The following is a 71,050-nucleotide window of genomic DNA, read 5'->3' on the forward strand; positions in this document are numbered from 1 at the left end:
ACACCTGGAGGAGCATTTGACGACTAATTAGGTTAATTTGTAGCAATAACATGACTCGGGATAAAAGGAATATTTGAAAGGAAAAATTGGCATTTTTTTTCCATGTTAAGGTGAAATTTCTTATCTGATGTTGTTTCTGTTCTATTCTGAACAAAATGAGGGTTGGTGAGATTTGCAAACCATTGAGTTTAGTTTTTAATTTAAAATTATTTAATATTTAATTTAAAATACAATTCAGCCACCACATGTACAGGTTTATATGTATGACCTGAAATTACAAAGCAGCTGCAGGTTAAAAGTTTGATTTTTCATTAACAATAAGTTATTTTACCTTCGATGTAGGTGAATTATGGTGGATTTTCTTCCTCTAAATGATGTTGTTAGTATGGCCATTTGAACATAGTACAAAATTATTTAACTCTGCTGAATAACATTAGTCATTTTCCAAAAGAAAAAGAAAAACTACTAAATTATTCCACATAAAGCAAACTAAGTCATGGCTTAGCCTGATAGTTAAACATGATGAGGTTAAACTGTAGATTTTTCTCTATATTTAAGAGAATTTGCGTTTCTTCTTTTTAACTTATTGTGAAATTTTGTGGTTTCTAATTTATCTGTTACTTCACTGAAAGTTTTGTAAGAGTTTCTACCAGGTATCTGATAATTACTGCTTAGTCACTGAGACAGAGAATTAAAAAACAGAGTCACTGTAAAACGGGAAGAAGTCAAACACAAAACAGCAAGGAGTTACTTTAAGATCCAAGTCTTTCCAAAAACAATTGAAATGTCTGTTTGGGCTGCAGCAGAGATTCTCAGAGGTCCCCGACTTTCCCAACAGGTTCTCCAAACAGTACAGGGGGTCCACAAAGTTTTGACTACGACAGAGTGGGCGTGACATCCACACAGAGATGAGCTGAGGTGTATCTGCTTACTATTTAATTATTTAGATGTTTTGTTCACATGGATTTGATGTTTTAGGAGCCTGAAAAAACTAACTTTAGAACCTAATCCAGGTCCTGAAGTGAATCAATGAAGTCATCAAAATCTGCTGTACAATGTGTTAAAACACATATCCTCAGTCATTAAAAAAAACTATTTCGTACATCACACCTTGTGCATCCAACCTATTTTCCTCCATGTACTGTGGGTTATTGAGGTCGGCAGTCAATGGTCAAAATTCTTCCAGACACAAACATGTTTTCACCTACGAGTGAACCCAGTGGCCTCAGGTGCAGCTATGACTGTACTGCAGGTAATACTTCAGTATTCTGTACATGTGTATTATCTTCTTCCATGTGCCTTTTAAGGTGTTACTCAACCCGAGAAGTACTCTACCACCTATTAAACAAAGCTGGTAAAGCAGTTTTAAAGCTCAGAAGGTTCTTACTTCAGAGACACTGTAGTAAAAATGCTGGCACAAATATGGCAGCTACTACATATGAGGACCCACAGCAAGTAGATAGAAATGGCTCATTCTAAAAGAATAAAAACATAAAGGTTATTTTGGTAGGGATTAGATACCAATAGGAACAGCTTTTAATGATATATTCTGTTATTGACATTTGATTTTGCTACACGCTGCACCTTTAAGTTGTTGCTTAACAGAAGGAAATTATCTACAGCCATTCCCTATACTTACTCAGTAAATACCTTCATAAAGTACTGGCAGGTATTACCAGTTCAGGTTTAAAGTCAGATCCAACTAGTGCAGATTCAGGAAGCAGAAGAGCATCCAGAAATACCCGGCTCTATAAAATCTAACCTGATTCACTGCTATTGCCTCCAGATGCACCCGGCTGGACTCAACTGTAATGGCGAGATTTAAAGTAAGACACTCAGACACAATGCTTCACCTGCAGCAGCTCTAGCATGAATGAAGCATGTGTAGAGCTCCCTCTCCTGATCCCTGCAGGCATTACCAGTACAATCTCTTCCTCTCTTCCTTAGCTAGGCCATTTTTCTGATGAATTAAGCTATAAGAACACAGTCATTATTAATGAGAACAACGTGGGTTTAACTGGACTATAATTGAACTTGAATGAACTGTATTGATTGGACTGTCTAGGTAAAATGCTTTAATTTGACTTTGTTGCTAACTGGTACCATACAAATTAATTTAACTGAGTTGAACTGAGGTGAATTAAATTAAACTGAATTACATTTATTTTAACTGAACTAAATTGTTGTGATAGACTGGAGACCTGCTTCTCATCTGCTAGATGTTGGGACAGGCTCCAGCTTGGATGGATGGATGGATGGATGGATGGATGTGGATGGATGGATGGATGGATGGATGGATGGATGGATGGATGGATGGATGGATGGATGGATGGATGGATGGATGGATCGATCGATTGATGAAACATCCTTTGATATTAAGTCATTTAATGCATGAAGCATCTAATCTCATGTGACAAATGAAAAATTTAGGATTTTACATAAAATCCTGAACATTATTTAGTGTCTTCATTTGTCTCAATGTCCAACACAGAAAAACTGTCGTTACATGCAGGCCAACCTTGCTTCAATAGATGAATGTGAGTTCATTAATGACTTGATAATAATATTCACTCACAGCAGCCCTAGAACATGGATTGGAGGCAATGACTGGTAACTGGTATATGTATATATATATATATATATATATATATATATATATATATATATATATATATATATATATATGTGTGTGTGTGTGTGTGTGTGTGTGTGTGCAAATAGTTTAGATATTACTTTAGATAAATTAGCAGTAAAATTAAACATTCAAAGTGAAAAACAAATATGTAATTATTAGCTATCAGTATAAACACAGACACAGTGTACAGACATGAAACATAAACTGGCTTCAAAGTGCTTGTTACTGTATTTGGCATTTACTTAGCGAGGGTGTTGACCAACTATGTGTGTTTGTCTATAGCAACATACTGATTCAGTTTCATAATTAAATGATAACGCTTCCAAAGAAGCTCACACTTTGGAAGTTGTTGACTTTTCTTATTCTGTTACAAAAACGCTGGAACATTAAAATGATTCCTGAACACAGAACCACAGAAAGCGTAAATACCCCCTGATGTCTTCAATAGCAAAGTTTAAGAGAAGTAGTTTGTTGGGTGGAAACAAATATCTTCAGCAGAGTATTAACATTAATGCTATGTTGACAGGCTCATATAATTTAAACATCAAATAAGACAAAGAACAATGAAGACAGTTCGTTATGAAGTATATGGAGAAATTTCTGGTTCTGGTGCTGGAACATATAGACATATAATAAAGGCAATGCGCTCTTTGTAAACTCAACTTGTCACACTCAACTGTATTGGAGACTTCGATGAACATTATAGTTTCTTTTGCTTTTCCAAAGAACACAACACCAGTATAAAACAGATGTTTTTTAACACAGTGTCAAAGAAAATAAAACAAACATACAAAACAAATGTAAAATAAACAGAGAATTGAAGACCAGAGAAATTTGTACCAGTACTGAAGGGTTCATTCAAAAGGAACCATTTCTAATAGTGTATTTTATTATCATTTAGAAGGGACTCCGTTGTGTTATTGAAATATTAGGATTACATGAGAAATTGTCATGACACTAACTGATGGTGAGTAAAATTAAAAATGGATGGTATCACTTCTTCCTTTAAACCAGTGGACTGTCCAGTCCTGTTAAAGTCCTCTGGTTTAAAATGACGGCTGCAGACGACTGAACAGTCCTTCGGCAAAAAGTCTGTCCTCCTGAGTGCTGCCACCTATTTTGCCTCCTCCATTTATCTTTTGGAAACAGACCAAACAACTCCATCTGAACATCGTTCACTTCTCAGTTCTTCTGTAGCTACAGGTCAGCAGTTAAAGTTAATGTTAGCACCATGAAACTGATTTAATAGATGATGTTGAAATGACCTACTTAGCACAATTATATGAAGTGGGTGATTGCTAAATCCCACTTAAACCATCTTACTGTAATCATCATCTTACTAAAACATTTTTATTTTCTTGTCCTGACATAAGCTGGTTTATTTTATGTTAGCTTAAGAAATACACCAAATTCAACAATTCATAACCGTTAAATAATATAAAACCACTTCTTACTTGTGAAAAGTTATCTCTCTTATCTTGGTTTCGGTGTTTCTTTTGCAGGAACATCCGTATGCAGCACAAAAATCTGCCATTTTGGTTTCACACACACATTCTGACACAATATTTATTCCAATTTATTAACTCTGAAGAAGTTTCTTCTCTACTCCACCGAACATGAACTCATCCTCATTGGCTTCGTATGCTGCCTTTCAAATGTGTTTTCAACAAACTTTGAATAGACCCCCACCCTCCCCTCCCTTTACCTCTTGTATTACACTGAACGTTCACATGTCTGCCATCTAGTGGTGGACAGTAGTAACAGGTTTAAGCTCTTTCTTCAGATATGGCCTCATGCTAGATATCATTTTGCAAATTGATTAGATATTACTTTAGATAAATTAGCAGTAAAATTAAACATTCAAAGTGAAAAACAAATATGTAATTATTAGCTATCGGTATAAACACAGACACAGTGTACAGACATGAAACATAAACTGGCTTCAAAGTGCTTGTTACTGTATTTGGCATTTACTTAGCGAGGGTGTTGACCAACTATGTGTGTTTGTCTATAGCAACATACTGATTCAGTTTCATAATTAAATGATAACGCTTCCAAAGAAGCTCACACTTTGGAAGTTGTTGACTTTTCTTATTCTGTTACAAAAACGCTGGAACATTAAAATGATTCCTGAACACTCAGAACCACAGAAAGCGTAAATACCCCCTGATGTCTTCAATAGCAAAGTTTAAGAGAAGTGGTTTGTTGGGTGGAAACAAATCTATTCAGCAGAGTATTAAAATTAATGCTATGTAGACAGGCTCATATAATTTAAACATCAAATAAGACAAAGAACAATGAAGACAGTTCGTTATGAAGTATATGGAGAAATTTCTAGTTCTGGTGCTGGAACATATACACATATAGTAAAGGCAATGAGCTCTTTGTAAACTCAACTTGTCACACTCAACTGTATTAGAGACTTCGATGAACATTATAGTTTCTTTTGCTTCCTTTTAAAAAAGTTTATTAATCAAAAGCTCCGTTCACACTGCAGCTCAAATAGGATTTTTGACCCATATCTGGCTCATATCAGATTTTTTAATGATAGTCTGAACGGTACAATTCAGATTTTTTACAATCTGACCCAGGCCACTTTTATATGTGGTCCTAGATCAGACACATATCCAATCTGTGTGGAAGTTCAAAAAGTGTTAGTGTGATGACCCACGAAAGGATGTGGGACCATTATCTTGACCAATAAACATCTTGTGGGCTGGTTTGGGGTCAGATAGCAGATGTAGGGTGGTCTGATCAATTCATAAAGAGTATCAAATTAAACATCCATCCATCCATACATCCATTGTCTTCCGCTTATCCGGAGTCGGGTCGCGGGGGCAGCTGCCTAAGCAGGGAAACCCAGACTTCCCTCTCCCTGGCCACATTCACCAGCTCATCCGAAGGGATCCCGAGGCGTTCCCAGGCCAGCCGAGAGATGTAGTCCGTCCAGCGTGTCCTGGGTCTGCCCCGGGGCCTCTTCCTGGTGGGATGTGCCCGGAACACTTCACCAGGGAGGTGTCCAGGAGGCATCCTAACCAGATGCCCGAGCCACCTCATCTGGCTCCTCTCCATGTGGAGGAGAAGCGGCTCTACTCTGAGCTCCTCCCGGATCACCGAGATTCTCACCCTATCTCTAAGGGAGAGCCCGGCCACTCTGCGGAGGAAACTCATTTCGGCCTCTTGTATTCGAGATCTTGTTCTTTCGGTCATTACCCACAGCTCATGACCATAGGTGAGGGTAGGAACGTAGATTGACCAGTAAATCGAGAGCTTTGCCTTTTGGCTTAGCTGTCTTTTTCCAACGACAGACCGATGCAGAGCCCGCATCACTGCGGACGCCGCACCGGTCCGCCTGTCGATCTCCCGCTCCATCATTCCTTCACTCGTGAACAAGACCCCGAGATATGGAAACTTGTACAAAAATGATTATATGCTGTAACAAAGTGAGCCTGTAGTTCACCACTTCTCCCTATTATTTGGACTCTATTTCTTCTGTCATCTGGTATACTCCTGTTTAACATTGTTATGTGTTTTAACCCATATTACAGGCTAGGAGTTTGGGAGGGGCCAACCCAGCACTTCAGAGCTACAGGTGTGGGTGATTTAAGAAAATGGTTTAGTCTAAATCAGAGCAGGTGTGTTTTTACAGGCGTATATAATCAGTTTGTGCGGGAAGCTCTCGAGAGGGAAGTAAGGAACCAGAGAATGCATGTGGATACAACTGGATTAATAAACCTTGCTTCATTAAGAAACACAGGACTGATGATTTTGTTTCTTCCATTTATTCAACCAGTTTGGCCTCTATCTTACATATGCATGTGCATGGTATCAAGATAAAACACATATGTGCATATATTTATCTTTTTAAAGAACATTTTAAAACAAGAGAATAATCTTTCACTCTTTAACCAGACAAAGAGATTCCTTTCTGTGGTGTGACACAGAGAAAACCTTACATGTTTAATTACCCCTCGGTATGTCAAGAATAAACATTTCTGTGTGTGAATTTAGCTCCAATTGTGTCCCCCACTTTGCAGCGGTCAGGGGAGCAACTACGAAGACAAAAGAAGAACATATTTATAAAATTAAAAAAACAGAGTTGAGGTTGAATTTTAATTAGGGAGAAAATTGTGGCTTCATTTTCTTTAAGGCCTAGTTCACACGGATTAGCTGAGATTGTTAGCTTTAAGAAGGTCTGTAACTGTCCCAGGCTGTGTGTTCATCTGGTGGATAAGATGATTTCTTACCAAACCGATGAAACTTTAAATCACCATGTCTCTGGTGAGGGAGGTGACTCAGGTCTATAAGAGACAGCATGAGGGTTTCGATGGTTCAGCTCGTTAGATGACGGTTCATCAGTCAGGGTGAACACAGTGTCAGGTCCACGGTGTTTAGTCTGCAGATGTTTCTGAAATTCACAATTCACAAATTTCCCTGAGGACCTCCAAAGGGATTAATAAAGTATTATTTCATTTCATTTTTCATTTCATTTCATTAACAAACGTAAAATAAACAAAGAATTGAAGACCAGAGAAATTTGTACAAGTACTGAAGGGTTCATTCAAAAGGAACCATTTCTAATAGTGTATTTTATAATCATTTAGAAGGGACTCCGTTGTGTTATTGAAATATTAGGATTACATGAGAAATTGTCATGACACTAACTGATGGTGAGTAAAATTAAAAATGGATGGTATCACTTCTTCCTTTAAACCAGTGGACTGTCCAGTCCTGTTAAAGTCCTCTGGGTTAAAATGACGGCTGCAGATGACTGAACAGTCCTTCGGCAAAAAGATTCTCCTCCTGAGTGCTGCCACCTATTTTGCCTCCTCCATTTATCTTTTGGAAACAGACCAAACAACTGAACATCGTTCAGTTCTCAGTTCTTCTGTAGCTACAGGTCAGCAGTTAAAGTTAATGTTAGCACCATGAAACTGATTTAGATGATGTTGACATGACCTACTTAGCACAATTATATGAAGTGGGTGATTGCTAAATGCCACTTAAACCATCTTACTGTAATCATCGTCTTACTAAAACATTTTTATTTTCTTGTCCTGACATAAGCTGGTTTAATTTATGTTAGCTTAAGAAATACACCAAATTCAACAATTCATAACAGTTAAATAATATAAAACCACTTCTTACTTGTGAAATGTTATCTCTCTTATCTTGGTTTCGGTGTTTCTTTTACAGGAACATCTGTATGCAGCACAAAAATCTGCCATTTTTGTTTCACACACACAGTCTGACACAATCTGATTAGTCTGCCCGGGTCTGAAATCCCGACCCAAGATGGCGGCCGTGTTGATGTGCCTGACACGCCCGAACGCAGCATCTACGTGTATATATCTATGGCTGCCCGTGTTGATGATAAAGTAGTGCAATACTGTGTTTGGTGCTAAAGATTTATTACAGTGAAGTAAAGCAACTCTCCACCCAGTTATTTTGTTATGCCTATATTATTTACAGGTTGTACATAAAAGCACAGGTTTATACAGTGATGAGTACTGATGTGGAAAAAATCTGCATTCAGAAACGGTTTCAGAAAAGGAGAATTTAAAGTAAAGTTCCAAGTTTTGTACATCACATAATTTAAGATGGTCTAAAACTGGAGATTTATAATGTTGATGATTCACATTGAACACATTACTGTAAACTTAGAAACTTTGATAGCAGAAGAGGAAGACAAATGTTGAATCAGCATCCTGATGAAACACATCTCTGTGAACTAAAAACAACATGCTGGGTCATTTCAAACATGAGTGTGTTCAACACCTAATTTAATAAACCACAGTTCAACACTTTGCATGCTTAACATGTCCTTTATTATGTTAGTTTTACTGCTTGTGTTTTTAACAGATGATCCTGGTTCCGGGATAAAACTGTATATAAGAGCTGGTCCTTGACGTGTCCAGCACCTCCACACAGGAAACATCCACCTGAAGAAGAGAAGTTCATTCTGCTGAAGGTTTTCTACCAACTTCTGTTGTTTATTCATTGTTCTGGTTTTATGATTCTGCAGCAGGTTTTACTAACATGACTGTCTCTCTTTTCTGAAGGTGATCATCTTTAATCTACATCCACCATGAAGCTGCTGACTCTCCCTTTACTTCTCTGTGCCATGATAGCTCTGAGCAGAGGTGCAGGTAAGTGTGTGTGTGTGTGTAGGTGTGTGTGTGTGTGTGTGTTTGTGTGTGTGTGTGTGTGTGTGTGTGTGTGTGTGTGTGTGTGTGTGTGTGTGTGTGTGTGTGTGTGTGTGTGTGTGTGTGTGCATAAATGATCCATTCCTACAGTGATTGTTAGAAAAACTGATGTATGATGAAAAAATGGAAAGCAGGACATTTTTAATCTGATTCTATCACTGAACGTGAGAAAGAGAAACCCAGAGGTATCGGTTTCTACAAAAAGTGAATAATAATAAACTGAGATTAGATTAAGGACACGAGCATAATACCGTTGGACAAAGAATTATTTTATTTTACCTTATTTCATATATTTCTTATGTTTTCCTGTTTTTTTTTTTTGTTTGTTTGTTTTTTTGTGTGAAATTTGGCAGATTTGAAAATGTTAAGCAGATATATGATTATATACACACAAAAAATACATAAAATTAACTTACAACTATTAAAACACATATATAAATGAACTTAGAAGACAGGAGGACATTGGGAAAAACGTGTCCTTCAGTATTTTGTCCAAACATAATTTTACATGGAAACTGAAAACTGCTGCTCTCGATTCTTTTCAGGAGATGTGTCCCCAACTTGTTCTGATAACTGGACTAAAATCGGCAGTCGCTGTTTCGGCTACGTTCTGACACCTATGAGCTGGAGTGAAGCTGAGGTCAGACAGATGAAGAATGATGAGTCCTGCTAGAAACATGACGTTGTTTTGTATTTGTTCTCAGTGACTCCACTCCTTTATGTTTCTATCATACTGTAGAAGAACTGTGTCTCTATGGGAGGACATCTTGCATCTGTCCACAGTGCTGATGAAAATCAGGACATACAAAGCCTGATATGGTCCATCACTCATAACTATAAAGACACATGGGTTGGAGGCTCTGATCAGAGCAAGGTAACTACTAAAATGGAAGATCTGATTTCTACAGAAAAACATTCTTACGAAATATTCAAACCTTTTTCTTCCCTCATCTGTCCTCTAGGAAGGTGTCTGGACTTGGACTGATGGTACACAATTTTCGTTCAAAGGCTGGTGCCGTGGAGAGCCCAATAATTCTGGAAATGGGCAGCATTGCCTGCAGATAAATTATCAAGGTAAAACACAGTTCTAATGATTGACTAGAAATGGATAAATAAAGGTTGTTGATTTTCTTTTTACACAGCTGCTATCATCTTGATGTAAAATGTGTTTTTATACAGTCATGAGATCATCCTGAAGTTTTGCTTTGTGCAACACTAACTGATGCTTTTTGGTACTTACAGTAAATAGGTGCTGGGACGACTTTTTTTGTGAACAGAAATATCCATCCATCTGCGCCAAGAAAATCTGACGACTCCTGGACTGGTTCAGGGACACGATGAAGCTTCCAGTGTTACAACACTGGTGGATCTGTGTTTCTGTTCATCCTGTTCAACCACATGTGTAACCTTCACTCATTATCACTCTTCATCTTTATTCTTCTCTATCGCTGTAACGCTACATAAGGAATGAAGCAACCAGGAACATAATCAGTAGCTGGATGTCTGTATCAGGTCTTGTGACTTTAAAAAGAGCAGACTGAGTTATGAAAATGATGATTTTAGCTAAACCTTCCTCTGCAGACTAAACTATCTCTTCTTGTCTTTTCCAAATTAAAAACTTCAAGCATTGCAGTAAATTGTTCTGTGTGTTTTATATCTTGTATTTTTATGTACTCAACACTTAACAGATTTTATAAAAGTTAACTTCCATATTAACATATTTCATGAACAACTTTTGGCTCATTCTTGACTTTAATGGCAACAACATGTTTTAAAAACTGGAATGTTCAAACAAAAGGCTGGAAAACAAACTGCACCAAAAATAAACAGTAGGGGGAACATGTAGCCACTAATTAGTTTATTAGACAGCAGGTCAATAACATAACTGGGTATAAAAAGAGCAACTTAGAGAGGTAGAGTCTGTCAGAAGAGATAAACTGTCTACAGATCCAGTATTTTCAGCAGAATGTCTCTCAATGTAAAATTATAAACACTGAATATTCCATCATAGACGGGACATAATCTCATCAAATGATTCAGACCATCTGGAGACAACTCTTTGTGTAAGAAACATGAATGAAAACCAGTATTGGATGGAGAGCTTCGGACCCTGAGGCAGCCATGCATTAAAAACACACATTACTCTATCATGGAAATCACTGATTGGGATCGTGAACACTTCCAGGAATCAGTTCACCGTGTCATCCACAACAGCAGCTTAAAGCTCTATCATGCAAATAAGAAGCTGCATATGCACAAGATCCTGAAATGCTGCTGCCCTCTCCTGGTCAAAGCTCATTAGAAACAGACGGAGGCAAAGTGGAAATTCTTTATGAAAATCATGGACTGAAGAGCAGATGGACCATCTGTGTTGTTAATAGAGCTCAATTTCATATAACAAGGACAACAAGGCAAGTATTTAGTACAAATCAAAAACACCTGGAGGAGCATGACTCGGGATAAAAGGAATATTTGAAAGGAAAAATTGGCATTTTTTTTCCATGTTAAGGTGAAATTTCTTATCTGATGTTGTTTCTGTTCTATTCTGAACAAAGTGAGGGTTGTTGAGATTTGCAAACCATTGAGTTTAGTTTTAATTTAAAATGATTTAATATTTAATTTAAAATACAATTCAGCCACCACATGTACAGGTTTGTATGTATGACGGAACCTGAAATTACAAAGCAGCTGCAGGTTAAAAGTTTGATTTTTCATTAACAATAAGTTATTTTACCTTCAATATAGGTGAATTATGGTGGATTTTCTTCCTCTAAATGATGTTGTTAGTATGGCCATTTGAACACAGTGCAAAAGTATTTAACTCTGCTGAATAACATTAGTCATTTTCCAAAAGAAAAAGAAAAACTACTAAATTATTCCACATAAAGCAAACTAAGTCATGGCTTAGCCTGATAGTTAAACATGATGAGGTTAAACTGTAGATTTTTCTCTATATTTAAGAGAATTTGCGTTTCTTCTTTTTAACTTACTGTGAAATTTTGTGGTTTCTAATTTATCTGTTACTTCACTGAAAGTTTTGTAAGAGTTTCTACCAGGTATCTGATAATTTACTGCTTAGTCACTGAGACAGAGAATTAAAAAACAGAGTCACTATGAAACGGGAAGAAGTCAAACACAAAGCAGCAAAGAGTTACTTTAAGATCCAAGTCTTTCCAAAAACAATTGAAATGTCTGTTTGGGCTGCAACAGAGATTCTCAGGGGTCCCCGACTTTCCCAACAGGTTCTCCAAACAGTACAGGGGGTCCACAAAGTTTTGACTATAACAGAGTGGGCGTGACATCCACACAGAGATGAGCTGAGGTGTATCTGCTTACTATTTAATTATTTAGATGTTTTGTTCACATGGATTTGATGTTTTAGGAGCCTGAAAAAACTAACTTTAGAACCTAATCCAGGTCCTGAAGTGAATCAATGAAGTCATCAAAGTCTGCTGTACAATGTGTTAAAACACATATCCTCAGTCATTAAAAAAAACTATTTCGTACGTCACACCTTGTGTATCCAACCTATTTTCCTCCATGTACTGTGGGTTATTGAGGTCGGCCGTCAATGGTCAAAATTCTTCCAGACACAAACATGTTTTCACCTACGAGTGAACCCAGTGGCCTCAGGTGCAGCTATGACTGTACTGCAGGTAATACTTCAGTATTCTGTACATGTGTATTATCTTCTTCCATGTGCCTTTTAAGGCGTTACTCAACCCGAGAAGTACTCTACCACCTATTAAACAAAGCTGGTAAAGCAGCTTTAAAGCTCAGAAGGTTCTTACTTCAGAGACACCGTAGTAAAAATGCTGGCACAAATATGGCAGCTACTACATATGAGGACCCACAGCAAGTAGATAGAAATGGCTCATTCTAAAAGAATAAAAACATAAAGGTTATTTTGGTAGGGATTAGATACCAATAGGAACAGCTTTTAATGATATATTCTGTTATTGACATTTGATTTTGCTACACGCTGCACCTTTAAGTTGTTGCTTAACAGAAGGAAATTATCTACAGCCATTCCCTATACTTACTCAGTAAATACCTTCATAAAGTACTGGCAGGTATTACCAGTTCAGGTTTAAAGTCAGATCCAACTAGTGCAGATTCAGGAAGCAGAAGAGCATCCAGAAATACCGGTGTTACGACCCCTTTTTGAACCAGGGGTGATAGGGTCGTCAACAAAACAAATAAGACGAAATATAAAATAATAACAGTTATTTATTTACAAACAACAAACGGGTTCAACATAAATCAAGGCATCTAAGGCCATCAATTACAACAAAAGAAACATAATTAACTCAAGGTGTCCTCAATCGAGGTAAACAATAAACTAAATTAATAAACACAAACTCAAAAGATTTCTATAAACCAAAATACTGCTCTAACAATTAATCAAACTGGAGCTATGTTTAATCTATACTTAATATACCGTTAATTCAACAACAAAAGATGTCTGCTAAACCCAAAATACACAAATTAAAGAAAGAACGAGCGCAGAATCACAATCAAATCAAGTACTCAAATGTCTAACTAAGGGAAGAAGAATGCTCTTACAAACTGCTAAGCGTCAACCAACCAACCACTACTATTACTGCAAGTCCCAAACTGGCGAACTGTGGGCCTGAAGGAACACAGCTGCCCTGATCACCGCCTCCCTTTTAAGGACCGGTACTCCCGCTGGTTGGTCGCCGAGGAGGAAGCAGTGTGTCGGTGCTGTCCTGTAAGATGAGTGGGGCGGGGCTCCCCTGAGCAGGTGGAACCGAGGACATCCAATCACCATACAGGAGGGAACGAAGGAGGTCTCGCAGGCCAGGAGCAGGGTTGCAGGATATGCAGCAGACATTCACATACACGTCCAGGCCAGAGGCCAGGGAACGTGACACTCCCCCCCTTAAAATACAAATTCTCCCACGACACTTTCTCAAACTGAAACACAAGAAAACGTCAGCCATATAATCTATACAGGTATCAACAGATTTTCCAATGTTATCTTCATCCACCTTTTTCATTCACCACATCACTCTTTAATCACCGTCATCACCATTCATTCCAAGACGGGACAAAGCATCAGCACAAACATTCTCACAACCTTTTTTGTGGCGAATTTCCAAGGTGTATTCTTGGACTATGAGGGCCCACCGCATAAGTCTTTGATTTTGATTATACATTCGGGATAAGAATGTTAACGGGTTGTGATCCGTATATACTATGGTCGGCGCAGACGAGGAGCCCACATATACGGCAAAATGCTGCAGAGCCAGCAACAGTGACAATGTTTCCTTCTCGATGGTGGAATAATGCATTTGGGCCCGGTTGAACTTCCGCGAGTAGAACCCAACGGGGTGATCAATTCCATTGTGATCTGATTGCAGAAGAACAGCTCCCGCTCCCACAGCACTTGCATCGATTTCAAGCGTAAATGGTTGTGTGAGATCCGGGGCAGCGAGCACTGGAGCATGTCTGAGAAGCGCCTTCGCACTAGCGAACGCGTGTTGGCACTCATCGCTCCACTTAAATGTTTGTTTCGGACTAACTAACGCAGTCAAGGGCGCAACAACCGTAGCGAAATTCCTGCAGAAGTTTCTGTAATACCCAGCCATACCCAAGAAACGGCGGAGCGATTTCCTATCTACCGGTCGTGGGAATCTGTCAATGACTTCTATTTTTGCTTCAAAAGGGCGCACCTTTCCTTGTCCAACTTGTCTCCCAAGATAGGAAACAGTGGCTTTCCCGAACTCGCACTTAGCGAGGTTTAAGGTTAGATTGGCTTTCTCTAATCGCGTAAATACTTCTCCTAATGCTGACAGATGTGCTTCCCAGGTATCCGAAAACACTACCACATCATCCAGATAGGCGGTACAGTAGGCAAGATCCGAAAACAGGGTGTTGACTAGACGTTGAAATGTTGCCGGTGCGTTGCACATTCCAAATGCCATTACCGTGTACTGCAGAAAACTGTCAGGTGTTACAAACGCGGAAATTTCCAAAGCTCTATCTGTCAAAGGGACTTGCCAATAGCCCTTTAACAGATCTAGCTTGGTTAAACTGAGCAGATCCGATGGCGTCTACACAGTCATCCACTCTCGGCATCGGATATGCATCCATTACCGTGAGGGCATTTACTTTTCTATAATCCGTGATAAACCGAGGGGATCCATCCGGTTTACTCTCGATGAGGCAAGGCGAACTCCATGGACTTTTACTGTGACGAGCAAAGCCATGTTGTACCAAATAATCGGTTTCCTGAGCCATTAAGTGTCGTTTCGGTACACTACACCTGTAGGGATGCTGTTTAGTAGGCTTGTTACTTCCTACATCGATGTCATGTGTAATGACACTGGTTCGAGTCGGAATGTCCTGAAATAACTGAGGAAATCTTTGAACTAACGCGAGCAACTCAGGTTTCTGGTCTTGTGAAAGATGGTCTAATGTACGTGGGAGTTGCTGTAACATCTCAGAGTTACATAATCGAGGAGTGAGCTTCGCAGCGAGTGTTTCCGACCACTGACGTTCGATCGGAGCGACTTCCTGGTCTCTTATTATGACACCACACTGTACTTCCGGAATGACAGGATCTGGCAACTTACTACTGCTTTCAGCATTGACGGGCATATCACGGGATACATACGCCTTTAACATATTTATGTGACATGTCCTAGTTTTTCGTCTTCTTTCCGGCGTAGCGATTACATAATTCGTTTCTGATAAACGTTTCTTAACTTTATATGGTCCCGAGAATCGCGCTTCCAACGCATTTCCTGCGATTGGAAGTATGGCTAAAACCATATCGCCATCAGTAAAGTGCCGCACTACAGCCTTCCTGTCATAATATCGCTTCATTTTTACTTGAGCGACTTTCAATGCCTCGGATGCTAAACTACGAGCCTTCTTTAGTCTAGCTCGGAAGGAATTCACGTATTCGCATACGTTCGTGTCGGGCGAGAGATCACTATCTAACAGGGTTTCTTTTAAAACCTTCAACGGTCCCCGCAGCGAGTATCCAAATATAAGTTCTGCTGGACTGTATCCAAGTGACTCTTGAGGTGCCTCTCTCGCAGCAAAAACCACAAAAGGGATGCCTTCATCCCAGTTTCTGGTGTTCTCTAAACAATACTTTCTTAACATCGATTTAAGTGTCTGATGCCATCTTTCCAGTGCGCCTTGACTTTCTGGATGATAAGCTGTGCTGATAACGTGTTTAATCTGTAGGTCTGTTAAGACCTGTTTAAACAGCCTCGAGGTAAAGTTGCTACCCTGATCAGTTTGCACTAATCTCGGCAACCCGAACGTGGAAAAGAATTTCAATAAAGCGTTCGTTACCGCTCTGGCGGTTATCCTGCGCAAAGGTATGGCTTCCGGATATCTGGTGGTAGCACACATCAACGTTAGCAGAAAACAGTTACCTGTTTTAGTTCATGGCAAAGGTCCTACACAGTCTATAAGTAATCGTTCAAACGGTTCGCTTACTACCGGTATTGGGTGTAATGGGGCACACGGAATCCGCTGATTAGGCTTTCCGGTGATCTGACACCCATGACAGCTCTGAACATAGCGAACTACATCTCTTTTTACACCAGGCCAAAAGAATTGTCTCAACACACGCTTGTAAGTTTTATTTATCCCCATGTGACCGGACCAATGATCATCATGAGCCAACCATAATACGTGCTGTCGGAGCGGCGCTGGAACCACAATCTGTTCACCCACATTCCAGTCCTCTCCCGGAACTGCAACCGGGCACCAACGTCGCATAAGCACGTCATTGCTAATAAAATACCCACTGTTGACTGCAGCTAACTCCTCAGCGCTTACCACCTTCTTGAAACACTGTTGTAGCGTGGGATCCTTCCTCTGCGCCGCACACAGACCTGACCGAGAAAGGGGCAGCGGAGAAGCGGCCGGGTACAGTCCTTCCGCCTGAGTTTTTACATCAGGACAGGGGGTTCTTTCCTCAGCCTCTCCTTTTCGTTTCCCTTCTTCTGAAAAAGAGTCAGCCAGAAAACTATCAGCCAAATCGACAACCTCATCATCATCCGAATTTGTGTTTTTACGTGACTGAGCACGGGTTACCACACAGATGGGTGGCTGAACCACAGGGGCATCCATCACCTCCAAAGCGGGTAGGACGCGGCCTCCTGCAAGATCATTTCCTAAGAGAATCGAGACGTTATCAATGGGCAACACATCACAGACAGCCATTGGAAAAACGCCACTAACCACATTGGTTTTTATGTGTACCAAATGCACAGGTCGGGGTACATAACCCATCTCCAATCCACGCAGCATGACTCTATACCCTGCGTATGAGTCATCTGAAAAGGGTAGAGCATCTGCTCGAATGAGCGTTTGGGAAGCTCCCGTATCCCGTAACACTTTGACAGTTACTTGATCGTCCACATTCTCAGTTAGCGCCACAATACCATCCGTAATAAACGGAGCAAAACAGGGGTCCAGAGCTTTATCAGCCTCCTTTCCCGTTTTTCTGCTTTTTACAAATCCCACTCCTTTTCTTTTCGGAGGAGATTGTCCTTGTTTATTTCTCAGTTTCAGGCAGTTGCTTATCAAATGCCCTGGTCTATGACAATAATAACACTCACGTTCATCCTGAACGCGAAGGTTAACCGATTTCATATGTCTTCCCGCCGTGGGTTCACCAACCGGCTTAAACACAGTCTTATGTGTCAGTACGTACTCATCAGCTATGACGGCTGCCGCCGACAACGTACTCACACGCTGTTCATTCAAATAAACTACCACGCTTTCTGGTAGTTGCTTCTTAAATTCTTCTAATAGAATTAACTCTCGGAACGTCTCCAACCTGCTTACACCAGCAGAGGAGCACCAACGGTCCAATAGACCACTCTTTTCGCGTGCAAACTCTACAAAAGTTTGGGACTGCTTTTTCTGATAATTTCTGAATTGTTGGCGATAGGCTTCAGGTACTAGCTCATACGCTTTTAAAACCGCCGCCTTCACCTTGTCGTAGCGTTGGCTGTCCAGAAGAGGGAGCGCTGCTACTACCTCTTGAGCCTTCCCTTTCAGTTTGCACTGCACAAGCAGGGCCCACCATTCCTGAGGCCACCGCAAAGTTATGGCTATTTTCTCAAAAGCTGCAAAGTAGCAGTCAACCTCGCCATCCCCAAAGGCAGGAACAAAGGGAATAAATTTGGAGATGTCAAAGGGGTGAGAGAGGTCTGAGCCACCCGACGAGCCTGTAGGGACATCAGGGGCGGTTAAAGTGGACTGGGACTGAGCTTCCAGCTCTAGACGGCGTATTCGAACCTGCGTATCAGCCTCGATCTCCATACGGCGGATCTCGAGCTGCATCTTGTGCTGATGTTCCAGCCGTAGCCTTTCCAGCTGTACCCTCAACCTGGCATCAAGCCGGGAGGAAACTGAGCTACTTTCTAAGATGAGCGGATCAAACCTGGGGAGAGTGACAGGTGGAGTCTTCCTATCCTCACCTTCCGGAGTTGATTCCTCACCACCAGCTGTGCCCAATTGACACTCGAGCTCAGCGTTGCTAGGTCCCGCCCCCTCAGACGGACCAGCCTCCGCAGGCAAACAGGCAGAGTCAGCCACAACACCACGCAGAACGCCTCTTTCGATTAGTCCAGCCACAACCAACTCCCTCAACTTACGCTTCAACATTTTTTTACCAACAGGGATGTCATAACAATCAGCCAGGACAGTCAAATCATCTTTCCTGCACTGTTTTACACGATCTAGGGTCGGATCCTCCTTAAATTCCTCTAGATCAAACGGAGCCATATTGAAGCCAGCCACGTACTTCCGCAGCGCAGAATCCACTAAACTAACAATTGCGAGTATGCGCTCGCCCACACATATACACAAAACAAAAAGTTCCCGGACGAGCCCCCACTTTGTTACGACCCCTTTTCGAACCAGGGGTGATAGGGTCGTCAACAAAACAAATAAGACAAAATATAAAATAATAACAGTTATTTATTTACAAACAACAAACGGGTTCAACATAAATCAAGGCATCTAAGGCCATCAATTACAACAAAAGAAACATAATTAACTCAAGGTGTCCTCAATCGAGGTAAACAATAAACTAAATTAATAAACACAAACTCAAAAGATTTCTATAAACCAAAATACTGCTCTAACAATTAATCAAACTGGAGCTATGTTTAATCTATACTTAATATACCGTTAATTCAACAACAAAAGATGTCTGCTAAACCCAAAATACACAAATTAAAGAAAGAACGAGCGCAGAATCACAATCAAATCAAGTACTCAAATGTCTAACTAAGGGAAGAAGAATGCTCTTACAAACTGCTAAGCGTCAACCAACCAACCACTACTATTACTGCAAGTCCCAAACTGGCGAACTGTGGGCCTGAAGGAACACAGCTGCCCTGATCACCGTCACCGCCTCCCTTTTAAGGACCGGTACTCCCGCTGGTTGGTCGCCAAAGAGGAAGCAGTGTGTCGGTGCTGTCCTGTAAGATGAGTGGGGCGGGGCTCCCCTGAGCAGGTGGAACCGAGGACATCCAATCACCATACAGGAGGGAACGAAGGAGGTCTCGCAGGCCAGGAGCAGGGTTGCAGGATATGCAGCAGACATTCACATACACGTCCAGGCCAGAGGCCAGGGAACGTGACAACCGGGCTCTATAAAATCTAACCTGATTCACTGCTATTGCCTCCAGATGCACCCGGTTGGACTCAACTGTAATGGCGAGATTTAAAGTAAGACACTCAGACACAATGCTTCACCTGCAGCAGCTCTAGCATGAATGAAGCATGTGTAGAGCTCCCTCTCCTGATCCCTGCAGGCATTACCAGTGCAATCTGAATCATTACTCAGACTCAATTAACAGATCACTGATCATCTGATGTCATAATAGAAAACTATACAGTTTAACAGGTCTAAGACACATAAAGCAAGATTTAACTGATCAAACAAACTTTAATTAATTATTTGAAGTAAATTTACCTATTACAAATATCAGGGTGTAATGTGTGCTCATCATAAATATTAAATTTCTGTTTTGTGTGTGCAAATTGTTTAAATATCACTTTTGATAAACTAGCATGAAAAATTAAACATTAAAAGTGAAAAACAAATATGTAATTATTAGCTATCAGTATAAACACAGACACAGTGTGCAGACATGAAACATAAACTGGCTTCAAAGTGCTTGTTACTGTATTTGGCATTTACTTAGCGAGGGTGTTGACCAACTATGTGTGTTTGTCTATAGCAACATACTGATTCAGTTTCATAATTAAATGATAACGTTTCCAAAGAAGCTCACACTTTGGAAGTTGTTGACTTTTCTTTTTCTGCTACAAAAACGCTGAAACATTAAAATGATTCCTGAACACTCAGAACCACAGAAAGCGTAAATACCCCCTGATGTCTTCAATAGCAAAGTTTATGAGAAGAAGTAGTTTGTTGGGTGGAAACAAATCTCTTCAGCAGAGTATTAACATTAATGCTATGTAGACAGGCTCATTTAATTTAAACATCAAATAAGACAAAGAACAATGAAGACAGTTGGTTATGAAGTATATGGAGAAATTTCTAGTTGTGGTGCTGGAACATGTAGACATATAGTAAAGGCAATGAGCTCTTTGTACACTCAACTTGTCACACTCAGTTGTATTAGAGACGTCGTTGAACATCATAGTTTCTTTTGCTTCCTTTTAAAAAAGTTTATTAATCAAAAGCTCCGTTCACACTGCAGCTCAAATAGGATTTTTGCCCCATATCTGGCTCATATCAGAATTTTTAATGATAGTCTTAATGGTACAATTCAGTTTTGTTTACAATCTGACCCAGGCCACTTTTATATGTGGTCTTAGATCAGACATATATCCAATCTGTGTGGAAGTTCAAAAAGTGTGATGACCCACGAAAGGATGTAGGACCATTATCTTGACCAATAAACATCTTGTGGGCTGGTTTGGGGTCAGATAGCAGATGTAGGGCTGGTCTGATCATTTCATAAAGAGTATCAAATTAAACATTTTGTGAATGTGAATGTTTAGCAGGCACTAGGGAGAGCAGCTGCTGGGCTCGGCGCCATCCAGAGGCCTACTGCCAGGCAGTCTGTTTCTTCTCCAGATCCAGGGGGTACACAGTCCTTGGATAATTTAGGAGTTTATCAGCCACTTAGTGTCTTGAGAACCCTCGACTGGAAAGGTCCCAAGATGCACCCTTATCGGGAGGATGAGGATATTGAACATTACTTAACAACTTTTGAGAGAATTGCTAATGCATGTCAATGGCCAAGGGCAGAGTGGGCGTTACATCTTGCACCTCTTCTTATGGGTAAGGTACGAGCTGCTTATGTAGCTATGGACACTGCAGAGACAATGGATTATGAAAAGGTGAAAAGTGCTGTGCTGGAAAAGTTTGAGATTAGTGCAGAGACTTACAGGATGAGATTTCAGGATACAACAGTGAAGGACAGGGAGACCCCAAAGAGTTGCACACCCGTTTTGAAGGATCTTTATAAAAAGTGGATCATTCCGTAGGAGAAAACAAAGGAGCAAATAGGAGATGCCATAGTGATGGAGCAGTTCATGAGGGGTGGAAGCAACCGGTTTCAGCTGTGAGACATGAAAGGTCGGGTGGACCCGCATGGAAGGAGGCAATTTGAGACGGACAGTAGAGGGGTTAATGATTTTTTCAACGATGAATGGACCAAGAAAACGGGGAGACAGCTTGCGGGACTCACACTTCAACGGGATATTTTTGGCAGACAATCAGACCGACTGACGTTGGACGTATTGAGGAGCCGGCGACCGGCGCTTATCAGCTGACCGACGGTTCCTCACTGAGGTGCCCTCCAGAGCCGCCCGGGTTCGCCGCCACACGGCCTTGCAGTGCTGGAGATGATGCTGGACAGAAGGAACCGCCAATTCCCGTTCCTGGCTGGGGAACAATGCGGGCTGGTAACCCAGGGAGGCCTCAAAAGGCGAAAGTCCAGTGGCCGAACTAACCAGAGAATTGTGAGAAAACTCCACCCATGGCAAGTACGAGCTCCAGGAGGAGGGGTTGGCTGCAGTGATGCATCGCAAAGCTGATTCCAGGTCTTGGTTGGTCCTCTCAGTCTGTCCGTTTGTCTGTGGATGGAAACCAGAGGAGAGACTTACGGATGCCCCCAACCCCTTACAGAAAGACCTCCATACCTGGGAGATGAATTGTGGACCCCGGTCCGACATGAAGTTCTTGACGTCGGTGTCCAGGGAAGGCCACCAGAAGTGCCGTTTGATAAGATTCAGAGTCCGGGTGATTCCTGGATGGTAGGAGAATTTAGAGGCGTGAACCCACTGCAGGACTTGGGACCGGACCGAGTCTGGGACGAACAGACATCCAGGGGGTCCTCCACCGGGATCGGGTTGTTGTTGCTGGGCCTGGCGAACCGTTGATTCAATCACCCAGGGTAGAGTCGCAACGACCTTAGAGGCAGGAAGGATGCACTCTTCACCCTGTGGCTTGTCCTCGGCGCAGAACTGCCTAGAGAGGGCGTCAGGTTTGATGTTCCGGGTACCAGGGCGGTAGGTGAGGGTGAAATCGAACCGATCAAAAAACAGGGACCACCTAGCCTGTCTGGAGTTCAGCCTTTTAGCGGTCTGAATATAGGTCAGATTTTTGTGGTCAGACCAAACCACAAAGGGCTGGGAAGCGCCCTCTAACCAGTGTCGCCATTCCTCCAAAGCCATCTTGACCGCCAACAGCTCGCGATTGCCGACATCGTAGTTGGCCTCGGCAGGCGAGAGTCGGCGGGAGAAAAAGGCACCGGGATGCAGTTTGCCGTCCGAGCCCTGCCTCTGGGAAAGGACTGCCCCCACCCCTACATCAGAGGTATCCACTTCAACCACAAACAGCAACTCTGGATCGGGCTGGACCAGAATCGGTGCCGAAGTGAACAGCGCCTTGAGCCGTCCAAAGGCACCCTCTGCCTCCTCGGTCCAGAGGAACGGACGGGATGGGGAGGTAAGTGCAGTTAATGGCGCTGCCACCTGGCTGTAGTTCCGGATGAACGTCGGACGTGGACCTGATGATCGGCCAGGTTTTTGGAACAGATCAAGATGTCATCTAAATAGACAAAAACAAACCGGTTAAGGAAGTCACATAGAACATTATTGATCATGGCCTGAAAAACAGCAGGAGCGTTTGTCAACCCAAAAGGCATCACCAAATACTCGAAGTGACCCAGATGAGTGTTGAACTATGTTTTCCATTCATCGCCTTCTTGTATCCGCACCAGGTGATAGGAGTTCCGGAGATCCAGTTTCATAAAGATGGTGGCACCTTGAAGAGGGGTAAAAGCAGAGTCCAGTAATGGCATACTTATTTCTAACCGTTACCTTGTTGAGCCCCCGGTAGTCGATACAGGGTCTGAGGGATGAGTCCTTTTTCTTAACCCTTTCTAAACCCTGCCCCGGCAGGAGATTTGGAGGGGCGAATGATGTCAGCAGCCAAAGAGTCCTTAATGTACTTCTCCATTGTCTCCTGCTCGGGTTTGGACAGATTGTACAGACGACCAGAGGGAAGGCGGGCATCAGGAAGCAGATCTATGGCACAATCGTATGGACGATGGGGTGGAAGAGAGAGGGCCTTGTCCTTATTAAAAACCTCCTTCAAGTCATGGTAGAGGGCTGGAACGTCGGACAGATCTACCGGTTCCACAGGCGTGCTCGAGGGTGGCGAGACTCTCTCCGTGGGTGACAGAGCGGACCGTAGACAGTGTTCGTGACAGAAGAGGCTCCAGTTCAGAACCCCACCCGGGGACCAGTTTATTTGGGGGTTGTGTTTAGCTAGCCAAGGATAGCCTATAATAAGGGGTGTATTGGGAGTGGTAATGACCAGAAACTGAATAGTTTCCACATGGTTACCTGAGAGAACCAGGGTTATTGGAACCGTGCGATGGGTAACCTGAGCTAGCATGCGACCATCCACAGCAAGAGCATTGCGGGGCTTATCCAGGGTCTCAAAAGGGATACCGAACTGCTCTGCCAACCGTTTATCAATAACATTTCCCTCTGCTCTGGAGTCAATGAGGGCCTGGAGGGGAAATTGTTGCAGCTGAAAACAGATGGTGACAGGAATCTGAAGGCGAAGTTGAGTCTTACTGAGATCTTTAATATGGTCCGCCAGAACTCCCAGTTTTACTGGCGGACCTGGTCTTTTGGTCGCCGAGGGCAGGCTGACCGAAAATGACCGGGTTTGCCACAGTACAGGCACCCACCCGCTCGAATCCGTCGACTACGCTCCTCCGGGGAGAGATGAGCTCCGCCCAACTGCATCGGCTCCTCGGGGGGCTGCACGCTCAGAGACTGGTGGCTTGGGTCACCATGCAACCCTGTTGTGGGGAGAGTAGATGTAGTGAGAGAGAGAGGAGTGGTTCGGCACTGGCGGGTTTGCAGTCAGGAGTCACTACAACAAGTTAATGTTATTAGCTCCTCGAGGCCCGCCGGTTCCTCTCGGTATGCTAACTCATCCTTAATATACTCCCTTAATCCATGGTAGAAGGCAGCAGACAGCGAATCTTCGGTCCAGTCCACCTCGGCCGCCAGGGTCCAAAACTCCGAGACATTTTCCTCCACAGAGCGCCGACCCTGAGTGAGGGCGAAAAGGCAAGTGGACGCACAAAAAGGGACAACTGGAGCAGCAAAAACCTGATGGAACTCTTTAAGAAAGGCTGAAAAAGAGAGACCTGAAAAAGAGCGTCCAGCGAACCTTGATTCCGCCCAGGTTAATGCTTTTCCTCTGAGAAGCCCCAACATAAACTGGATCTTAGAGATGTCACTGGCATAGGACACAGGTTTAAGTTGAAAAAACAGTTCACATTGAAAGATAAACCCCTTACACTGAGATGACAGGCCTGAAAATGGTTCAGGAGTGACTGCTTGGAGGTCCTGTGGTTGAGTGATTCCGGAGCCAGACAGACTTGGCTGAGTTGTCGGAGCTGCTGCGCCCTGTAACGAGGCAAGCTGAGCAGTGAGCGATGAGACCTGCTGGGTGAGAGTCTGGTTAGCGGAGATGAGAGTCCGAATGTTGGAGTCGTGTTGGCCCAGCAAGATCCCCTGCTGGGTGACTGCCTGCTGTACATTAGCAGTGCTGGAATCCAGGTCTGCGGGATCCATGTTGGCCGGATCCTAATGTTACAATGGACCAGACAGGTGACGGTTTCTGGACCCACAGTGCAGACACTGAATAGCCAGGAGGCAGAGGATGATTAAGAAAAGGATTTTAATGTAGATGTGAAACGAACAGGAATCCGTTTTCCATATCCAAGGACCAGAGTGGTTGACTGCAGACTGGACGGCCGGGTGAGCAGGCAGAGTCAGACGTGAGGTTTGGGTTGGAGCCAGAGATGAGGAAGTGGATCGGAACGGGGAAGCAGTCCAGGAGGTTGGCAGGCAGACGGAACAGGCAGGATCCAAGACACCAGGAGTCTAGACACAGAAATCAAGTTGTTAAGCATGAAACTGGTTTCAACAGAGAAACTAGAAAGGCCACGATATACCAGCTGTGTAACTGGAGGATCCGGCGAGGAGTGGAGAAAAGCCCGGTGTTTAAATACTATGGTGGTAAATGGTAAATGGTCCGTATTTTATATAGCGCTTTACTGTACCTGGGATGTTACCCAAAGCGCTTTACATTATACATCACATTCACCCCTGAATCCGCATTACTTAAAATCACTTATGACCTCCTCCTGGCAGCTGACTCCGGTCTCTTATCTATTCTCATCCTCCTTGATCTGAGTGCGGCCTTTGACACCATTTCCCACTCCATCCTCCTGGCTAGACTCTCCTCCATCGGCATCACTCACACCCCCCTCAGCTGGTTCAAATCATACCTCTCTGGCCGCACTCAGTTCATCCAGTTGAAAACATTTACCTCCCAGTCATTCCCAGTCACCACTGGTGTGCCCCAGGGCTCTGTCCTTGGGCCCCTGCTGTTCCTCATCTACCTCCTCCCCCTCGGTTACATTTTTAGAAAACACCACATACATTTTCATTGCTATGCGGATAACACCCAGCTCTACCTCTCCACCAAGCCTAACTCTACCCTCCCACCATCTTCCCTCACAGATTGTCTTCAAGAGATTAAGTCCTGGTTCACCTCATACTTTCTTAAACTAAACAGCAGCAAAACAGAAATTTTACTAGTAGGCACCAAATCCACTCTCTCCAAATCTGACAGTTTCTCCATTCCCATTGACGATTCTTCCATTTCCCCCTCCCCTCAGGTAAAGAGTCTGGGTGTCATCCTCGACAGCACTCTGTCTTTCACATCACATATCAATAACATAACCCGGTCAGCATATTTTCACCTTCGCAATATCAACCGCCTCCGCCCCTCCCTCACCCGTCACACCGCCGCCATACTCGTTCACAGTCTTGTCACCTCCCGTCTCGACTACTGTAATTCCCTTCTGTTCGGTCTTGCCCAAAAAACTCTTCATAGACTTCAACTGGTTCAGAATGCAGCAGCCCGGGTCATCACAAGAACTGCCTCCACCCATCACATTACCCCTGTTCTGCAGCAGCTCCACTGACTCCCTGTCACCTACCGTATCCACTACAAAATCCTACTGTTCACCTACAAGGCCATCCATCACCTCGCTCCTCCCTACCTTTCTGATCTCCTCCATGTCTCCATACCAGTCCGTTCCCTCAGATCCTCCTCCTCCATTCACCTCACCGTCCCCCCAGCCCGCCTTGTTACCATGGGGAGCAGAGCTTTCAGCTGCTCTGCTCCTCATCTCTGGACCACCCTCCCCCCAGACCTCCGTAACTCTGATTCAATACAACTGTTCAAATCCAAACTCAAAACACATCTGTTTAAACTGGCATACTCACTGTAATATTTCACACTGCTTTTATTATTGTTTTATGTATCCGTTAATTTATTAATGTATTTATTGATTTGTTTTTGTGTTTTATCCTGTAAGGTGACCTTGAGCATCTAAAATGGCACCAACAAATAAAATGTATTATTATTATTATACACACACTGATGGCTGAAGCTGCAATGCAAAGCGCTCGACCACGACCCATCAGGAGCAATTAGGGGTTCAGTGTCTTGCCCAAGGACACCTTACGAGACGACCGCTCTACCTTGCTGAGCCATGCCGCCATGCCGTGGTGATGAGAGGATGAGGTTCTGGTGTGATGATCTGCCCAGGTGAGATGATTGCTGCTGCTGCTGAACTCTCCGGGTAGGAAAGAAACATGACGCACAAGACAGACAGAGGGAGCCAGACGCACACATTAGGATAATCTGGGGACACATATACAGGGGAGACAGACAGGGGCCCTAATATTTACTAGTATACGATCTAGGCCAGCAGTTGGCAATGGGCATAAATTTAGGAATTCAAAAGCAGGTTTCCTCACCAGGGATGGACCCTGGATTCAGGAGTTTAAACCCAGAGGTTAATTGGCATGTCATTCATGTGGTCAAGTAGGTCACTTTAAAGCAGATTGTCCGAATCAGCATGTGAGTAAAAATTGCATATCCCTTTCACCAGATTATATAAATTTGCAACAAAGTGAGGATAATGTATGTATAACCCCTAGTGAGCCAGAGCGCACTATGTGCGTATTTATAGAGGGAAGTAAGGAACCAGAGAATGCATGTGGATACAACTGGATTAATAAACCTTGCTTCATTAAGAAACACAGGACTGCTGATTTTGGTTCTTCCATTTATTCGACCAGTTTGGCCTCTATCTTACATGTGCATGTGCATGGTATACAGATAAAACACATATGTGTATATATCTATTTAAATGAACATTTTAAAATAAGAGAATAATCTTTCACTCTTTAACCAGACAAAGAGATTCCTTTCTGTGGTGTAACACAGAGAAAACCTGACATGTTTAATTACCCCTCGGTATGTCAAGAATAAACATTTCTGGGTGTGAATTTAGCTCCAATTGTGTCCCCCACGTTGCAGCGGTCAGAGGAGCAACTAAGACAAAAGAAGAACATATTTATAAAATTAAATAAACAGAGTTGAGGTTGAATTTTAATTAGTGAGAAAATTGTGGCTTAATTTTCTTTAAGGCCTAGTTCAAAGTCAAGTCAAAGTCAAAGAGGTTTATTTGTCACATGCACAGTTATACATAGTACAATTGTACAGTGAAATGTGTATTCTGTATCTGCATCCTTTAAGAATATAAAGAATAAGCTAAATATTTATAAAATAAAATAAAAATAGAATAGAATAAAAAGATAAATCTTGAGTTTTAAATAAGATAAAAGAATAACAGCATACTTATGTATATTTACATACATATTTACATGTTGAATAGGAGTGAGAAGTGGCTTTTATTTTGTTCAGTGCTCAGAGTTGAGCAAGCGGACAGCCAGGGGGAAGAAACTCTTCTTCAGCCTCTCAGTCTTAGTCCTCAGGCAGCGGAAGCGCCGGCCTGATGGCAGTGGAGAGAAGAGAGAGTGTGCGGGGTGGCTGGGCTGACTGAGGATCCTCTTAGCCCTTGACCTGCAACGTTCCTCATAAATGTCCTGCAGGTTGGGGAGAGTTGTTCTGGTGGTCCACTCGGCTGCTCGGACCACCCTTTTAAGGGCCAAGAGGTCCTGCTTTGGGCAGTTCCCCATCCACGTGGTGATGCTCCCACACAGGATGCTCTCAATGGTGCAGCTGTAAAAGTTCTTGAGCACCCTGAGAGGGAGCTTAAAGTCTCTCAGTCGTCTGAGGAGGTACAGACGCTGTCTGGCCTTCTTCACAGTTGTTGTGATGTGCTGAGTCCAGGTCAGGTCTTGTGATATGGTCACTCCCAGGTACCTGAAAGTGTCCACACGTTCCACCTCAGAGCCACTGATGAGGAGTGGATGGAGGCTCCTCTGCTGTTTCCTGAAGTCCACTATCAGCTCTTTTGTTTTGCTGACATTTAACAGGAGATGGTTCTCCTGGCACCAGACCTCCAGGTGGGAGACCTCCCTCCTGTAGTCAGTCTCGTCGTTGTGGGAGATCAGTCCTACAACGGCTGTGTCGTCAGCAAACTTTATGATGACATTTGAGTCTGAAGTGGCCTCACAGTCATGAGTGTATAGTGAGTACAGCAGGGGGCTGAGCACACAGCCCTGGGGGGATCCTGTGCTGAGGGTGAGGGGAGATGAGGAGTGGTGACCCAGCCTAACCACCTGTGGTCGTCCGGTCAGGAAGCTGTGGACCCACCTGCATAGTGAAGGATTCACTCTTAGGTCATACAGCTTTGACACTAGTCTGGAGGGGACTATGGTATTAAATGCTGAGCTGTAATCAACAAACAGCACTCTCACATAGTTCCCCTTACCAGTGTCCACATGGGAGAGGGTCTTGTGGAGGACGAGGGCTATGGCGTCATCCGTGGATCTGTTTGGCCTGTAAGCAAACTGTAGTGGGTCCAGGTTGGAGGGCAGTGTGGAAGTGATGAAAGTCTTTATCAGTCTCTCAAAACATTTCATCACCACAGATGTGAGGGCTATGGGCCTGTAGTCAGTGGGACTGCTGGGGTTTGGTTTCTTAGGGACCGGAACTATCACAGACTTTTTAAAGCAGGTGGGGATCACACACAGTTTCAGGGAGAGGTTGAATATCTGTGTGAACAGAGGCGCCAGCTGATCAGCACAGGCTTTGAGGACACGTCCGCTGATGCCGTCTGGTCTGGCCGCTTTCCTGATGTTTACACTTTTAAACACCTTCCTCACGTCACGTGAATGTCTCCTCCTCTCCGGCTGGGAGCGCAACGGGTGGTCGGTCTCCCGACTCGAAGAGTGCGAAGACGATATTTAGTTCGTTAGCCGAGAAGCGTCGGCACTGTGTGTGTGTGTTGCTTTATAGTCTGTGATGGCAAGAAGTCCCTGCCAGAGTCCCCTGGAGTCAGACTGTTCCATCTGATGCTCCAGTCTACGTCCGTAGCGTTGTTTGGCCTCCTTCACCGCCCTCCGGACGTTGTATGAAGCAGCCTTGTATTCCTCCATGTTCCCAGTGGCGAGGCCGGAGTTATAGGCAGCTGTGCGGGAGCGCAGAACGTCGCGGATAGATTTGTCCACCCACGGCTTCTGGTTTGGAAAGGCTCGGATGATCCTCTTAGGCGTTGTATCTTCCACGAGCTTTCCAATAAATCCCATAACAGCTTCCGTAAACTCCTCGATGTCTCCGCCCGCGCTGCTGCGGAACATGTCCCAGTCGGCTGATTCCAACGCACCCTGTAGAGTGGCCTCTGATTGGTCAGTCCACCGCGTTGCTTTTCTCACCACAGCTAGCTCCTGCTTGAGCTTCTGTTTATATTTTGGCATGAGAAGAACAGCGGTGTGGTCCGACTTCCCAAAGGGGGGAAGGGGCTTGGCTTTGTAGCCCTCCTTGAAGGGAGAGTAGCAGTGGTCTAAAGTCCTCTCTCCTCTGGTGGGGCAGTTGATGTGTTGGGTAAACTCCGGCATCACCTTTGTCATGTTGGCACTATTAAAGTCTCCGGCTACGATGAAAGCCGCTTTACGCTGACTAGCCTGAAGGGTGGAGATAGCCTCATGTAGCTCAGTTAGTGCAGCATTCGTGTCCGCCTGGGGTGGAATATAGACGGCGCTGATGATAACCGAGGTAAACTCACGGGGCAGGTAATAGGGACGACATTTAAGCGTCAGGAGCTCCAGGTTAGGCGAACAGGACTGCTTCAGTGTGACGATGTTCTTACTATCACACCATTTATTATTGATCATCAAGCACACCCCTCCGCCTCTCTTTTTTCCCGACTCACTCGTTCTGTCCATGCGATGAACGGATAGGAACTCCGCTGGTTGTACGGCGTGATCAGGTATGAGAGGAGTCAGCCATGTCTCGGTGAGACAAATAATATTGCAGTCCCGTATGTCCCTCTGGTACTTTAGCCGGGCTCTGAGCTCGTCCAGCTTGTTCTCCAGTGACTGGACATTTGCCAGTAAGATGCTAGGCAGTGGCGTGTGGTGTGCTCTACGCCTCAACCTTTGTCTTACGCCTGCTCTTTTCCCCCGAGGCCTACTCCGTGACCTGGGCCCCCCACGTCCTCCTTTGTTTGTGTCGGCCCTCTGGCGCAAGATGTCTTGAGGCCAAGCCGGGTCAACATAAAAGGGTCTTAGAATACAGTTTGAGTACTGTAATCCAAGGTTATGCAGTGTCCGCCTGTCATAAGTGGTATGACAGAATGCAGGAGAGCTTAGAAAGTTAAAAATAAGGGAAAAGAATACTATGTACAAAAAAGTGTAGGAGCAGGTACGACAGCTGCTGACAATAGCGGCGCCATCTTTGAAGCCAAACTGATTAGCTGAGATTGTTAGCTTTAAGAAGGTCTGTAGCTGTCCCAGGCTGTGTGTTCATCTGGTGGATAAGATGATTTCTTACCAAACCGATGAAACTTTAAATCACCATGTCTCTGGTGAGGGAGGTGACTCAGATCTGTAAGAGACAGCATGAGGGTTTCAATGGTTCAGCTCGTTAGATGACAGTTCATCAGTCAGGGCGAACACAGTGTCAGGTCCACGGTGTTTAGTCTGCAGATGTTTCTGAAATTCACAATTCACAAATTTCCCTGAGGACCTCCAAAGGGATTAATAAAGTATTATTTCATTTCATTTTTCATTTCATTTCATTAACAAACGTAAAATAAACAGAATTCAAGACCAGAGAAATGTGTACAAGTACTGAAGGGTTCATTCAAAAGGAACCATTTCTAATAGTGTATTTTATAATCATTTAGAAGGGACCCCGTTGTGTTATAGAAATATTAGGATTACATGAGAAATTGTCATGACACTAACTGATGGTGAGTTAAATTAAAAATGGATGGTATCACTTCTTCCTTTAAACCAGTGGACTGTCCAGTCCTGTTAAAGTCCTCTGGGTTAAAATGACGGCTGCAGACGACTGAACAGTCCTTCGGCAAAAAGTCTCTCCTCCTGAGTGCTGCCACCTATTTTGCCTCCTCCATTTATCTTTTGGAAACATACCAAACAACTCCATCTGAACATCGTTCAGTTCTCAGTTCTTCTGTAGCTACAGGTCAGCAGTTAAAGTTCATGTTAGCGCCATGAAACGGATTTAATAGATGATGCTGGAATGACCTACTTAGCAAAATTATATGAAGTGGGTGATTGCCAAATGCCACCTAAACCATCTTACTGTAATCATTGTCTTATTAAAACATTTTTTTATTTTCTTGTCCTGACATAAGCTGGTTTATGTTAGCTTAAGAAATACATCAAATTCAACAATTCATAACAGTTAAATAATATAAAACCACTTCTTACTTGTGAAATGTTATCTCTCTTATCTTGGTTTCGGTGTTTCTTTTACAGGAACATCCGTATGCAGCACAAAAATCTGCCATTTTGGTTTCACACACACATTCTGACACAATATTTATTCCAATTTATTAACTCTGAAGAAGTTCCTTCTCTACTCCACCGACTATGAGCGCTTCGTCATTGGCTTCGTATGCTGCCTTTCAAATGTGTTTTCAACAAACTTTGAATAGACCCCCACCCTCATTTTGCAAATTGTTTAAATATCACTTTTGATAAATTAGCAGTAAAATTAAACATTAAAAGTAAAAAAACAAATATGTAATTATTAGCTATCAGTAAAAACACAGACACAGTGTGCAGACATGAAACATAAACTGGCTTCAAAGTGCTTGTTACTGTATTTGGCATTTACTTAGCGAGGGTGTTGACCAACTATGTGTGTTTGTCTATAGCAACATACTGATTCAGTTTCATAATTAAATGATAACGCTTCCAAAGAAGCTCACACTTTGGAAGTTGTTGACTTTTCTTATTCTGCTACAAAAACGCTGAAACATTAAAATGATTCCTGAACACTCAGAACCACAGAAAGCGTAAATACCCCCTGATGTCTTCAATAGCAAAGTTTATGAGAAGAAGTAGTTTGTTGGGTGGAAACAAATCTCTTCAGCAGAGTATTAACATTAATGCTATGTAGACAAGCTCATTTAATTTAAACATCAAATAAGACAAAGAACAATGAAGACAGTTCGTTATGAAGGATATGGAGAAATTTCTAGTTCTGGTGCTGGAACATATAGACATATAGTAAAGGCAATGAGCTCTTTGTAAACTCAACTTGTCACACTCAACTGTATTAGAGACGTCGTTGAACATTATAGTTTCTTTTGCTTCCTTTTAAAAAAGTTTATTAATCAAAAGCTCCATTCACACTGCAGCTCAAATAGGATTTTTTCCCCATATCTGGCTCATATCAGAATTTTTAACGATAGTCTGAACGGTACAATTCAGATTTTTTACAATCTGACCCAGGCCACTTTTATATGTGGTCCTAGATCAGACACATACCCAATCTGTGTGGAAGTTCAAAAAGTGTTAGTGTGATGACCCATGAAAGGATGTAGGACCATTATCTTGACCAATAAACATCTTGTGGGCTGGTTTGGGGACAGATAGCAGATGTAGGGCTGATCTGATCATTTCATAAAGAGTATCAAATTAAACATCCATCCATCCATCCATTTTCTTCCACTTATCCGGAGTCGGGTCGCGGGGGCAGCTGCCTAAGAAGGGAAACCCAGACTTCCCTCTCCCCGGCCACATTCACCAGCTCATCCAAAGGGATCTCTAGGCGTTCCCAGGCCAGCCGAGAGATGTAGTCCGTCCAGCGTGTCCTGGGTCTGCCCCGGGGCCTCTTTCCGGTGGGACGTGCCCGGAACACCTCACCAGGGAGGCGTCCAGGAGGCTTCCTAACCAGATGCCCGAGCCGCCTCATCTGGCTCTGACCCAGGCCATTTTTATATGTGGTCCTAGATCAGACACAGATGGGATGTGGGACCATTATCTTGACCAATAAACATCTTATGGGCTGGTTTGGGGTCAGATAGCAGATCAATTATTTGAAGTGGGTAATTGCTAAATGCCACTTAAACCATCATCAACTTACTAAAAAAAAACATTTTTATTTTCTTGTCCTGACATAAGCTGGTTTAATTTATGTTAGCTTAAGAAATACACCAAATTCAACAATTCATAACAGTTAAATAATATAAAACCACTTCTTACTTGTGAAATGTTATCTCTCTTATTTTGGTTTCGGTGTTTCTTTTACAGGAACATCCGTATGCCGCACAGAAATCTGCCATTTTGGTTTCATACACACATTCTGACACAATCTGATTAATCTGCCCGGGTCTGAAATCCCGGCCCAAGATGGCGGCTGTGTTGATGTGCCTGACAAGCCCGAACGCGGCATCTACGTGTATATATCTATGGCTGCCGCTGTTGATGGTAAAGTAGCGCAATACTGTGTTTGGTGCTAAAGATTTATTACAGTGAAGTAAAGCAACTCTCCACCCAGTTATTTTTTTATGTCTATATTATTTACAGGTTGTACATAAAAGCACAGGTTTATACAGTGATGAGTACTGATGTGGAAAAACTGTGCATTCAGAAACGGTTTCAGAAAAGGAGAATTTAAAGTAAAGTTCCAAGTTTTGTACATCACATGATCTAAGATGGTCTAAAACTGGAGATTTATAATGTTGATGATTCACACTGAACACTTTACAGTAAACTTAGAAACTTTGATAGCAGAAGAGGAAGACAAATGTTGAATCAGCATCCTGATGAAACTCATCTCTGTGAACTAAAAACAACATGCTGGGTCATTTCAAACATGAGTGTGTTCAACACCTAATTTAATAAGCCACAGGTCAACACTTTGCATGTTTAACATGTCCTTTATTATGTTAGTTTTACTGCTTGTGTTTTTAAGAGACGATCCTGGTTCCGGGATGAAACTGTATATAAGAGCTGGTCCTTGACGTGTCCAGCACCTCCACACAGGAAACTAGAGATGGGATTTATGGCTCTTTGAATGGAGCAGGATCTTGAGGAGCCGTTCCTTTCAAAGAGCCATTCAAAAGACTGGCTCGTTCTCACGATATCTTACAAAATTTCACAATATACAAGAATGACAAATAATCAAAATATGTACCTATATAAAACCTACTATACAAGATTAAATAATTATAGGAAAAATATAGATAAAAAAGGATAAACCTAAGCAGTCAGTGCAAATTCTAGTAAATGTTTTGGACAGAACTCACAGTATTTGTTTCCAGACAATACTCTCTGCCCACAGATGCTTCACATGAATGGAGTGTGTTGGGCATCAGACTTCTATGATGTCACAAATGTTATTTATTTTATTTTCATTTTACTCAAACTACTTCTTATTTACTTATTTATTCATTTAATCATTCATTCAATCATTTTTAGCTGGAAGGGGGGTGAGGGGGTGGGGGTTGGGCTTGGCATGTGTGTGTGTGCATATGTGTGTGCGTGTGACTGTGTGAAAGATTTCATTGAGTGTTTTTATTCTTATGTTTTTATTCATGTAAAGAACTTTGTGTTGCTGATGGCATGAAAAGCGCTTTATAAATAAAGTTTGATTTGATTTAATGAAGGCAGTGTCAGAAATTTGTATATAAAAAGAATGGCTCACAAATGAACGGCTCACAGCTGTGAATCGGTTTCCATCGTTCATTTTAAAGAGTCGTTCAAAAGAATCGATCCGTTCATGAACGTCACATCTCTACAGGAAACATCCACCTGAAGAAGAGAAGTTCATTCTGCTGAAGGTTTTCTACCAACTTCTGTTGTTTATTCATTGTTCTGGTTTTATGATTCTGCAGCAGGTTTTACTAACATGACTGTCTCTCTTTTCTGAAGGTGATCATCTTTAATCTACATCCACCATGAAGCTGCTGACTCTCCCTTTACTTCTCTGTGCCATGGTAGCTCTGAGCAGAGGTGCAGGTAAGTGTGTGTGTGTGTGTGTGTGTGTGTGTGTGTGTGTGTGTGTGTGTGTGTGTGTGTGTGTGTGTGTGTGTGTGTGTGTGTGTGTGTGTGTGTGTGCAGAAATGATCCATTCCTACAGTGATTGTTAGGAAAACTGATGTATGATGAAAAAATGGAAAGCAGGACTTTTTAAATCTGATTCTATCACTGAACGTGAGAAAGAGAAACCCAGAGGTATCGGTTTCTACAAAAAGTGAATATTAATAAACTGAGATTATATTAAGGACACGAGCATAATACCGTTGGAAAAAGAATTATTTTATTTTACCCAATTTTGTATATTTCTTATGTTTTCCTGTTTGTTTGTTTTTTGTTGTTTTTTTGTCTGAAATTTGGCAGATTTGAAAATGTTAAGCAGATATATGATTATATACAGACAAAAAAATACACAAAATTAACTTACAACTACTACAAAACATATGACCTTAGAAGACAGGAGCACACTGAGAAAACAGTATTTTGTCCAAACACTTTTTTACGTGGAAAATGAAAACTGCTGCTCTCGATTCTTTTCCGGAGATGTGTCCCCAACTTGTCCTGATAACTGGACTAAAATCAACAGTCGCTGTTTCGGCTACGTTCTGACAACTATGAGCTGGAGTGAAGCTGAGGTCAGACAGATGAAGAATGATGAATCCTGCTAGAAACATGAAGTTGTTTTGTATTTGTTCTCAGTGACTCCACTCCTTTATGTTTCTATCATACTGTAGAGGAATTGTGTCTCTATGGGAGGACATCTTGCATCTGTCCACAGTGCTGATGAATATCAGGACGTACAAAGCCTGATATGGTCCATCACTCATAACTATAAAGACACATGGGTTGGAGGCTCTGATCAGAGCAAGGTAATTACTAAAATGGAACATCTGATTTCTACTGAAAAAACATTTTTATAAATAATTCAAACATTTTCTTCCCTCATCTGTCCTCTAGGAGGGTGTCTGGACTTGGACTGATGGTACAATATTTTTGTTCAAAGGCTGGTGCCCTGGAGAGCCCAATAATTCTGGAGGCAGGCAAAATTGCCTGCAGATCAATTTTCATGGTAAAACAGTTCTAATAATTGACTAGAAATAGATAAATAAAGGTTGTTGATTTTCTTTTTACACAGCTGCTATCATCTTGATGTAAAATGTGTTTTTATACAGTCAGGAAATCATCCTGAAGTTTTGCTTTGTGCAACACTCACTGATGCTTTTTGGTACTTACAGCAAATAGGTGCTGGGATGACTTTTATTGTGAACAGAAATATCCATCCATCTGCGCCAAGAAAATCTGACGACTCCTGGACTGATTCAGGGACATGATGAAGCTTCCAGCGTTACAACACTGGTGGATCTGTGTTTCTGTTCATCCTGTTCAACCACATGTTTAACCTTCACTCATTATCACTCTTCATCTTTATTCTTCTCTATCGCTGTAACGCTACATAAGGAATGAAGCAACCAGGAACATAATCAGTAGCTGGATGTCTGTATCAGGTCTTGTGACTTTAATAAGAGCAGACTGAGTTATGAAAATGATGATTTTAGCTAAACTTTCCTCTGCAGACTAAACTATCTCTTCTTGTCTTTTCCAAATTAAAAACTTCAAGCATTGCAGTAAATTGTTCTGTGTGTTTGTTATATCTTGTATTTTTATTTACTCTGCATGTTACACAGCTGCAGTAGCAACAGATTTTATAAAAGTTAAGATCCATATTAACATATTTCATGAACAATTTTAGCTCATTCTTGTCTTTAATGGCAGCAACATGTTTTAAAAACTGGAATATTAAAACAAAAGGCTGGAAAACAAACTGCACCAAAAATAAACAGTAGGGGGAACATGTAGCCACTAATTAGTTTATTAGACAGCAGGTCAATAACATAACTGGGTATAAAAAAGAGCAACTTAGAGAGGTAGAGTCTGTCAGAAGAGGTAAACTGTCTACAGATCCAGTATTTTCAGCAGAATGTCTCTCAATGTAAAATTATAAACACTGAAAATTCCATCATAGACGGGACATAATCTCATCAAATGATTTAGACCATCTGGAGACAACTCTTTGTGTAAGAAACATGAATGAAAACCAGTATTGGATGGAGAGCTTCGGACCCTGAGGCAGCCATGCATTAAAAACACACATGACTCTATCATGGAAATCACTGACTGGGATCGTGAACACTTCCAGGAATCAGCTCACCGTGTCATCCACAACAGCAGCTTAAAGCTCTATCATGCAAATAAGAAGCCAAATATGCACAAGATCCTGAAATGCTGCGGCGCTCTCCTGGTCAAAGCTCATTAGAAACAGACTGAGGCAAAGTGGAAATTCTTTATGGACATCATGGCCTGAAGAGCAGATGGACCATCTGTGTTGTTAATAGAGCTCAATTTCATGGAAAAAGACAACAAGGAAAATATTTAGTACAAATCAAAAACACCTGGAGGAGCATTTGACAACGTTTTTTTTTCCATGTTAAGGTGAAATTTTTTATCTGATGTTGTTTCTGTTCTATTCTGAATAAAATGAGGGTTGGTGAGATTTGCAAACCATTGAGTTTAGTCTTTAATTTAAAATGATTTAATATTTAATTCAAAATACAATTCAGCCACCACATGTACAGGTTTGTATGTATGACGAAATCTGAAGGTACAAAGCAGCTGCAGGTTAAAAGTTTAAGTTAGTTAGGTTAAAAGCATTTTTTTTAACTTACTGTGAAATTTTGTGGTTTGTAATTTATCTGTTACTTCACTGAAAGTTTTGTAAGAGTTTCTACCAGGTATCTGATAATTTACTGCTTAGTCACTGAGACAGAGAATTAAAAAACAGAGTCACTGTAAAACGGGAAGAAGTCAAACACAAAGCAGCAAGGAGTAAATGTCTGAAATGTCTGTTTGGGCTGCAGTAGAGATTCTCAGAGGTCCCTGACTTTACCCACGAGCCTCCCAAACGGCTCCACAAGGTTGTGACTGTGCAGAGTGGGTGTGACATCCATACAGAGAGGAGCTGAGGCGTATCTGCTCACTATTTTATTATTTCAATGTTTTGTTCACATGGATTTGATGTTTTAGGAGCCTGAAAACCTAATCCACGTCCTAAAGTGAATCAATGGAGTCATCAAAATCTGCTATATAATATGTTAAAACACATATCCTCAGTGAAAAAAATTAATAAAGCTACATTGTTCGTCACATCTTGTGTGTCAGATCTATTTTCATCCATGTACTGTGGTTTATTGAGGTTAGTGCTAAAGTAGCTAAAGTAGTGGAGTACTTCATGTCTCCTGGTAACTGTAATTTATTTCCTGCACCATTTCATTGATGGGACTTGTCTGAGAAATACTACAGAACAGATGATTTGATCCTATTGGTAAAGAAATGTAAGCCAATGAGTTTAGAGTTGTCTTTACTCTGGTTTTATTTAAGGCAAGGACTCAGCCGAAAGCATCATTTCTGGTGAGAAGCTAGCTAATGAAAACAAAATCAAGCATTTCAATTCAAGTCAAGTTTATTTCGAAGGAGATTTAAAACAACAGATGTTCACCAAACACAAATAGTTATAGACAAATACCAGAAAACAACACAAAGTCCTACATGTCTAATACTCAAGTCAAAAAGGTTAAACCTAGATTTTTAAATGCGCTCTATAAATGCTCTCTGTTGGTGAGGACCTGATGTGGAGGGAAAGGCGGTTCCACAGTTTGGAGCCAACAACAGTAAAAGCTTTGTTTTAACCTGGAGCTCAGGACAACCAGAAGCATCTGATCAGCAGATCTCAAGATACTGGAAGGACTGGATAGTGTTAAAAAGTTTGAATGATAAGAAGGGGCTGGCCAGTTTAAACATCCATCCATCCATCCATCCATCCATCCATCCATCCATCCATCCATCCATCCATCCGTCCATCCGTCCGTCCATCCATCCATCTGACCAACCGACCGATTAATCTGTCAATCTGGGGTTAATGCCCATGACTCTATAACACAACATGTGAGGATGGCAAAGACGGAAAATTTAACACTTTCTGATCCATCAGTCAGGGAACTGCCGACCATTCTGTCTTCAGATGGTATGAAGATTATTGTCCACACGGGGTCTTTTGATATTCTGAGGAGGAAAACTGGCTCTGAGATCCTGAAGAAAGACTTTTCTCTGCTGTTGGAGAGACTGTGTCAGTTTGAAGCACCATGTTTACATTTCAGGACCCATTCCTACAGCGGGTAAAGGAATTGAACTTTTCAGTAGACTTCTTGACCTGAACACATGGTTATCAAACACATGTATCACCCATAGGATGAAATTAATTGATAACTTCATTATCTTTTGGAACTGTAAGGAGCGATTCAGACCTGATGGTGTGCATCCAAATCTAACTGGATGCAGATTACTTGGTGCCACTTGCGTAACGCTGTTGGGATGGCAAACCCAAACATGAGTGTACAGATAAGAGCGAAGGACACAGCAGAGATGCGATCCTCTGCTCCACATCACCCAAGGTCTTCAAAGGATGTCTCTATCCCAGTCTCGACCCCAGCAACCGCCATTTACCAAGAAATACAGGGCTTCCCCTCCTCCCCCTCCTCATCCTCCTCTTAGATCATCTGTCCTGGCAGAGCAGGTTCCCAGAGCAGCAGCAGAATTCACAACAAAGATAACATGCCATGATGCAACTAAGGCTGAATCCCATTTCACCCCTTAGCCCCACCCGTCAATTTTGCGCGTTTACGTGTAGGGGTAAGGGTGTCCCAATTTCTTTTAGGACAGAGGGGTAGGGGTAAGTGGTAGGGCTACACACCCCTTCAAACGAAGATTTTTCAGAGGCACACTTCAATCGGAGGGGTATGAAAAATTTCCTGTTCTGTATGAGAGAGCAAGTGTTTCTACGCACATCACGCTTTCTTAAGGTGCAGGGTAACACACACACACACACACACACACACACACACACCAAAAAAAAAAAAAAAAGCCACAGAGAAAAAGACAGTATAGCCGCACACGCAATTAATTTCAATTGCACGCAAACGTTCTACATTACGTCCCACATAGGCCTGTCGCGATAAACAATAAGTCAGTTAATTGCACTGTAATGTTACGGAAAATGTTCGTTCCCTCTCTAACAAGACCGACGAGCTCACGGCGCGGACCCGGCTACAGTGGGAGTTCAGGGAATGTAGCCTCATTTGTTTAACGGAGACGTGGCTGAATGGACTTATTCCGGACTCTGTGGTTTCCCTGGATGGATTTAAACTTTCGCGCGCGGATAGGAGTGCGGCGGAGAGTGGTAAGAGGAAAGGCGGGGGACTCGCGGTGTATGTCAACGAGAGATGGTGCAACCCGGCGCACGTCTGTGTAAAGGAACAGCTCTGCACCAGGGACATTGAGTTACTCGCTGTGGGTATGCGGCCATATTACCTCCCGAGGGAGTTTTCACACGCTATACTGTTTAATGTGTACATCCCTCCCTCGGCTGATGCAGCAGCTGCTTGTGGGCTGCTCCACAGCGCAGTGACTCGGATGCAGACTCGCCACCCGCATTCCCTCTTGCTGATCAGCGGGGATTTCAATCACACCTCGCTCTCTGCCACTCTCCCTACTTTCGTCCAGTACGTGAAGTGCCACACCAGGGAGAACAAGACGCTGGACTTACTGTATGCTAATGTGAAGGACGCATACACCTCCGCCCCCCTCCCCCCGCTTGGACGCTCTGATCACAACCTCGTACATCTGCTCCCTGAATACACACCCAGGGTGAGAAGACAGCTGGCACAGAAGAAGTCTGTGAAAGTGTGGACCGATGAGGCCAATGAGAGACTGTTTCCAATCCACAGACTGGGAGACACTCTGCAGCTCTCATGGAGAGGACATTGATGGCCTGACCCACTGCATCACGGACTACATCAACTTCTGTGTGGAGAACACTGTGCCAACCCGGAGGGTGCGGTGTTTCTCCAACAACAAACCCTGGGTGACCCCTGAGCTTAAAGGTCCCATATTATGCAAAATTCACTTTTTAATGGTTTTGGAACAGTCATACTGGTCCCCCCGCATGTGTAGGAGACCCGTAAGTGTGAAACTCTTTCAGGCGCTCTCTCTCCCCCCTGCTCCACCTCTAGGGAAGTAAGCGCTGAAATGAGCTTGTTTGAAAGCCTGTACGTTAAGACGTCATAAGGGACAATAACCACTCCCCACAGAGCGATGGACCCGTCTACTGGCTCTCAAAGCCCGCCCTCTAAAAATCACCTAGCGCCCAGTGTTTATCCTTTTCGGCAACCCTCGTTAGCGGACATGGCTAAGCGACAGAAGCACTGTTCTGTTTGTGGCTGCATAAATGAACACGAAAACGTTTTTTTACTTCCATCCACTGAACCCACGAGGACTGAGTGGATTAATTTTATTTTTGGAGGAAATGTACCCGGAAAACTTCCAAAGGTTTTGCATGTCTGTGGCCAGCATTTCAAAGAGGACTGTTTCCACAACATGGGGGCATGGAAAGCAGGCTTCGCCAACCGTTTGAAGCTGAAGCCAGGTTCAATACCAACTGTCCGTGACACAGCTGGAGAGGTAAGAGCTGGCAGTTATTTTATCGTTTCGGCCTTATTAGTCTGATAGCTTGAAAATATATTAGCACTGTTGTAAATGTAGCCAAGTCACTGTTTCTACTGTTTGTATCCGGTGCCATTGTGCATCAGATTGATGAGCGTAGCTAGCTGTGTTCTCCGTGCGTCACGGTTTGGGTCGGTAATGGGGGCTTCAGGAATGGGTTCCGGTGTTCCGGCGTTTGTTTATCCTTCACTACGCTGTAATCAGCGTCTAGTTACCGCTAAGGCCTAACCTGTCAATCACCTCATGACGGGCGATGCGATGGGCGGAGCCAACAGCTGAGCTGCTCCACCAGGGTTCCGCCCACCATAAACGGCACATTTCTGAAGCTGCTAAAAAGAGGGAGGTGAAGAGAAGCCGCTGCACTCAAACTGAAGGTCGATTTGTCCATACCATGGCGGAAATATTTCATTTAGATATTAATGAATGGTCTCAGATTGGGAATAAAGTGTATAATATGGGACCTTTAAAGTCCTGCTGAATCAGAAGAAGAGGGCTTTCATTTCAGGGGACAGAGAGGAGCAGAGGAGAGTTCAGCATGAACTCCAGTACAAGATCAGGCGAGCCAAGGACGGCTACAGGAAGAAGCTGGAGGAGCGGCTGGAGCAGAATAACACACGGGACGTGTGGAGAGGGCTGAAGGAGATCTCTGGATTTGGACAGAGTGGTGCCAGAGGGACAGCTGATGGAGACCAGCGCTGGGCCAATGATTTAAATCTGTTTTTTAACACTAGAAGTCCCAGAGAGGGGTCAATTGACCTTTCTACCTTTACAACCCAGAGATGGGTCGATTGACCAGTAGGATTTTAGCTAAAATCCTGTCTTAAGCTGTGAACAGCTTCTTTTGTTTGTAGACGAGTCAATTACTGGCACACCCCAGGAGGGCGCATACTTAGGGGAGACACTGTAGACTCTTGAAACCTGACTGTCAACTTTTGCCCAAAGCTTGGCTTGAGACACTGCTTGGTCCCCTGAGTATGAGATTGGAGTAGACCTCAAACAGATTCAGAAAGGTTTTCCTGCATTCTGGTATATTTCAAATAATTAAAAATATATTTGATATGATATATGATATATACCTCCTCGACACATTTGTGTGCTTTTAGAAGAAAAAAAAAAGATAATCATTGTGGGCCTTCAATAAAAAAGCAAACAATTTAGAATGATATGACAAAATGATGAATTCATATTTTTTTTAAAAATCACTTTAAAAGGTCCAGCTCTCCTCTTTTCATACAAATGAAAAAATACAAATTTTTCAAAATTTTTGACCAATTTTTCAAACTTTCTAACCCAATGTTCATGTACCTTATGTCCAAAAAGCCCAAGCAATGAACAATTTTGAATATTTAAAATGAACATTTTTTGATTGTGGTGGTACAGGCAGGGTCTGTGAGTAAAATGTCCAGAAGCATTAGTGTCTAAGTCAAGAGGGCATAAATGTCAACATGACAAAGATATAAAAGAACAACTGTGAATTTTTTCCAATGCTTTTTATTTTTGTCATAAAAAAAACAACAAAACAGTTAAAATAATGCAAGTAATGAAACAATTTCACAAATATTTACACAAGGCTACAGTGGCATGCCCTTGTGTGAATGGCTTTTCTGCTCTTTCAGCAGTCCGTCTGTGCTAAGTCCAAACATGCTTGGCACTTCCATGGTATCTCCATCCTGCATTTGCCACATGTGTATTTGTAGCAGTCAACACATCTTACAGTTGCGCAATTGTTCTTGCATCGATGGTTGACCTGACATTTTGCCCTTTTCCCAGGGCTAGGTGTGGGAGGTTGCTGCTGAAGCAGTTGCTCCTTATGTGCCTTCTTCTGACTCACATGAGAGTTGGCCAACTCTTTCGCGAGCTCAACCAGGAAGTCCACTCTTCTCTCCTGCACTCCGGTGCATTCCTTATGAAGAACATGAGCGTTCAGTGCCGCCATGTCGATCATGTTGTAGAACACGGCGACTGGCCATCTCCGTGTTCCTGCACGCACGCTGTACTCCCGCACCATCTGGTCCATCACATCCACACCACACTTTGTGGTGTTGTATTGTGTGACAGTGTTTGGCTTCCTTTTGGTGGTATTCTCAGTCTCAACCACATTGTGCATGCTGCTGAGAAGATAGACAGTCTTTTTCCGTTTCGGCGCATATACTGTGAGTGTTGCACCAGTGGTGGAAAACACTCGAGTGGTGAATTTAGTGTGGTCCTTCAGTCTAGTTGACTGAGGAATTTCCCGGTGAATCTTGTTGACTGTGCCAAGGATGGTGGTTTTCCGGCTAAGCAGTCGTTGCGCAAGGGACAGCGATGTAAAAAAATTGTCTGTTGTTACAGTTCTGCCCTTATCCATGAACGGCTCCATCAGCCTCATCACTACACTCTCAGAGAGTCTCTCTCCACTGGGACGACTGGGGTCCTTGCCAAGATATGGCAGGATATTGCAAATGTACTTTGATTTCAAGTCACAAGCCAGCCAAAACTTAATGCCAAATTTGTCCGGTTTTGTTGCAATGTACTGCAGAAAACTGCAGCGAGTCTTTGTCGGGAAAAGCTGTTGATCAATAGTGATGTGTCGACCAGGGTTATAAGATCTGATGCAGTTATTGACAAAAGATTCCCACAGATTAGAAATTGCAGCAAACTTATTTGTCTCCACTCGCTCACTGCGTGTGAACATGTTATCAAAGCGTAGGTGTTGCATGATGTTTTGGAAGCGGTTTCGGGCCATAGTAGCAATGATTCGTGGGTTTCCCAGCTCTGCTGACCAATTGTCACGTAGTGATGGAACTTTCTTCACCCCCCGCAAGATAATAATTGCAATAAATGCCATTAGTTCTGGGAGGTTCATGAACCAATCTGCCTGCTCCTTTTGCCGTGCATGCTGAATGGTCCATTCTTGAATGCTACGAAGCATTTCAAGTGTTATAAAACAGAAGAAGCTTTGAAGACGAGTCCGGATACTTCTTCTGGCCTTAGCAGTTGGCTCTCCATCTGTGCCGTATGGTTCTATTGGGGTGAAATTGAGACATGTCCCCAGCTGTTCTTCATGCCACACTGTGCCATCTTTAGCCATCTCTGTCCTCTCACTTCCCAACCGAGCCCTCTTTTCTGGCAGTGGAGCAGTCTCATCATCTGCAAGGTAAACAATTTCACAATTTCAGAGGACGAAAATAGGATGTTTTGGAAATAAGATTAAAAAAATCCTTTATTTGTACCAAAATGGAGAAATTCCAGTGTTGCAACTCACAGTACAGGACAAAGCAGAAAGAAAGAAATTTGTCATTCCAAAAAGTTCAATAATAGTTTCAAATCTTACCTGAAGACTGCTCAGAGTCAGAGTCCGAATCCAGCTGAATTTGTATCTCTTCTCCATCTGAGTCACAAGGGTTTGTATCGCTGAGGATCAGGTCCAATGCCTGCTGAGTTGTAAGCCGCCTCTGCATTTTGCTTCCTTCTATTTGTTGGAGGTGAAGCTAGCTACTATTTATCCCCCTCAGCCCACCATCCCCCACTGCCACAGAATTTACCAGACGTTTCAAGGTAACAAGGAGGGGCTGGATGCAATGGGTGCATTCCTCAGGTAATGGCTGCATTTACAAATGAAGAGATGCTAATTTTTGCCAGCAGAGTCGTCAGTTTGGACTAAAGGTCTTTCGACCCTTCTCTGGGACTTTAGGGAGATATCAAAATTCCTGGGACTTCTAGTGTTAACAGATTTGATTCTAACCCCACTCTCTCTGCCCCCCCTCCCCCCTCTTCACACATCCCCAGTCCAGCATCTACCATCCCCTTCCCCCGACCACCTTCATCTTCACCTCCACTTTCACCTACCCCCCATCTCCACTCCACACCAATGGACTCCACCACCAGCCCCCCACTGCCCTCCACCTCCCCCCTCTCCTTTACATCGGCCCAGGTGAGGAGAGAACTGAGGCGGCTGAAGAACAGGAAAGCTGCAGGACCAGACGGCATCAGCCCCAGGCTGCTCAGGACCTGTGCAGACCAGCTCTGTGAGGTGCTCACTTACATCTTTAACCTGAGCCTCAGCCTGGAGAAGGTCCCTGTCCTGTGGAAGACCTCCTGTGTGGTTCCGGTTCCTAAGATATCACACGCGAAGGAACCGAACCATTACAGACCCGTCGCCTTGACCTCCCACCTGATGAAGACCATGGAGAGGCTCATCCTCGGTCACCTCCGCTCCGTGGTGTGCACCGCGATGGACCCGCTGCAGTTTGCCTACAGGCCAAACATCGGGGTGGATGATGCTGTCATTTACCTACTGCACAGGGCGCTGGCTCACCTGGAGACCGCTGGGAGCGTCGTGAGAGTCATGTTTTTTTACTTCTCCAGTGCGTTCAACACCATCCAGCCGGTGCTGCTGCGGGGGAAGCTGGAAGGAGCTGGAGTGGATGGAAAGTTAGCTGCGTGGACCATCGACTACCTCACCAACCGGCCACAGTACGTGCGTCTGCAGAACTGTGTGTCTGAGGTGGTAGTCTGCAGCACGGGGGCCCCTCAGGGAACAGTGCTCTCACCGTTCCTCTTCACCCTTTACACCTCGGACTTCACCTACAACACCAGCAGCTGTCATCTCCAGAAGTTCTCTGACGACTCAGCCATTGTGGGCTGTGTGTCTGAGGGGAACGAGCTGGAGTACCGGTCAGTCATCATGGACTTTGTGGACTGGTGTGAGCTCAACCACCTGTGCTTAAACACCAGTAAGACCATGGAGATGGTGATTGACTTCCAGAGAAGGACACTACCCCACACACCGGTGAACATCCAGGGGAAGGACATTGACCGGGTGGACAGTTTCAAGTACCTGGGTGTTCACCTCAACAGTAAACTGGACTGGTCACACCACACAGACGCCCTGTACAAGAAGGGCCAGAGTCGCCTCCACCTCCTGAGGAGACTGAGGTCCTTTGGAGTATGCAGGCCTCTGCTAAGGACATTTTATGACTCTGTGGTAGCCTCTGCTGTCCTCTACGCCGTTGTCTGCTGGGGAGCGAGCAGCACTGACCGGGACAGGAAGAGACTGAACAAGCTGGTCAGGAGGGCCAGCTCTGTCCTGGGCTGCCCGTTGGACTCTGTGGAGGAGGTGGGTGAGAGGAGGATGTTGGCCAAGCTCACATCCATCATGGACAACACCTCTCACCCGCTGCACCAGACTGTGGGGGGGCTGAGCAGCTCCTTCAGCAGCAGACTGAGACACCCTCAGTGTAGGAAGGAGCTACCGCAGGTCCTTCATTCCCACTGCTGTCAGACTGTACAACTTATCTGTATAGTCATAATACTGTGTAGTATTTATTTATATTTTACTGTGCAATACCCCCATATCAATATCATCATATTCTTCATATCCCACCATCACCATGTAAATATGTATGTAGTCTTTGTATATAGTGATGCATGTTCACCCTATTCTGTCTTTCTGCACCTTATTCTATAACAAGAGCTGCTGTAACAAGTGAATTTCTCCACTGTGAGATAATAAAGTCTGATCTAATCTAATCTAATCTAATCTGTAAGGAAAAAAATGAGCGATAGCTTTCATTAGTCCCCCCCCCCCACTATCTTACTTCACCATAGACTGTATATGACAACAGGTTTCACTATGGAGTATCTCAACTGAACGCTCTTGAGGAGTGATCTCTCTCGTGTCATATTTGATAGCAGCATGTTGCAGCATGAGACCGTGGTGAACCACTAACCTTCGCGAGGAAAGCCAGTATGCAGCATTTGTTACATGGCTACCAACTGTCACGCCTCGGCCGTGAGACCCATGCATTCGAGTGGCTTCTTACCTTCTCACGCTAAACCTCCGATTTGTCACACTGGAATACACATCAAGAGCAATGCCGGTGTTCTGTCAGTTTAGCATACGCATCAGAGTAGCATACATTACGTTAATGCGCGTGCGGGTTAAGGTTAGGGTTAGGATTAGGATTAGGTGCAGTCGTCACTTTGCACTATGCGTATGCTGATCTGACAATGTATGCTAAACTGACAGAACACCGGCTAACGGAGAGGTTCAATAGGATTCCCAGTGGGTCGCATTACTTTTGGACCGGTGTCCCGGCATATATGTCAAAAAGACGCAGCGTCGCAGCAGCGGTTCACTCACTGCTCATAGATCAGTCTGACACGCAGTGATGAGGGGAGATATTTCAGCTTCACAAACAGCAACAATGCACAATATATTTTTTCCTAGTTTCCAGCACTTCCAGTTGGCAGTTTTGCTGGTTTTCCCTGTTTGAGCCCCATGTTTAATATTTTTTAATATATTTATTGTTTTTGTTTTATTTAAAATTTCTTCCAGTTCCAGTGTAACATGTTCTTTAGTGACTACTGATGACGTATGTGATTGTTGAAGGGGTGTCGCAATTCGTAGGGGTTGTCTTTCAGCCCTACCCCTTCTAGCTCCGTTTTTAAGGGGCAAGTGGTAAGGGATCATGTAGCTAATCTGTAACCACTATTCTGGATATTTCACCACCACTATATTTAAACAGCACCCTCTAGTGGTCGAGATGTAGCTACTGTAACAACGAGCCCGTTCTCCCTATTTAAGCAGCCATGATTGTTTGTGTTCAGTAATTTCCATCAACAATTAAAAGCCATTTACTTTTTTAATGACAGTGATATAGGATATTGTATTTAGGCAGTCACATCAATTAAATATATATGTTTCAGGAATTTCAAGGGGCAGCTCAGGCAGGGAGGGTAAAAATATCTGTAACTTGGACAAAAATACCCAGTTCCAGCATGTGATCCTTTATTGCTCTTGTCATGGAAAACATAAGCTCTACTTGAATAAAAGTGCAGTTGTACTTGTATTTGACAGCAGCTTCCATTAATTAACAGACATATAAAGCACACTGACAACTAGTCGAAAGTCAGGACCAGACTCGGCATCAAGGTCAGAGTCTGTCTGGATCCTAGTCTGGGTAGAGTCTTTCTACCTCACCTAAATTCCATCTCTGATAGCAGCTACTGCGGGTCTCTTATGGTAACACACAGCAATTATCACCTGTACAAACAAACATTAACACACCCGCACACACACACACACACACACACACACACGCACACACACACACACCCATCATCAAGCACACATAAACACTGACAAAACCACTTCAAGGCCAGAACTAAAGGGTTAGTTATTGTACACATACACCACTAATGATAGTCTCTCATCCCACTCATGGATATTCTGGGAAAAAAAAAACAGCTGTTCAGTTTTATTACTACATGATCCACACTGAAACATATTCCTGCAGTACAGCCTGATCACCACTTGGTGTCACTATAGTCACACTTATGATAAACTATTAATCTTTACATGATCCTGACAATCTTACTCTAAGTTTCTCACTTCACCTGCAAGCATGCAGAAGGACACAAAGCATCCAATTACAGAGACAAACACGAAGACAAAGTTTAAATGTTCAAACAGATTAACTCTGGCATTGACTTCAAAATTCAGCTAAATGTTTAATGCTGTAAAAAATATGAATTGATAAGAAACAAACAAATAAATAAATAAAACAATGAATGAGAAAAAGTAATGTTTATTTGCAGTAGTTTCGCTTGCAGAGGTATGAAAGGCAGTGTTAGATGAATAAAAATCCATGTCAAAAATAGCATATTTCATTCATTCAGTCATTCAGTTTCTACTGCTTTGTCCATTACGGGTTGCGGTTAAGCTGGAGCCTATCCCAGCATTTTAGCAGGTGAGAGGCAGGGAACACCCTGGACAGGTCACCAGTCCATCGCAGGGCCAACAAAGATAGGGGACAAACAACCATTCACTCACCTTCACTCCTAGGGAGAATTTAGAGTCACTAATTAAACTAACATGCATGTCTTTGGACGGTGAGAGGAAGATACTGACTGTGATATTTCCATGTAACCATACTTCATTAGAGACAAGCAGTGTGAGCCGAAGATGCAGCGAAGATGAGAACCCTTAAATGGACCAAACACATCAGCGGGTAAAGAAGACACTTTAAAACAAGCAGGTTCGGTAATGGGTGATTGAGGTTTATTTATGCCATTTAGGGAAAAATAGAGGGACATATAACCATCAATATTTTGCAGGTTCAGCGACATCCTGGAAAAAAACACATTCAGCTGAGTCAGTGATTTATCCATCATTTAATAACTTATTTGTTATCTAAAGAAACTGTACTGTTAATATCAACCATATGATGAAGAAGTGTATAGAGTAGTAATATATGGTGAGTTCTGTCTGCTTTGGGACCATAAATCAAGCCTCCTGATGTGTTTATATAAGCTTTAACAGGAGAATGGCTTACCTGTTGCTCATTATAGCAGCTGCCAGTCATGATTAGGAGGCAATCGTTTGTTAATTCTTAGCTGTGTATTCTCCATTATTCATTTTCATTGAAACATTGGAGGTAATTGCCTGAGAAAGGAGCCGAATTTGTTACATGTCAACCAACAGATTGCATCACTTCCCTGCTGGGATTCTGCACTGTCTAACATTGGTTGTCTCTTAACAACATCATTACTTATTTGTGGTCAGTACTGATGCATTGGTTCTTAGACTCCATATAACAGTTAGTTCTTTGTTTTTAGTTGTTGAGTTTTGCAGCTTAGTCTGTTTCCAGAAACACTTTTGTACAGTATTATATACAGTTTACAACATCTGTGCACAAACCTGCCTCTCGTTCTCTCCACACATGAACTTTTTAAGTAAAACTCTACAAACCAAAGTCGTCCTTTCAGCCACACTGACTGTGAGACTTTAAAGTTCCCTTTTACCATCAAACCTTTCAACTTTTTCTGCCCTCTAGCATGCATCCTGTCATCGTGCATGTCTTAAGTTCCTTCATTTTTTAAGATGGAAAGATAACTCAACTATATAAGAGCTGATGTTGGCTTTGTTTGTCATGAGACAGGAGGGCTGAGCTAAGCTGAAGAAAAGTGCCTTTATCTGAAGGTGATCGTCATCTTTAACCTGCATTCGGTCCATCATGAAGATCCAGATCCCTTTACTTCTGTGTGCTGTGATGACTCTGACTGGAGCTACAAGTGAGTATTACTTGTACATTAAGCTTTTTCTCAGACAAAATATACCTGGAAAGACGTAACCATTTCACATTCCCTGTTTATTAACACACTTTAGAGTTTTCTAAAATACACAAAATTAACTTACAACTATTAAAAACACATATATAAATAAACTTAGAAGACAGGAGCACATTGGGAACAACATGTCCTTCAGTATTTTGTCCAAACATATTTTCACAAGGAAACTGAAAACTGCTGCTCTCGATTCTTTCAGATATTCAACAGCTAATAAAACGGTCAACTTGTCCTGATAACTGGACTAAAATCAACGGTCGCTGTTTCAGATACGTTCTGACACCTCTGAGCTGGAGTGCAGCTGAGGTGAGACAGATGAAGAATGATGAATCCTGCTAGAAACATGAAGTTGTTTTGTATTTGTTCTCAGTGATTCCACTCCTTTATGTTTCTGTCATACTGTAGAGGAATTGTGTCTCTATGGGAGGACATCTTGCATCTGTCCACAGTGCTGATGAATATCAGGACGTACAAAGCCTGATATGGTCCATCACTTGTGACAATAGGGAAGCATGGATCGGAGGCTCTGATCACCAGCGGGTATATAATTCAAACGGAAGATCTGATTTCTACAGAAAAAACATTTTTTATAAATTATTCAAACAATTTCTTCCCTGATCTGTCCTCTAGGAAGGTGTCTGGTGTTGGACTGATGGTACAAAATTTCGGTTCCAAAGCTGGTGCCCTCGAGAGCCCAATAATTCTGGCACTGGGCAGCATTGCCTACAAATAAATTACACAGGTAAAACACAGTTCTAGATTTACTAGAAATAGATAAATACAGGATGTTGATTTCATTTTTACACAGCTGCTTTTGTCTGGATGTAAAATGTGTTTTTATACAGTCATGAGATCATCCTGAAGTTTTGGTTTGTGCAGCACTGAGTAACTCTGTGTGTCTGGTACTAACAGGAAAAAGGTGCTGGGATGATGACTGGTGTAATATTAGACGTTCATCTGTCTGCGCCAAGAATATCTGATGACTCCTGGACTGATTCAGGGACATGATGAAGCTTCCAGCGTTACAACACTGGTGGATCTGTGTTTCTGTTCATCCTGTTCAATCATATGTGTAACCTTCACTCATTATCACTCTCCATCTTTATTCTTCTCTATCGCTGTAACGCTACATAAGGAATGAAGCAACCAGGAACATAATCAGTAGCTGGATGTCTGTATCAGGTCTTGTGACTTTAATAAGAGCAGACTGAGTTATGAAAATGATGATTTTAGCTAAACCTTCCTCTGCAGACTAAACTATCTCTTCTTGTCTTTTCCAAATTAAAAACTTCAAGCATTGCAGTAAATTGTTCTGTGTGTTTGTTATATCTTGTATTTTTATTTACTCTGCATGTTACACAGCTGCAGTAGCAACAAATTTTATAAAAGTTAAGATCCATATTAACATATTTCATGAACAATTTTAGCTCATTCTTGTCTTTAATGGCAGCAACATGTTTTAAAAACTGGAATGTTAAAAAGAATCAAAAAGAATCAGTAGGGGGAACATGTAGCCACTAATTAGTTTATTAGACAGCAGGTCAATAACATAACTGGGTATAAAAAAGAGCAACTTAGAGAGGTAGAGTCTGTCAGAAGAGGTAAACTGTCTACAGATCCAGTATTTTCAGCAGAATGTCTCTCAGTGTAAAATTAAAAACACTGAATATTCCACCATAGACGGGACATAATCTTATCAAATGATTATCTGGAGACAACTCTTTGTGTAAGTAACATGAATGAAAACCAGTATTGGATGGAGAGCTTCGGACCCTGAGGCAGCCATGCATTAAAAACACACATGACTCTATCATGGAAATCACTGACTGGGATCGTGAACACTTGCAGGAATCAGCTCACCGAGTCACCCACAACAGCTGGTTAAAGCCAAGCAGCAACCTCCAGCGGTAAAATGTGAAGCCTTTGCAGAAGTGCAAATAATTGCAGTTCACTCCTCATCTGCTAGGGGCTGGCTCCAAAACAGAGTCAATCCTCATAGACGCCCATGTTAAAAAGACCATCTGCACAGCAGAAATAAACATGTTTAAATTCTGGTACAAAAAAAAATAATAAAAAATAACATTTTAGCATTAATAGGTCAAGTTTGTCTTCATGGCAACTGTGAGGTGTGACTTTTTTCTAAATCACCTGTTTAGATATTAGAAGAAGTTATTTAATTTTGAAATTCTACATAATTAGGGGCATGTCCTTTTGATTGACAGCTATCCAATATCTGCGGCAAGAAGAGAAAGTGCAGCACACCGGGTAACAGCGCGCCTTAGCTTTAGCCCGCCTACCTCCGTTAGCTTGTAAGCTAACGTTAGCTCCGGGTTAGCTCAGTTAGCTTTTAGCTACAGTCAGCTTGGAATTTGATGGGTGTCAATCATCCACCCCCACCTTCACAGTCCCCTTCTCAGCTCCACCTCTTTGCCCATTTTTGGAATTTCCGGGAATGACAACATGCGTGATGCTGCCAAGATGGCGAAGGTGGGAACCGCCCAATGAGCTTCAATTCAGCTCTTCAGAAACCTACGGGTGACGTCACAGAGGCTCTGTCCATTTTGTATGTACAGTCTATGGCAGTATATAAACCTTTTTTCCTTGGGGACCCCCTTTATGCATATACTAAAATGCCGTGGACCCCCTGCTCCACCCTGCGATGAAACCATGCCTGGTTTATACTTTCAAGTATTTTCAAAGTGAGATTCTCACCATATATAATGTATTCTGGTTGAGTCTTATTCTTTGATAAAGCCAAACTTAAATGAACATACAGCCTTACTTTTGTCCATTAAAATAGGGACAGTCTGTGGACATTAATCACAGTGGCTCTAATGTTCAGAGCCTCAGAGACGCCCTGTGCACTTTGACCCCAGGTTGGAAACCACTGGTCTATGGGACAAGCTCTATCAAGCAAAGAAGAAGCCAAATATGCACAAGATACAGAAATGCTGTGGCCCTCCTCTGGTCAAAGCTAATTAGAAATGGACGGAGGCAAAGTGGAAATTCTTTCTGGACATCGTGGACTGAAGAACAGATGGACCACCTGTCTTGTTAACAGCGCTTAATTTCATGGAAAATGTTAGCTTATTTTAAATTTTATTGCAGCACCAGATCTAAACAAAGTTGCAACAAGAACAAGAAAATACTGGAGAGTATTTAGTACAAATCAAAAACACCTGGAGGAGCATTTGATGACTAATTAGGTTAATTGGCAGCAATAACATGACTCGGGATTAAAGGAATATTTGAAAGGAAAAATTGGAAATTTGTTATCCATGAAATGGTAAAATTTCTTATCTGATGTTGTTTCTGTTCTATTCTGAATAAAATGTGGGTTGGTGAGATTTCCAAACCATTACATTTTGTTTTTAATGTACCTTTTACACAGAATCATAAGTGTGTAAGATGTTAACTTTTAATACAATTCAGCCACCACATGTACAGGTTTGTATTTATGATGAAATCTGAAATTACAAAGCAGCTACAGGTTAAAAGTTTGTTTGTTTTTCATTAAAAATAAATTATTTGACTTTCGATGTAGCTGAATTATGGTGGATTTTCTTCCTCTAAATGATGTGTTAGTATGGCCATTTGAACACAGTGTAAAAGTATTTAACTCTGCCGAATAAGATTATTTATAGCCGTATTTTCCAAAAGAAAAAAAAACTACTAAATTATTCCACATAAAGTAAACTAAGACATGGCTTAGCTTGATAGTTAAACATGATGAGGTTAAACTGTAGATTTTATATCCATATTTAAGATATTATTAATATTTTGCGTTTCTTCTTACTTCTTAACTTATTGTGAAATTTTGTGGTTTCTAATTTATCTGTTACTTCACTGAAAGTTTTGTAAGAGTTTCTACCAGGTATCTGATAATTTACTGCTTAGTCACTGAGACAGAGAATTAAAAAACAGAGTTACTGTAAAACGGGAAGAAGTCAAACACAAAGCAGCAAGGAGTTACTTTAAGATCCAAGTCTTTCCAAAAACAATTGAAATGTCTCTTTGGGCTGCAGCAGAGATACTCAGAGGTTCTCGACTTTCCCAAAAGGTTCTTCAAACAGTACAGGGGGTCCACAAAGTTTTGACTATGACAGAGTGGGCGTGACATCCACACAGAGATGAGCTGAGGTGTATCTGCTTACTATTTATTTATTTACAATGAACATGTGGTGGCTGAATTGTATTTTAAATTAAATATTAAATCATTTTAAATTAAAAACTAAACTCAATGGTTTGCAAATCTCACCAACCCTCACTTTATTCAGAATAGAACAGAAACAACATCAGATAAGAAATTTCACCTTAACATGGAAAAAAAATGCCAATTTTTCCTTTCAAATATTCCTTTTATCCCGAGTCATGTTATTGCTGCCAATTAACAACAGCATTTCTGTATCTTGTGCATATGCAGCTTCTTCTTTGCATGATAGAGCTTTAAGCTGCTGTTGTGGATGACACGGTGAACTGATTCCTGGAAGTGTTCACGATTCCAGTCAGTTATTTCCATGATAGAGTCATGTGTGTTTTTAATGCATGGCTGCCTCAGGGTCCGAAGAGCACCATCCAATACTGGTTTTCATTCAAGTTACTTACACAAAGAGTTGTCTCCAGATGGTCTAAATCATTTGATGAGATTATGTCCCGTCTATGATGGAATATTCAGTGTTTATAATTTTACATTGAGAGACATTCTGCTGAAAATACTGGATCTGTAGACAGTCTAGCTCTTCTGACAGACTCTACCTCTCTAAGTTGCTCTTTTTTATACCCAGTTATGTTATTGACCTGCTGTCTAATAAACTAATTAGTGGCTACATGTTCCCCCTACTGTTTATTTTTGGTGCAGTTTGTTGTCCAGCCTTTTGTTTTAATATTCCAGTTTTTAAAACATGTTGCTGCCATTAAAGTCAAGAATGAGCTAAAATGATTTATGAAATATGTTAACATGGAACTTAATATGGAACTTTTATAAAATCTGTTGCAGCTGCAGCTGTAACATGCAGAGTAAATAAAAACACAAGACTGTCATGCCTGCGCCCTCCTCTCGTGTGCGCTCCACTTCTCCGGAGTACTGATCACTGGTCATCACTACATCACCCACAATCCCTCAGCTTCAGACATCTTGGACACACCTGCATCAAATCCCAATCATCTGTTTCACCTGGTCATCACGCTATATAATCCTCATTCCCTGACTGGTTCATTGTGTGTTACTCTATTGCATTTGTGTCTTTACCAGTACTCGCTCTTAGTAAAAGTCTACATTCCACGTACCTGCGCTTGTGTCCAGCTTCTCCTTGGATCCTTGACAAAGATATAAAACAAGCTAAGCTAACATAAATTAAACAAGCTTATGTCAGGACAAGAAAATAAAAAAAATGTTTTGTTTTAGTTATTTCTGTGACCATTGTAAGTTTTTCTTTCTTTAACCAAAGGATACCAACAATTTCTTCCATGTGTGTGTATATATATATATATATACACATCCCCATGACTTACCTCCATTATTAATCTGTATGCAAACCTGTCAGCCATTTAGATTGTCCGGTTACCTTGGACTCCACAGTGAAAATGTAAAGTTATTGCCATCACTCCAGAGCCACAGGTTGTCCTGGAATTAATAATGTACCAAAGCAAGGAGACAGACGACAGACGTTATAGTTAAGAAGTGTCAGTCTGTTATTAATGTCTTTTTTTTTAAGGTTAGTTTCAGTTAAAGTTACCTGCTGGCAGTCATTGCCTCCAATCCATATCCTAGGACTGCTGTGAGTGAATATTATTATCAAGTCATTAATGAACTCGTACTCATCTACTGAAGCAAGGTTGGCCTGCATCGATCAACAGTTTTTCTGTGTTAGACATTGAGACAAATGAAGACACTAAATAATGTTCAGGATTTTATGTAAAATCCTCAATTTTTCATTTCTCACATGAAATTAGATGCTTCATTCATTCATGTAGCAAAATCAAATGTCAATAACAGAATATATCATTAAAAACTGTTCCTATTGGTATCTAATCCCTACCAAAATAGCCTTTATGTTTTTATTCTCTTAGAATGAGCGATTTCTATCTGCTTGCTGTGGGTCCTCATATGTAGTAGCTGCCATATTTGTGCTACCATTTTTACTATGGTGTCTCTGAATGGACAAACAACTCTCTATCTCAACTCTGAAGTGAACCCTCTGAGCTTTAAAACTGCTTTGCCAGCTTTGTTTAATAGGTGCTAGAGTACTGCTCAGGTTGAGTAACGCCTTAAAAGGCACATGGAAGAAGATGATACACATGTACAGAATACTGAAGTATTACCTGGAGTACAGTCATAACTGCACCTGAGGCCACTGGGTTCACTCGTAGGTCAAAACATGTTTGTGTCTGGAAGAATTTTGATCACTGACGGCCGACCTCAATAACCCACAGTACATGGACGAAAATAGGTTGGATGCACAAGGTGTGACGTACAATAAAGTTTTTTTAATGTTTTGACTGAGGATATGTGTTTTAACATATTATACAGCAGATTTTGATGACTTCATTGATTCACTTGGACCTTCAGAACCTGGATTAGGTCCTAAAGTTAGTTTTTTTCAGGCTCCTAAAACATCAACTCCATGTGAACAAAACATCTAAACAATGAAATAGTAAGCAGATACACCTCAGCTCATCTCTGTGTGGATGTCACGCCCACTCTGTTATAGTCCAAACTTTGTGGACCCCCTGTACTGTTTGAAGAGCCTGTTGGGAAAGTCGGGGACCTCTGAGAATCTCTGTTGCAGCCCAAACAGACATATCAATTGTTTTTGGAAAGACTTGGACCATAAATGAACTCCTTGTTGCTTTGTGTTTGACTTCTTCTCATTTTACAGTGACTCTGTTTTTTAATTCTCTGTCTCAGTGACTAAGCAGTAAATTATCAGATACCTGGTAGAAACTCTTACAAAACTTTCAGTGAAGTAACAGATAAATTAGAAACCACAAAATTTCACAGTAAGTTAAAGAAAAAAAAAATCTCTTAAATATGGAGAAAAATCTACAGTTTAACCTCACCATGTTTAACTATCAGGCTAAGCCATGTCTTAGGTTGTTTTATGTGAAATAATTTAGTAGTTTTTTTCTTTTGGAAAATACGGCTATAAATAATCTTATTCGGCAGAGTTAAATACTTTTACACTGTGTTCAAATGGCCATACTAACAACATCATTTAGAAGAAGAAAACCCACCATAATTCACCTACATCGAAGGTCAAATACTTTATTTTTAATGAAAAACAAACAAACTTTTAACCTGCAGCTGCTTCGTAATTTCAGATATCGTCATAAATACAAACCTGTACATGTGGTGGCTGAATTGTATTAAAAATTAACATCTTACACACTTATGATTCTGCATAAAAGGTACATTAAAAACAAAATGTAATGGTTTGGAAATCTCACCAACCCACCTTTTATTCAGAATAGAACAGAAACAACATCAGATAAGAAATTTTACCATTTCATGGAAAACAAATTGCCAATTTTTCCTTTCAAATATTCCTTTTATCCCGAGTCATGTAATTGCTGCCAATTAACCTAATTAGTCATCAAATGCTCCTCCAGGTGTTTTTGATTTGTACTAAATACTCTCCAGTATTTTCTTCTTCTTGTTGCAACTTTGTTTAGATCTGGTGCTGCAATAAAATTTAAAATAAGCTAATATTTTCCATGAAATTAAGCGCTGTTAACAAGACAGGTGGTCCATCTGTTCTTCAGTCCATGATGTCCAAAAATAATTTTGACTTTGCCTCCGTCCATTTCTAATTAGCTTTGACCAGAGGAGGGCCGCAGCATTTCTGTATCTTGTGCATATTTGGCTTCTTCTTTGCTTGATAGAGCTTGTCCCATAGACCAGTTGTTTTGTTACGAAGGACTCCGAGCAGACAGGTTAAGGCAAGCAGGATTTATTATCAGAACTGAGGTGGTAACACACATTCTTACTACGAAGGTAGAAGTAGTGGAAGTCTCTGGATGACAATCACCGATGCAGGTAGTCGGGACCGGGAAGGGAAGGTTAGGAGAGTCCAACAGCGTTGAAACGAGGTCCGACAACGACTGACTGTGTAGCTGGAGTATAAGTAGTCCTTGAGTCAGAGTGGCAGCATGTGTAAGCCATCAGAATTCTGGTGATCGACTGCGGTAATGCGTTCCAGGTGTGTCCGTGACAGGGTCTGGTGCAACAGTACCCCCCCCTCCAAGAGGCCCGACAGGGCGAATGCGGCACCGAAGCCGGGGCCGACCCCGGGGACAGGGCCCAGGTCAACTGGGATGCAGACGGTGGAAGTCCCCGAGCATGAAGGGGTCCAGAACATCGTGACGAGGAACCCATGACTGTTCCTCAGGTCCATATCCCTCCCAGTCGACCAGGTACTCCAAGCGACCCCGGCGCTGTCGAGAGTCCAGAATAGCACGGACGGCGAACACTGGCGCATCCGCCGTATCCAAAGGAGGAGGAGGAGGAGGAAGAGCCGCAGGCACCCTACCAGACCCTGCGGAAGAGGAAGAACCCAGAGGTGAATGACACGGTTTAAGCAGGGACACATGAAATACAGGATGAACATGATATGAAGAGGGAAGGTCCAACCGGTAGGTCACCGGATTGATCTGTGCCAGGATCCAGAAGGGACCAATGAACCGGGGACTTAACTTGCGGCAGGCGTGTCTGAAACGGAAGTCCCGGGTCGAAAGCCAGACGAGATCCCCCACATCATAGCGACGTTCCTGGGTTCGGCGGCGGTTGGCCTGACCGGTGAAACGCCTGATGGCGCTTTGCAGATGTTGATGGGCCTGGCTCCACACCCGGTCACTACGGCGAAACCAGTCATCCACAACTGGCATGTCAGCGCTGTCCCCATTCCAAGGGAACAGTTGAGGCTAAAACCCTAGAAAACACTCGAAGGGAGTAAGCCCAGTAGAAGCTTGGCGTAAGGAGTTTTGCGCATACTTAGCCCAAGGCAAAAACTCACACCAAGTTGTAGGACTGTCTGAACAGAAGCTCCTCAGGAACCTGCTGACCTCCTGAACCTTACGTTCTGTCTGTCCATTGGTTTGAGGATGGTAGCCGGAGGACATGCTAACTGTTATCCCCAACAAACGAAGAAAGGGCCGCCAGAATCAGGAAATGAACTGTGGGCCTCTGTCGGATACTATGTCTTCTGGCAGACCAAAGTTCCAGAACACATGCTCAAACAGTCCTCGGGCCGTGTCAGCAGCTGTGGGAATACTTGGAAAGGGAATTAATTTACAGGCTTTAGAGAAACGATCTACTACGACCATGTACATGTATTACCTCGAGAAGGAGGTAGATTCGTCAGGTAATCCACTCCCAGATGAGACCAGGGTCGTTGTGGCGTTGGGAGAGGTTGTAGTCTGCCCTCTGGAAGGTGACGGGGACTCTTTGTTTGAGCACACGTGGAACACCCCATCACGAACCGCTGTACCTGGGCTGACATCCCCGGCCACCAATATTTCAGTTGTAGCAGGCCCAGAGTGGCCTGGATGCCGGGATGTCCCGTACCTGGAGTGGAGTGAGCTACTTCCATGAGAGGGATGCTCTGGTCTGTGGGAACAAAGAGACGACCTGTAGGAGTCTCAGGTGGCGGAGGATGGTCCTCCCAGGCCTCCCGGATACGGTTGTCGATAGTCCACTGGAGAGCCCCGGTGATCAGCTGAGGAGGGAGGATAGACTCAGGCACCTCAGAGTTGTCGTCTTTCTCGTGTAGCCTGGACAGTGCATCGGCCCAACGGTTCTTGGATCCTGGAATGTAGGTGATGATAAAGTTAAAATGAGTGAAGAATAGGGCCCACCTGGCCTGGCGTGGGTTCAAGCATCGGGCCTCCCGTAGATAAGCCAGGTTCTTGTGGTCGGTCAGGACTTCGAAAGGACGAGTGGAACCCTCCAACCAATGGCGCCACTCCTCCAGGGCAAGCTTGATGGCCAACAACTCTCGGTTCCCCACGTCGTAATTCTGTTCCGTTTGGGTCAGCTTCCTGGAGAAGAAGGCACATGGATGAAAGCGATGGGATCTTGTAGAGCGTTGGGACAGGACCGCCCCAACGCCAGTGGTGGAGGCATCCACTTCCACGCAGAATGGGAGGTCAGGATCCGGATGATGGAGGACAGGAGCAGAGATGAAGGCCCGGCGGAGCCGGAGAAAGGCCTCATCCACGTCGGGAGTCCAGGTGAGGGATCGGGGCTGGTGTTTCAGCATGGCGGTGAGTGGTGAGGCTATCATGCTATAGCCACGGATAAATCTCCTGTAAAAGTTGGCGAACCCAAGAAAACATTGAAGGGCCTTTACAGTGGTGGGTTTTGGCCAGTCCAGGATTGATTGTACTTTCCTCTGGTCCATTTCGACTCCAGCAGGTCCCACTATGTACCCCAGGAATTCGACCTCTGTGTGATGGAAGAAACATTTCTCAGCTTTCAAAAACAGGTTGTGGTGTCTGAGGCGTTCCAACACCAACTTCACCTGCGAGATGTGGGTTTGTATATCCGGGGAGAAGATGAGAATGTCATCGATATAGACTATGAGGAATCTATTGATCATGTCACAGAAAATCTCATTCATAAATCCCTGGAAAACTGAGGGGGCATTGGCTAGACCATAGGGCATGACTAGGTATTCGTAATGACCTGTGGGTGTGATGAAAGCTGTTTTCCATTCGTCGCCTTGACGGATTCGGATGAGGTTATAAGCACTTCGTAAGTCCAATTTGGTGAAGACGGTAGCCCCGCAAAGGGTTTCCAGGGCAGACGGAACTAATGGAAGAGGATACTCATACTTTGTGGTGATTTGGTTGAGACCCGGGTAATCTATGCACGGTCGCAGCCCACCATCCTTTTTCTCCACAAAGAAGAAACTGGAAGCGACTGGGGATGTGGAAGGATGGATGAAACCTTGTTCCTGGGCCTCTTTGATGTATTTCTCCATAGCTACAGTTTCTGGGATAGACAAAGGATAGACGTGACCTACTGGTAGTTTACCTCCGGTTATCAAGTCTATGGCGCAGTCCCATGGTCTATGTGGGGGTAATTGGGCTGCACGTTGAGGACTGAACACATCCTGGAAGGAATGATATTCAGAGGGTATGTCATGAATTTTGTCACTGTCCGGACTTTCTATGGAAGTGGCCCCCATGCAGAGTGATTTCAGTGGGCTGTCGTGGTTTTGGACGGTTGGGAAAACAGGTGGGATGACAGCCATCACCCCATCGTAAGATTTCCCCGGTTGACCAGGATAAATGTGGAGCATGTTGTTGCAACCACGGCCGTCCCAGAATGATGTCAACCTTGGCGAGTTCTAATACCAGTAGGGTGATTTCCTCCTGGTGTAGACAACCAACTTGTAGCGGTAATGGAGGGGTTTGGAAATGTAGACCACGTGGAGTAAGATGTTTTCCGGTGATGGACTGAACGCTGAGAGGGTTTGGACATCGATGGCACCGGTGATGTAATCTGCGTTTTAGGGACCCGGAGATGAAGTTCCCAGCTGAGCCTGAATCGAGAAGAGCTGTGACTGACAATGAACCGGTGGGTAGTAACAATGTAACTGGAGTAGTGAGGGATTCTGCAGGAAGAGGAATAGAATCAGTCACTCTCACCCTTGGTCTTGGAGGTCGAACTGGACACCTCTCAATCTGATGGTCAGCCTGACCACAGTAAAGGCAAAGTCCATTTATGAGTCTGCGGTGCCGCTTGTTGGGTATTAGGCATACTGCGTTGACTTGCATAGGCTCTGGAGCAGTTATGGGGGAAGCTGCAGCCATAGGTGGGATGTCCTGGAGACAACTCTCCCTTCTATGAGCTACCTGGATGGCAAGTTGCATGAACTTTTCCAGCCCAATGCTGTCATCCTGGGTAGAGAGGTGGAGACGAAGAAAAGGCTCCAAGCTCATGCGGAAATGGGTGATAAGTGCTGCCTCATTCCAGCCACTGGCGGCCGCCAGGGTGTGGAATTTCAGGACATGCGTGGATATGGAGGTGTTTCCCTGTTGTAGTCGAAACAGCTTTTCTTGTATGGTGGCGTCACCAGCAGGAATCCCGAACACCTCCCGGAAGTGCTGGGTAAACTGCGGAAAGGATTGGATTACAGCGCCGTTCTGCTGCCAAATGGCTTCTGCCCACGGCAGAGCTGGTCCTGAAAGCAGGGATATGATATATGCAATTTTTGAACGATTGGTTGGATACTTGCTGGGGTTCATCTCTAGGTGTAATGAGCACTGGAGCAGAAATCCGCTGCATTGTTGGCTGTCCCCGGAAAAGCGGTTGGTGGGCGGATCCATCTCCGTTTTCGGTACTGGTCGGACCTTCTGTTACGAAGGACTCCGAGCAGACAGGTTAAGGCAAGCAGGATTTATTATCAGAACTGAGGTGGTAACACACGTTCTTACTACGAAGGTAGAAGTAGTAGAAGTCTCTGGATGACAATCACTGATGCAGGTAGTCGGGACCGGGAAGGGAAGGTTAGGAGAGTCCAACAGCGTTGAAACTTGGTCCAACAACGACTGACTGTGTAGCTGTAGTATATGTAGTCCTTGAGTCAGAGTGGCAGCGGGTGTAAGCCATCAGAATTCTGGTGATCGACTGCGGTAATGCGTTCTAGGTGTGTCCGTGACAGGGTCTGGTGCAACAGGTTTCCAACCTGGGGTCAAAGAGCACAGGGCGTACCTGAGGCTCTGAACATTAGAGCTACTGTGATTAATGTCGACACACTGTCCCTATTTTAATGGACAAAAGTAAGGCTGTATGAAAGGCGGTTCCACAGTTTGGAGCCAACAACAGTAAAAGCTCTGTTTTAGCCTGGATCTTGGGACAACTAGAAGCATCTGATCAGCAAATCTCAAGATACAGGAAGGACTGGATAGTGTTAAAACGGTGGAATGATAAGAAGGGGCTGGCCAGTTTAAACATCCATCCATCCATCCATCCATCCATCCATCCATCCATCCATCCATCCATCCATCCATCCATCCATCCATCCATCCATCCATCCATCCATCCATCCATCAAGTAGAGTACTTCTAGGGTTGAGTAACGCCTTAAAAGGCACATGGAAGAAGATGATACACATGTACAGAATACTGAAGTATTACCTGCAGTACAGTCATAACTGCACCTGAGGCCACTGGGTTCACTTGTAGGTGAAAACATGTTTGTGTCTGGAAGAATTTTGACCACTGACGGCCGACCTCAATAACCCACAGTACATGGACGAAAATAGGTTGGATGCACAAGGTGTGACGTACGATAAAGTTTTTTTAATGTTTTGACTGAGGATATGTGTTTTAACATATTATACAGCAGATTTTGATGACTTCATTGATTCACTTGGACCTTCAGAACCTGGATTAGGTCCTAAAGTTAGTTTTTTTCAGGCTCCTAAAACATCAAATCCATGTGAACAAAACATCTAAATAATTAAATAGTAAGCAGATACACCTCAGCTCATCTCTGTGTGGATGTTACACCCACTCTGTCATAGTCAAAACTTTGTGGACCCCCTGTACTGTTTGAAGAACCTGTTGGGAAAGTCGGAAACCTCTGAGAATCTCTGCTGCAGCCCAAACAAACATTTCAATTGTTTTTGGAAAGACTTGGATCTAAAAGTAACTCCTTGCTGCTTTGTGTTTGACTTCTTCCCGTTTCATAGTGACTCTATTTTTTAATTCTCTGTCTCAGTGATTAAGCAGTAAATTATCAGATACCTGGTAGAAACTCTTACAAAACTTTCAGTGAAGAAACAGAAGAAGCCGAAATTCTCTTAAATATGGAGAAAAATCTACAGTTTAACCTCATCATGTTTACATAACTATCAGGCTAAGCCATATCTTAGTTTGCTTTATGTGGAATAATTTAGTAGTTTAGTAATTTTTTTTTCTTTCGGAAAATGACTAATGTTATTCAGCAGAGTTAAATACTTTTGCACTGTGTTCAAATGGCCATACTAACAACATCATTTAGAGGAAGAAAATCCACCATAATTCACCTACATCGAAGGTCAAATACTTTATTTTTAATGAAAAACAAAGAAACTTTTAACCTGTAGCTGCTTTGTAATTGCAGATATCATCATACATACAAAACTGTACATGTGGTGGCTGAATTGTATTAAAAGTTAACATCTTACACACTTATGATTCTGCATAAAAGGTACAATAAAAACAAAATGCAATGGTTTGGAAATCTCACCAACCCACATTTTATTCAGAATAGAACAGAAACAACATCAGATAAGAAATTTTACCATTTCATGGATAACAAATTTCCAATTTTTCCTTTCAAATATTCCTTTATTCCCGAGTCATGTTATTGCTGCCAATTAACCTAATTAGTCATCAAATGCTCCTCCAGGCATTTCTGATTTGTACTAAATACTCTCCAGTATTCTCTTGTTCTTGTTTTGTTTAGTTCTGGTGCTGCAATAAAATTTAAAATAAGCTAATATTTTCCATGAAATTAAGCACTGTTAACAACACAGGTGGTCCATCTGTTCTTCAGTCCATGATGTCCAAAAATAATTTTGACTTTGCCTCCGTCCATTTCTAATTAGCTTTGACCAGAAGAGGGCCACAGCATTTCTGTATCTTGTGCATATTTGGCTTCTTCTTTGCTTGATAGAGCTTGTCCCATAGACCAGTGGTTTCCAACCTGGGGACAAAGAGCACAGGGCGTCTCTGAGGCTCTGAACATTAGAGCCACTGTGATTAATGTCCACAGACTGTCCCTATTTTAATGGACAAAAGTAAGGCTGTATGTTCATTTAAGTTTGGCTTTATCAAAGAATGAGACTGAACCAGAATACATTATTTATGGTGAGAATCTCACCTTGAAAATACTTGAAAGTATAAACCAAGCATGGTTTCATCGCATTTATGATTCTGTGTAAAAGGTACATTAAAAACAAAATGCAATGGTTTGGAAATCTCACCAACCCACATTTTATTCAGAATAGAACATAAACAACATCAGATACCTTTTCATTAAAATATTCAATTTCAAATGTTCCTTTTACCCCAAGTCATGTTTTTGCTGCCAATTAACCTAATCAGTCATCAAATGCTCCTCCAAGTGTTTTTATTTGACTAATACTAATACTTGACATACATATATTAGCATTAGCATTTTTTAGTATTTAATTAGTATTTTGTTGTTCTTGTTGCAAAGTAGAAACCACAGAATTTTGTAAAAATTGAGACACATGATGTGTTGAAAATGATAAAGTGACCACTGTTTAACCAAAGTGGTTTGACCCATTAACCTCATGTCTTTTTTTGCTTCTGTGTACGGTGTAATGAAAAGGAACCTGAAGTTTTTTGGGGTCGTTATAGAGGCCGGCTGACGCTGAGGAGAGAAACACTGATCTACCTGGATCAATTCCAGGCTTTCCCCGACTACATGCCAAAGTGTCCTTTAGCATGACCATGACAAATGTGTGTGACAGGTGAAAGCACTTAACAATAGAAGTGCTGTGTGAGTGTGTGTGTATGTGTGTGTGAATGGGTGAATGTTGCAAGTAATAAAAGCGCTGTATGAGTACAGTCTACTTTACTCATCTTTTTAGTTAAAAGGACTAAATGCAGCAGGACAGAGATTTTTGACTGACGGCAACATGAAGCACACCGCAGTAGTCATGACGACCTGAAATAAAAACATGTGTAACTTTAGCATATAAATAAAATAAACACAGTAAAATTGCCTAAATTAATACATTTCAAAGTTAAATTAAATTTCATTTTTAAAAATTATGAAAGAATTTAAGTTATTATTTTTTATTATTATTATTATGACAGTATTATTATTAACCATTATAAAATTATTAAAATTCTTTTACAAATTATTAAATAATAAACATAATAAAAAAGTTGAGACATGGTCTGTTTTGTGTTTTTTTTCATTGAGAAGGACCAGCATGTTTCTTCTGAGTTCCTGATTTAGTGAAGATGTGAAGATAAGTAACAGGATATAAGAGCTGGTGTTCGAACTGTTCAGCAGCTCAGAGCAGAACTGAAGATCCATCTGCTCCAGGTTTGATACAAACTCTCCCACCATCTTTATTCTTCCTTCTTTAGGCTCAGACAGGAGAAGAACTAACATGGCTGTCTCTTTACTGAAGGTGATCATCGTCTCCATGAAAATGTCGACTCTGCCTTTACTTCTTGTTGCCATGATGGCTCTGACCAGAGCTGCTGGTGAGTACGTCTGTCCACACTTTCTGCTTTCTGACTGTGAAGGTTAGTAAAAGAGAAACATAGGAGGATAAAGATGGAACATAAAACATTCCAGGGGATTAAGGTGTGTGTTCCTCAGATAATTAATATTAGTCTAATGAAAAGAGTATTAGATATGAAGGTTATTTTAAGGGAAGGAGGTGGAAAGAAGCTATATAGACATATGTTAACAGTACATAACAGATCTTGAAGCATAATTAATGTGAGATAAGTGCAAATTTAGGCTGAAATGAGAACTTGTAAACTAACATACAATAATGACACTGTGATGTAAATGTAGTGACCAGATGAACAAAATCAAACTAACATTTCAAACCAGTTCTTCCAGATACTGAAGCTGGAAATGGGGCAGAAACTGGAGGTTAGTATCAGGCATAACAGATTGCAAGATGAAGGGAAATTTATTCATGAAATCATCAGAAAATGATTTTATTTCTTACATGTTAAAGTTTTAATTCAGTTTAATTTAATTTATTAAAAAAAACGTCTCAGTTCTTCCAGATGCAGATGCTGGAAAACCGGCAGAAACAGAGGGTTAGAAGTTTTTTTTTTCTTCATTTATAAAGTCTTCTTAGGCATGATGTTTGCTGTAGAAAATAAGAAGAAGTGAAGTTGTTTTCATTATTAAAGTCGTTTTTATTCATATAAAGGTTTCAAATCAGCATATCTTTTTCAGGAGAGATGGATGTTTTCAAGAGGACATATCGTTCTGAATGTCCACGGGGTTGGAGTAAATATGGCCGGCGCTGCTTTCACTTTGTTCCAAGAGAAATGACTTGGTCTGATGCTCTGGTAACATTTTCATGAACACTAATTGTCGCATTACATTGAGCAAGTTTAGATTGTATCACCTAGGATGACAAATAACATGACCACATATCTCTAAGACATGTAGACAGCATTTATGTCACATTTTCGTAATTCTATTCTATTCTATTCTGTTCAATTCTATTCTATTCTATTCTATTCTATTCTATTTTTTAATGTATTACACAACAGGACTTGTGGAGTTAATATTATGCTGTTTTGTAGAGGAAAAGTCACATGGACGGTGCTGCACAATGAGAGATGTTTGTTAGTTATGGGGAGGTTTATGTTCATTTTTTCCCTCCGCTGTAGAAAAACTGTTGGTCCATGGGTGCAAACCTGGCATCTGTCCTGAGTGCTGACGAGTATCACTGGCTCCAGAAGCTCATAGCAGATCGATCTCATGCACATCCTGAAACATTTCTTGGAGGCACTGACGCGACACATGTATGTATGATTTATCATTGCATTGTAGAATTTCTCTTCAGGGAATAAGGAAGAATTTTGTTTTAAGAAGCTATTTTTTATCATTATTATTAATGCTGGTGTTTATCTTTCATCTTAGTATGAACAGTTAGATTTCCATTTACTGAGAAACTTCTTAAATCTGAAAACAATCTCCATTAAAATAAAATGAATACATTAAACTGTTTCCCTATTTAATTAGAAAAAGAAATTATCGTTTATATTATCAGACGTTTCTGAGTAACGGTAGTATGTAAATCTGAGGTGGAAATTGTTAACCGAGGTTTTCCAGGCATTTATATCCCATCTAGGAGGTTTAAAATCCAGCCACAAAATGTAGTGTTTATTTAGAGACTCTATCTAGTAAATCCACAACAATCCATGATAACAGCATTATTTGTCACATTTTCATCATAAAAACATCACTATCACTACAATGTTGCTAAGAGACCTCTATTTAGACCTGGAAGTGATGATGAAGCCACTTTCTGTCAAACTTTTCACCAATCAGAGACCTTAAATTGACGGTAATGTCCAATCAGATCAACAAGTGATCAGAAAGATTTATGTGTGTGAGAAAATAAGAAAAATAATGCTCCTCTATGGCTGGAATAAAGCCAAGAAGACTAAATAATAGCAGAAATAACTGTAAATGAGGAAAAAGTGTAAATATGTAAATAGTTTCTCTTCTGTGTTTGTTTTAATGTTAATATTTTTTCTCCTTAAAGCCAAGACTTGAGAGAATGATGTAGAAAAGGTTTGGTCACTGCTGATCTATGTGTTATTTCTATAAAGTTCTGTTAGTAATAAATTCTGTTTTCTTCTGGTCGGCCTTCATGCTGCTATATCCATTGATACATTCATTTTACATCATTTTAGCCTCATAATCTGACAACTGAGGGCGTCGTGGAAACATCATGTCTGCATGCTGACTGGGATTAAAGGGTTCAGCTTCTACTGGCTGTTTTTCAAAATAAAATAATAAAAAAAAAAACAACAGCAACAAATAAGTAAAAGCAATAAAAAAAAGAAAGAAAAAAAGGTTTGGAGTTTTAAGGGTGATAATTTATTATTTTTTCTAGGAGGGAAATTGGTGGTGGACTGATGGCTCAAGTTTCCTGTTTTCATACTGGTGCCGTGGAGAGCCAAACAATGCTCGTGGTAGGCAGCACTGTCTGCAGATGAACCATTCAGGTAACAAAATAAAATGATGAATGGAAAAAAAAAACAATATTTGCCAATTATGACAATTGGCTAAAACTTATTTTATTAATGACTAATATTAATATATGTTTACATCTTATACACAGTGCTAAAACTGAATTTAAGTACTTTTTTATATTTACAGACAAGAAATGCTGGGATGACTGGGATTGCCGCAATCACTTACCATCTATCTGTGCCAAGAAGATCTGGTCAATCTAGTGATTCAAAGGCATCAAAGCAAAAACCAAATTAGTGGAAATTGTTCTGTCTTTATTTTTCTCTTATCACTGTAATGCTGTGCAAGGAGCAAATCAACAATTATCTCCAAGAGCAAAAAAAAAAAAAAAAAAAAAAATAGCTTTTAGCACTACTTTCTACTGAAGACTGATCTCTTCCTTCTATGATCTAAATTAAAGCTCAAAGCAATGAAACAAGTCTCTGTGATTCTGTGTTGCACCAAGGCTCTCTGTGAAAATGTTGTAAATTACATCCAACAAAGAAAATATTCAATGTGCATAAATATCGGAAAATTTGTATTTAACAAACATCAGGGAGCCAGGACAGGTGGATCAGCAGAGCCTGTCTGAGCCTTAATGGGCCCCCAAGCAGAGTTTTTTATGTGTGTGTACTGTACAAGTAATACACCCATTATTTCCTTTATTTTGTATTTAAATTATTTCATCACATTCTCACTCTGGCATTACATCAGACATTATATAGCAGTGTTCTGAGCAACAGTTTTTATCATAAACTGATGCATTAGGTCTTAGAAACTGCATGTATCATAAATGATGTGGGAGGAACTGGTCAATGACCTAAAGAGAGCTAGGACCACAGTCATAAAGGTCACTCTTAGTAACACACTACATTGTCATGG

The 71,050-nt window shown here is 42.1% G+C and overlaps 5 protein-coding genes across 8 annotated transcripts; 4 read left to right on the forward strand and 1 right to left on the reverse strand.

Annotated features, from left to right (window-relative positions):
• The first annotated feature begins 8,526 nt into the window (after window positions 1–8,526).
• LOC121640203 (ladderlectin-like) lies at window positions 8,527–10,473 on the forward strand. Its single transcript, XM_041985927.1, has 6 exons — window positions 8,527–8,606; window positions 8,698–8,784; window positions 9,387–9,481; window positions 9,581–9,715; window positions 9,804–9,915; window positions 10,084–10,473. Exons 2-6 carry the CDS (start codon window positions 8,724–8,726, stop codon window positions 10,149–10,151), a joined length of 471 nt encoding a protein of 156 aa, XP_041841861.1. The 5' UTR covers window positions 8,527–8,606; window positions 8,698–8,723; the 3' UTR covers window positions 10,152–10,473.
• A 17,711-nt stretch (window positions 10,474–28,184) lies between these two features.
• LOC121640325 lies at window positions 28,185–30,576 on the reverse strand. Its single transcript, XM_041986036.1, has 3 exons — window positions 29,747–30,576; window positions 29,175–29,213; window positions 28,185–29,056 (listed from the first exon to the last, which is right to left on the reverse strand). Exons 1-3 carry the CDS (start codon window positions 30,574–30,576, stop codon window positions 28,198–28,200), a joined length of 1,728 nt encoding a protein of 575 aa, XP_041841970.1. The 3' UTR covers window positions 28,185–28,197.
• Window positions 30,577–35,447: 4,871 nt separating this feature from the next.
• LOC121640208 (ladderlectin-like) lies at window positions 35,448–37,322 on the forward strand. Its single transcript, XM_041985934.1, has 6 exons — window positions 35,448–35,501; window positions 35,593–35,679; window positions 36,241–36,332; window positions 36,432–36,566; window positions 36,655–36,766; window positions 36,933–37,322. The coding sequence occupies exons 2-6, from the start codon at window positions 35,619–35,621 to the stop codon at window positions 36,998–37,000; spliced, it is 468 nt and encodes a 155-aa protein (XP_041841868.1). The 5' UTR covers window positions 35,448–35,501; window positions 35,593–35,618; the 3' UTR covers window positions 37,001–37,322.
• A 13,913-nt stretch (window positions 37,323–51,235) lies between these two features.
• LOC121640202 (ladderlectin-like) lies at window positions 51,236–52,722 on the forward strand. The gene is made up of 5 exons (XM_041985926.1): window positions 51,236–51,366; window positions 51,620–51,726; window positions 51,826–51,960; window positions 52,051–52,162; window positions 52,333–52,722. Exons 1-5 carry the CDS (start codon window positions 51,309–51,311, stop codon window positions 52,398–52,400), a joined length of 480 nt encoding a protein of 159 aa, XP_041841860.1. The 5' UTR covers window positions 51,236–51,308; the 3' UTR covers window positions 52,401–52,722.
• A 14,729-nt stretch (window positions 52,723–67,451) lies between these two features.
• LOC121640184 (ladderlectin-like) lies at window positions 67,452–70,597 on the forward strand. 4 transcript variants are annotated; one of them, XM_041985894.1, is made up of 8 exons: window positions 67,452–67,492; window positions 67,581–67,656; window positions 68,015–68,056; window positions 68,188–68,229; window positions 68,372–68,487; window positions 68,815–68,949; window positions 70,050–70,161; window positions 70,316–70,597. In XM_041985894.1, the coding sequence occupies exons 2-8, from the start codon at window positions 67,596–67,598 to the stop codon at window positions 70,390–70,392; spliced, it is 585 nt and encodes a 194-aa protein (XP_041841828.1). In that variant the 5' UTR covers window positions 67,452–67,492; window positions 67,581–67,595; the 3' UTR covers window positions 70,393–70,597. The 4 variants fall into 4 exon arrangements, with proteins under 4 accessions (XP_041841828.1, XP_041841829.1, XP_041841830.1 ...); XM_041985895.1 differs by having other exon boundaries at window positions 68,024–68,056; XM_041985896.1 differs by lacking the exon at window positions 68,188–68,229.
• Window positions 70,598–71,050: the final 453 nt, after the last annotated feature.

Source organism: Melanotaenia boesemani, chromosome 5 (assembly GCF_017639745.1).
Source record: "Melanotaenia boesemani isolate fMelBoe1 chromosome 5, fMelBoe1.pri, whole genome shotgun sequence".
NCBI lineage: Eukaryota > Metazoa > Chordata > Actinopteri > Atheriniformes > Melanotaeniidae > Melanotaenia > Melanotaenia boesemani.

Bases quoted from the DNA above. Each gene is read 5' to 3' on its own strand.
- LOC121640203 (XM_041985927.1), top strand. From the start codon at position 8,724: ATGAAGCTGCTGACTCTCCCTTTACTTCTCTGTGCCATGATAGCTCTG. The intron at 9,482-9,580 runs GTCAGACAGATG...ATCATACTGTAG, and splicing joins TGAGCTGGAGTGAAGCTGAG to AAGAACTGTGTCTCTATGGG. The intron at 9,916-10,083 runs GTAAAACACAGT...TGGTACTTACAG, and splicing joins CCTGCAGATAAATTATCAAG to TAAATAGGTGCTGGGACGAC.
- LOC121640325 (XM_041986036.1), bottom strand. From the start codon at position 30,576: ATGATCAATAATAAATGGTGTGATAGTAAGAACATCGTCACACTGAAG. The intron at 29,214-29,746 runs GTCTGACTCCAG...ATGACGCCATAG, and splicing joins CTGGAGCATCAGATGGAACA to CCCTCGTCCTCCACAAGACC. The intron at 29,057-29,174 runs GTAAGGGGAACT...TTCACTATGCAG, and splicing joins CCTCTCCCATGTGGACACTG to GTGGGTCCACAGCTTCCTGA.
- LOC121640208 (XM_041985934.1), top strand. From the start codon at position 35,619: ATGAAGCTGCTGACTCTCCCTTTACTTCTCTGTGCCATGGTAGCTCTG. The intron at 36,567-36,654 runs GTAATTACTAAA...TCTGTCCTCTAG, and splicing joins GAGGCTCTGATCAGAGCAAG to GAGGGTGTCTGGACTTGGAC. The intron at 36,767-36,932 runs GTAAAACAGTTC...TGGTACTTACAG, and splicing joins CCTGCAGATCAATTTTCATG to CAAATAGGTGCTGGGATGAC.
- LOC121640202 (XM_041985926.1), top strand. From the start codon at position 51,309: ATGAAGATCCAGATCCCTTTACTTCTGTGTGCTGTGATGACTCTGACT. The intron at 51,367-51,619 runs GTGAGTATTACT...CGATTCTTTCAG, and splicing joins GACTCTGACTGGAGCTACAA to ATATTCAACAGCTAATAAAA. The intron at 52,163-52,332 runs GTAAAACACAGT...TGGTACTAACAG, and splicing joins CCTACAAATAAATTACACAG to GAAAAAGGTGCTGGGATGAT.
- LOC121640184 (XM_041985894.1), top strand. From the start codon at position 67,596: ATGAAAATGTCGACTCTGCCTTTACTTCTTGTTGCCATGATGGCTCTG. The intron at 68,057-68,187 runs GTTAGTATCAGG...AAAACGTCTCAG, and splicing joins AAATGGGGCAGAAACTGGAG to TTCTTCCAGATGCAGATGCT. The intron at 68,230-68,371 runs GTTAGAAGTTTT...TATCTTTTTCAG, and splicing joins AAAACCGGCAGAAACAGAGG to GAGAGATGGATGTTTTCAAG.